This window comes from Anguilla anguilla, chromosome 4, assembly GCF_013347855.1.
Source record: "Anguilla anguilla isolate fAngAng1 chromosome 4, fAngAng1.pri, whole genome shotgun sequence".
NCBI classification, from domain to species: Eukaryota; Metazoa; Chordata; class Actinopteri; order Anguilliformes; family Anguillidae; genus Anguilla; species Anguilla anguilla.
Genome location: NC_049204.1, coordinates 35728066 through 35797813, shown reverse-complemented (window position 1 = coordinate 35797813; position 69748 = coordinate 35728066). Strand labels below are relative to the sequence as shown.

General features: G+C 43.6%; 5 protein-coding genes across 9 annotated transcripts; 3 read left to right on the top strand and 2 right to left on the bottom strand.

The window, feature by feature from the left end:
• Positions 1-12536: 12536 nt before the first annotated feature.
• On the bottom strand, positions 12537-18490 carry plekhb2 (pleckstrin homology domain containing, family B (evectins) member 2). Its single transcript, XM_035413757.1, has 8 exons — positions 18348-18490; positions 17498-17550; positions 17191-17343; positions 16701-16803; positions 16230-16269; positions 15427-15513; positions 15205-15325; positions 12537-14718 (listed from the first exon to the last, which is right to left on the bottom strand). Exons 2-8 carry the CDS (start codon positions 17532-17534, stop codon positions 14582-14584), a joined length of 678 nt encoding a protein of 225 aa, XP_035269648.1. The 5' UTR covers positions 17535-17550; positions 18348-18490; the 3' UTR covers positions 12537-14581.
• A 521-nt stretch (positions 18491-19011) lies between these two features.
• On the top strand, positions 19012-26966 carry ing5a (inhibitor of growth family, member 5a). The gene is made up of 8 exons (XM_035413756.1): positions 19012-19150; positions 20869-20940; positions 21460-21626; positions 22215-22326; positions 24108-24195; positions 24524-24659; positions 24849-24910; positions 25042-26966. The coding sequence occupies exons 1-8, from the start codon at positions 19114-19116 to the stop codon at positions 25076-25078; spliced, it is 711 nt and encodes a 236-aa protein (XP_035269647.1). The 5' UTR covers positions 19012-19113; the 3' UTR covers positions 25079-26966.
• A 128-nt stretch (positions 26967-27094) lies between these two features.
• cep19 (centrosomal protein 19) lies at positions 27095-30435 on the bottom strand. Of its 2 annotated transcripts, none has more exons than XM_035413759.1 (3): positions 30330-30435; positions 29538-29692; positions 27095-28652 (listed from the first exon to the last, which is right to left on the bottom strand). In XM_035413759.1, the coding sequence occupies exons 2-3, from the start codon at positions 29665-29667 to the stop codon at positions 28306-28308; spliced, it is 477 nt and encodes a 158-aa protein (XP_035269650.1). In that variant the 5' UTR covers positions 29668-29692; positions 30330-30435; the 3' UTR covers positions 27095-28305. The 2 variants fall into 2 exon arrangements, with proteins under 2 accessions (XP_035269650.1, XP_035269651.1); XM_035413760.1 differs by having other exon boundaries at positions 30190-30330.
• Positions 30436-30593: 158 nt separating this feature from the next.
• On the top strand, positions 30594-33976 carry pigx (phosphatidylinositol glycan anchor biosynthesis, class X). 2 transcript variants are annotated; one of them, XM_035412723.1, is made up of 6 exons: positions 30594-30780; positions 30861-30942; positions 31030-31165; positions 31531-31741; positions 31930-32030; positions 33505-33976. In XM_035412723.1, exons 1-6 carry the CDS (start codon positions 30714-30716, stop codon positions 33640-33642), a joined length of 735 nt encoding a protein of 244 aa, XP_035268614.1. In that variant the 5' UTR covers positions 30594-30713; the 3' UTR covers positions 33643-33976. The 2 variants fall into 2 exon arrangements, with proteins under 2 accessions (XP_035268614.1, XP_035268613.1); XM_035412722.1 differs by having other exon boundaries at positions 31930-32051.
• A 481-nt stretch (positions 33977-34457) lies between these two features.
• Positions 34458-62098, top strand: pak2b (p21 protein (Cdc42/Rac)-activated kinase 2b). 3 transcript variants are annotated; one of them, XM_035414906.1, is made up of 16 exons: positions 34458-34845; positions 42637-42726; positions 48609-48841; positions 49584-49690; positions 50277-50424; positions 50818-50849; positions 52435-52548; positions 52649-52781; positions 53320-53383; positions 54686-54734; positions 55255-55367; positions 55519-55636; positions 58490-58589; positions 59250-59446; positions 59830-59967; positions 60334-62098. In XM_035414906.1, exons 3-16 carry the CDS (start codon positions 48655-48657, stop codon positions 60418-60420), a joined length of 1587 nt encoding a protein of 528 aa, XP_035270797.1. In that variant the 5' UTR covers positions 34458-34845; positions 42637-42726; positions 48609-48654; the 3' UTR covers positions 60421-62098. The 3 variants fall into 3 exon arrangements, with proteins under 3 accessions (XP_035270797.1, XP_035270799.1, XP_035270796.1); XM_035414908.1 differs by lacking the exon at positions 42637-42726 and having other exon boundaries at positions 34458-34695; XM_035414905.1 differs by lacking the exon at positions 42637-42726.
• Positions 62099-69748: the final 7650 nt, after the last annotated feature.

The window sequence follows — 69748 nt, the reverse complement described above, 5'->3', positions numbered from 1 at the left end:
CAGGGTCCACCCACCGCCCAAATCCCAATTTAACCCCTGCTTAGAGTCCAGCTTATGTGAACCTACAAGAGCCAATGTGTATGTCCTAAAGTGCAAGGGTGTCCCCAGCACTGTGGTGTCACGGTTTCGGTGCAGGGTAGATCATTTTTCTGTGCCTGCACCGGCTCAGTGGTTAGCATTCCGATTAGCCACTCGGCTAATCGTTATTTTGGTTTGTGGGGACGATTAGTTCGAGCTTGCAGATTAGCCACTCGGCTAATCGTTATTTTTGGTTCCTGTGGGAGGATTGTTCCTGCTTGAACATTCCGTGCATTCCTGCAGGGTTACCTCTGATCTGTTTCACCTGTGGGTTGCTCACATCTTCCGCTGATTACCAGCCACACCTGTGGCTGGGTATTTAAAGCATCAGTAGGCAGTGGAACGGTGCTCGAGTGTAACGTGTTTTGCTCTAGCCAGTTCCCTGTCTTATTTCTGAGCAAGGTGTAAGGAATTTAAGAACAAAGAAATTTAAAAAGAATTCTGACTTCAGTTTGTTTGTTTTTTCTTTTGAGAAAAAGGTATTAGGACGGTGTTTGTCCAGATTCTGAGGCTGGCGGTTTTAAGGGGTTATTGTGTCACCGTTGGGGCACAAACCTTTCTGCCCCTTACTAACTAGTTTCCCCCCTGGTTTTAGTTGGCCTCAGAACGTCTTTTGTTTGTTTTTGAAAAGACATTTTCTTTTTCTCTGCTTCGGGTCGAAGTCGTTTTTTCTTTTTTTTTCTTTTCCCTGTTCCTTTATTTTCTTTATATACTCCTTCTTCCTCAGTTACCCGTTTAGGGGTTTATTCATTTTTTGGGATACGTCCCTTAGGAGTATAGCACCCCCTTCTCATTTCGTCTCTCACGAGACTCAGTGGTTACTGGAGTGCCCCTTTGGTAACTTATAGATCCCCTGTTTGGTCGCGTCTGGTCTTCACACTTCCCCTCCCTCACACTGTGGTATGTATACTTGAATCTGGGTGTCAGAGCTCACGCCACATGCAGAGCTAGATTCCAAGTTTTAAGGGTCCTCTGAGAACTGAATTAGGTAACCAATCACAAGATTGAGTTTCTAACAACAGATCCAAAGTCTTAAGGGGAGGCACCACCGTCAAAAATGATGATTTTGGTTCCATATGTCAATTTAGATATTTTTATATAATTTTGGGACCTCTGAATACTGAATTAGGCAACAAGTCTCAAGATTGAATTTCTGAAAACAGATTCCAAGTCTAAAGGAACCTCTGAGTACCAAGCCAAGTAAGTCTCGAGATCAAGTTTTTAGCAATGGACACTGGTGCCAGGCATGCACTCCGAGATGCAAGCATGCTGCCCAGTAACAAAACATACATGCCAGGTTAACTCTTAATCTCATGTTTCTATAGCATCTTTCCCCACTCAGAATTCCCTACATTCCATTTGCAAGTTTTGAAAAAGCTCAAGTCTAATTTTTGTGTTGAAATTTGTAGTGATGAGAAAGTGGTGTTGCTGTGGACCTGTGTGATCATTCTGGATGCATTGGATAACAGAAGACTTCTCAATTGAAGTGACTGTGCATCTGATAAGAATGGCTCAGGCCACATCACACAGGTCAGTGACAGGTCAAAGCTGTGCACATTCTATAATCACATAAATCATTAAAAACATCAAGACTTTTATCTGCATTGGTGCTTTATTGGACATTTTCAACTGTATGAACATAATTTTCTGAAAGACATCAGATTAACTTGAATCTAAGCAGCAATTATCAATCGACAAGAAAATAATTGCCTTTGTGAAAAGATGCAGGGCAATACAATGGTCTTGTTCCCAAATGTATTTGACCGTTGTTAAAGAGTAGAGCACTCAAGCGATTCAATATCCATGGTTATTCTGGCTTCACATTCCCCAGGAACTAGCCACTGGCATTACTAATTAAAATGAGTGCTTGCCTGAGTCTCTTTGGGACTTGCTTGATTTTATTTTGTGAGGGTAGATAAGAAGTGCAATGCCTCATTTCAGTTGGATGGTTATTTATTACCCTGTTAGGCGCATTAAAATCTGACTGATTCCTCTGTCTTACTGTATCTTATGAGTTAATATGCTTTTGCACCTCCATTGAAAATAAAAATGCACTGTAGACCAAATGACTTCTTGTATCTTTGTATCTGATAGATATTAATGTTTAGAAATTATATTATCTGAATAGGTTCATTACCTTAACCTGCCATGTCGCTATAGTTACACATGTAGATGCGGAATACTTAATAGGGTGACAAACCACAAAAGTTCTTTTTTTTTCTGAATGACAGCAATGCAGATTGAAAAGGTGTGTTCAAGCAGCACAGCTGGGTGCTTGATTAATACAGTGGTGTTTCCCTTCAGGTGAAAAATGAATTGCATTGAAGTGAAGGCTCGTTCTCAGTCAGGAGAACTAATGTGAGGGGAACAGCACTCATCACAATTGCCCACCTGAATAAACTGAATATATAAATGCCACTGAAATTAAATATGTTAATGGCCACCTAGTGAAATGTAGTATGTTAATGTACACCTAGCCTCGCGAGCCAGTCTCTTTTTTCATTTTGTTCAACAGAGCCTGGCCGATGCCTTGACGTTCTAGGCATAAATGAAGGAGGCAACCTTCCCGGGATAGTTGTATTATCCCAACCAATCAGAGTGTTTTGGCCAGACGTGGTCTGAAACATGCACCGGAAAACATTACTGGAGGCAAACTTTTCCACAGACCCGCATCAGTTCATCACTATTTGGGGAAAATGATTGTATTGATTGTAATGGGCAAACAATCAAAACCATTGCTTCTTCTGGCCATTTTTCTGGGTATTTATTTGATAGCAGACTGCATACCATAGGCCACGCTTGAAAAATTAAACTTTTGCCAAATCCTGTAGGCACTCAAGCGAGTACATCTCTGTTCGATAACAGCAAATCTAAACATACGCGCTGAAGGTCCTTCAACAAAGTCATGCCATGTATTTGGCAAGTCTGTGATATAACAGAATTAAATTCTTCTTCGAATTTGTCCATAATTCTGTTTTTAGCAGATAGCTTTGTCCGTTTCACTGGTGTGTTTCAGTCGGGACTTAAATTGCAGCACACAAGGAACAGAGGGAGTGTCGGGGGGGGGGGGGGGAACCGGCACACTGAGACAGACATTTCCATTAGCCAATAGGGAAGCTGCCGCTGGCTCCCAGCAGCAGAGGCTCCTCCCTTTTGCCCCAGAAAGTACATGCGTTTGTCCAGACTAATGTACACCCAATTAAATTTATATGTAAATTAGACAAATAATTTACTTTAGAGGGGCATGTTTGAAGACATGAAGCTGTCAAGTCATTCTACTGTACTCCAATTGGGAAGTTTCTTTCAAATGAAGCATTCTGTGGACACGTTCTACAGACATTCCTGTGGAAGGGTAAACAATAGACAGAATAGCAGAGGGGCATAAATAAATAAATACAAAACAGAAAACTGATTCAAATATAGCTTGAGTCCCAATGTCATTATGTTACGTGCTAATGTAATGTTACATGCTAATGTTAACTGCTTTCCCTAATTAAACAGAATTGGAGATAGGGGAGAGGGGGTTGGGTAGTAATGGACTATTAATGGCTCCTAGAGGTTACACTGAGAGGAGAAAACTGCCTGGGTTCAGCCTTCTTTCTCCCCTCATCACCAGCAGGACCAGCACATGGGCTGCATCATTAGGTCTGATGACTGTGAAATGGGAGGGCAAGTACTAAATTACTTCCATGATCCCAATGCGCGATGTCTAAGGGGGCTGGAGGGAGGGGCTTGACTGGGTGTGGCAGATAAAACAATTAAAATAAATAACAATGCATTTTACTTCAGTAGTAAACAAATAAAATGTTCTTTGTTATGATATGGCTTTTTTTCCTATTACATCTGTGGACTTTATCAACTGGAAAAAAAATATTTTAAATTTAAATTTATTCTAAAGACAGTGTTTTTTTTAATTTAACCTTTATTTACCCGGGGTAGGTTCACTGAGCACTTTTGCAGCAATGCCCTGCTTCACACTCACACATTCACACCTGAGAGCTGCCCAGTACAACCACAATCCTCTATTATTGGCCACTGAGCAGCTCCACTGGAGGGAGAGAACATTTCTTTTAGCCAATTAAATCAGGGGATAATTAGGTGGCAAGTTTTTGCGAGAGCCAGATCTGGGATTTTAGCCAGGACACCGGGGAACCCCCTACTCTTTGCAAATAGTGTCATGGGATCTTTAATGACCACAGTGAGTCAGGACTTCGGTTTAATGTCTCATCCAAAAGACGGCATCTCCTACAGCACAGTGTCCCCATCACTGCACTGGGGCATTGGGGTTTATTTGACCAGAGGGAAGATTGCCCCCTGCTGGCCCACCAACAACACTTCTAGCAGCAACTCAGTATTGCCTGGTGGTCTCCCATCCAAGCACTAAACAAGCCCACACTTGCTTAGCTTCAGCCAGTCGGCACGAGCAGATTGCGTGGTGGTATGAACAATGAATGTTCTTTCTCATGATGCAAGCAATAGATTTAAAAGAGGAAATTGTCATTATGCATCTGCAGGCTCTGATTGCGTCTAATGGTCTGGTCCTTATGGAAGGAAGGGGTCATGAACATAAATCATTACATATTTCAATACTTGCCACCATTTCATATTTGATACATTAAAATTTTATTTAAAAATTAGATTTTCATTTATAGTGTAGAATTGGCAGGGGAGGTAGGGTGGGGGAGGGGAGGTGTCACCCTCTCAGAGAGGGCAAAGTTGTTTTCCACAAAAAAAGTTGGTGTGCCATATTACAAAACTGCACAAGTGCGAGTTATACGCTGGGTCCAGAGGGAAGACTTCAGAAGTTTCAGTGATTAACCTGTCCTCATCCTAAAAAAGTTTTTAAAAACATTAACTGTTCTGTAATTAATCAGATGCATTGCAAATGAGTAATTGATTTTGCATTAATAAAGAAAAAAAAAACTCCTTACTCTGTGGCCCTCTCATTTCCTGAGAATTTTTGGAGCCAACGCATTTCATTCCTTTCATATATTAATTTCATATCAATTAAAAGCCCTTTTCTGTATAGATAAATATTAACTCATTAATAATTAATTACTGTGGAGCAGGCTCTTGAGAATAACACTTTTCACAGTTCTGGCTAATGTGCCTAATAAGCAAAACGGGTAATCTTCTCGTACATCTTGAGTTTCTAAAACTGTCTGATCCTCCCTGTTTTGCATTCATGTCCAAAACACTGTGCCTGCCTTGGGCAGCCTGTATTCATCTTTCGAAGGAGCTTCACTAAGCAAGGCAGCTTGTTTTTCTGACATTTCACAAGCAATGGTGTCAAAGTTTATGGTGAAGGTGGGAGGTGGGGAGATACAAAAAGAATGAACATTGCCTTTACTTTTTTGCTAGTGTAGCCCTTCGTGGTTTGAGAGAATGACCATTTGCTCCGTACTGTTTGGTACATCCTGCTTAAGCTGTTCTCTTTCAGACGTATGACGCCATTTTGTCATCCCAGGCTCAGTACCACACAGCTGGGAAGAAGGCATACAGTAAGCAGTTGTACATTGTGACAGGATGCTGAAGTGGGCAATGTGTCTGGAAATGCCTGTAACATTATTATGCCAGGAAGAGTGCCAGAATCCATCATTGTGCCAAACAGCGGCAATTTGACACAACATCACTCTCTAGTGGTGCTTCTGTTAGTGCAGGTCACACATGGATCGTTCTGGAAGTGGTTAAATGTTTTTTTTTTTTTTTTTTTCATAAAATAAATAATGAAATAGGCAAACATACTCAATATTACTATACACTGGTAGGTATAGGTACTATACTATTGATGAGATATTCTTCCAGTTCATGAACCTCTCAAATGACCATATTACAAAACCTTTAGACATTTTTTAAACATTCTAAAGTGGATGCATCAATTTTCTGTTTGTTATATACTGAGATTAATTGCAAATAGGATATAACCTTACTACTTGGAAGCAAAACCATGATGCACTTTGCATTTTGATGGAGAGACCTTTCTCCGAAGAAAAAGTGCTCATGTAGATGAGTCACAGTTGTTGTTCTCTCTACAGTTTCTCACATTGCTGGCAGTGGGAGGCAGGTCACAATAGATTGACCAGAGCTCCAACTTTCATATCTTTTTTTTTTTGATTCGCATACAAAAAATAGCAGTAAGATAGGCTAGGCTGTACTGGGTCATAACAATAAGATATGATAAATTTCTATATATGGGCTGTGAAAGAAGAAGTAACTGAATATCAAGGGGGCCTCCTGAATAATTGCAGTCTGTTTGCATCTTTGTTTTTTATTGGAGCAGAACCCATTTCTGTGACCGACATGTCCAATGAAAACAGTTGAGGTTTCGACATGTGGCATGCGTGAGAACATTCTCTGCTGTTGCCCAAATGCACCAAATTTTCAGGTCAATAATCAGGATGGCCATCAACAGACAGAGAACATGAAGACCAGCTCCATAAATGTTTTCATAGAGATGGCATTCTGTGCATCCCAGGTTTCATAGAGTGATATTTCTGCATACTCCACTGAGATTTAACCTCGCGCACGCAATTTCCACCCTCGCTCTTTTTGTCATTACTTACCTGCTTCACATTTGTCTTCACAGTGTCAGCTCAGCCAGACAGTTATTCCAGAAGTTGCAGAGCACGCCTGACGCTTGACATTTTAAAATTAACTGTCCAGCTTTGCAGTCTCGTTGGAACACAGTGGTGCCATGTAGCCACCTCTCTTGAACACTTAACATTTGAAATCCCAAAGCAGGGTCACATATGACGGTCACACACACGCACACACACACACGCTATCAACAGACACTGTGCAAATCCTCAATTCGAGAGAAACTGTTGCATTCTGAATTGCAGTGTCTGCACACACACACACACACACACACATACACATACACCCACTCTTCTGCCCTTGACAGGGTCACTACTCAGTCTCATGGCAGCAGTGCCATAATAAGCATGCTTGTGAAAAGCCTGGCCTGTGGGGTGAGAGACTGAATGCCAATCAGGTGTGTAGTTCAGAAACTACACCTGGACTACAGCGACTTCAGACTGCAGCCATTACCCTGACAGGAGCGCCAGACCTGATGGATGGTCTCACTGCGCAATGCTGTCACATGTCACAGTTGGTGTTCCAAGGTGTTCCTGAGTGGAATGGACAAAGTCTTGATCGCTGCAATTTGAAGCTGCATATTGCCAATTCAGGATGTTGTATATACTTGATATATTCACTACTGTTCATATGCAATCAGCGCAACCATTCATAATTATGTTGATATCCTCTCCTTTTTGTTTTGTTTTCAACTCATCACCTGTTTTCATGAACATCGCCTATTTGCATATAGCTTATACGACAGCCAAAGCGAAAAGCTGTCTCAGAGTGGGGTTTCTTCTTTGGTGGAAAAAAACTTTGTCCTCTCAGAGAGGGTGACCTTGGGTAAGAATTATCTATAATCATTCTTCAACATGATCTATGTAAAGTGCACTCCATAGCTTTCTGGGACAGCCTGCCAAGACCTTGCGCATTGCAGTCAGTCTGAATGTGTGTGTGTGTGTGTGTGTGTGTGTGGAGAGGGGGGGGGGGGGGGGGGTGTACTACATGTATAAGCCTTAATACTGCATTTTTTAATTTTATGTTATTAAAACATGTTGTTCTAAACTAAACTGAAAACCTATACCAAGATGAGGACAGATAGGATTATTCTATTACCAACAGCAAGAATTATCGGAATAGCAGGGATTTGCACTGAAAGTGAACAGGAGAGGGCCCAGCACTGAACCTTGCAGGACACATCACAAGTTAGAAGGCATGGTCTCAGTGAGTTCAGCCTGACCAGGCTAAGAGCAACCTACACTTGCAGAACTGGATGACCCGACAGACAAGGCTGTGCTCCTAACGGAGGAGAGGGAGAGAGAAAGTGGCATTTCCTAACACCATGTGAAAAATACTGTCACAGAAGGAAAGAGACTGTGACAGTTTCCCCTTCAAATCTAACAATCTATCTCTTTATTCTTCATAGACCAGACAAACACCAAGAAGAAGCTTTTATTCCTCTGGGAGGGGAAGTGCTGTGCAGTACTTGCTGCTAAATACACAACCGTCTGCCTTTACCTGAATGACAAGTAAGCAATGATCATGTGCCTCCCAAATAAATGGAGAGAAACCATCAAAAACTAGAAAGGCACAGGGGATATACATCAGTGAGAACACCCCTGTATGTTAATCAGACCGAGGTCAAATAATTATGTCCCGTACATTAGCCCTAAAACACAAAGCTTGTTATAACAGCAAAAGTCCTGTAGATTATTGACAACTTCAAAAGAAACATCTATTTTTTTTGTCAAAAAGTAATATCAAAATGTGTTCCTGTGAATGTATGTTGTTTGTTCCTGTATATGTATGTTGTAGTTACAGTGGTGACATGTTTCACTGAGAATTCTCAGGAATGTGAAGAAGTGTTTTCAAATATTCAATCTTTTCAAGTATTTCCAATATACATTTGATCCAGTGCAATGTGAATGCATACTCCACTAATCCCTTTGCTGCTGTTGGTGTGGTTCATCCATTCTTTACGCAAATAACGTAAAAGGCATAAGGTTACTTATAAAAGTTCTGGACAGGCCCTCCATTTATTAACTGCTTTACATTGACAGTTCAATTTTTCTTTCAGTACCCGTTTCAATGAAAAGGGCCTCTGATGGAACCATTGGGAATCGATGGAGCTTATTAGATCAACATCTTTCACAAGCCCTTAAGCAAGTGAAACAAGTTCCTCAATGAAATGCCTGTTGCTGCAAATAAAAGATGACAGATTTTATTTTATTTTTTTAATTTATTCATACATATCATGCGACATACAAAAAAATAAGAACTGCTTCAGCTGAAATAAAGTCCCCCTTTTCATGAATATTAATTTAAAATAATTTTTATGTGATGTTTGTCTACCACTATATTACTATATCATTGGTTAGTAATTGTGTTGTTGGAAGCTATAATCCCTCTGGTTCTCTGAAAGATGTGTCAAAGTGAAACTATGTTGAATTGCACTATGTGGGCGTGTAACTGCTGCAGAATGATGGTTGGCCTGACAGGAGACCTTGAATAAGAAGAAGACAAAACAAACCCTTTGTCACTCAGGTCTACTCTAGAGTGAAATTAGACTACCTTATTTTCAAAATAAGAGAGAGAGGATGTTACCATACTACAATACCTATCAGGGGCTGATATTGGCATAGATATCAATCAGCCATCTGCACAGGGGATAGCACATGTAGTGACTAATAAGCATTGTTATTAACTCTTGAGGGTAGACCTATTGTACATAATACTATGTACAATATGAATGCTAGATAATTCTATCCATCATGCTCTCCCTTTCTCTCTTTTCCTTTTCCTTTTCCTCTCTCTTTTATCAGGAGACCTTTCAGAATCATCATTTGAAATGATTGCGCATCTCCCCAAAGTCTGTTACACATCTCGGTGCATTATGTACTCTCTGCAAGGTGCCATTGAATGTGCATGAACACTGCTAGAATGCTAGTTAAATGGAGCCTTGTGGCTTGTAGCTGTGATGAACCGTCCTTCCGTCTTTATTAACGATGCCCAGGAGAGCACAGCGTGCATCGAATGTGGCTGACGTACCGGAGAAATATCAGCACGGTGCCAAGGAGACCCGTCTCCCAAACTGATGGACCTTAACCCTGTGAGGTAAACAAAAAGACGCTTCCAGGAAGTCTCGGAGTGTAACACGCACAGTACATTAAGAGCGGAGCCACAGGCAGTTCTGACAGCCTCCTTCAGAAAGCACAGTAAATTCTCACAGCCGCCCCAATGGCCATGGCAGGACAATCAGTAAATTGACCAAGACATCTGTTTCCTGTAGGGTTCTCAAAGCATTCAATCAACATTAGATTTCAGAGTGTAATTGATGTAATCAGTAGACTAATACTGTCCACAAGCGAGAGGGAGATGTCAGTAGAGGCTCCATTTATTAACCATTAATAAAACATTAACATTTATTACCTTGTTACCTGGTTTGAATGATTGCTTTGTAGATCTTGTCATTAAAATTAATGCATTTTACAATATCTGTTCTGGACTACTCACCTCTTTTAATTGAGTTTTGAATGCTTACTGAATATTACACCAGCACCGTGCAAAACGTTGCTTGTTTTACTGAGTCTGTACCAATCTCAACTGGTGAGCATATTTAATAATGCAGTACATATTTGTAGACACTATCTACAAATATTGTAGAGTTAGTGAGGAACCATCATACTCTTGGATTTTGGATCCAGCATACTGGTCTGTACCTCACATCCCATGAGAGTCCCTTTGGTGAAGAAAAAAAGGCTACCAAAGAATAAAAATTTTGAGTTAGGTGAACAACAGTTCAGTTATTCAATTCTACAGTTCTTCCTGCTTCTCCTGTATGAACTGTATGAAGAAGTGTGAAGAACCGAAGATCAAGTGTTTAAGGCGGTCAGGTTACTCGTTATTTTAAGTAGAGCCACCTTGAAATTTTTATGGTGTAATTTGTTAAAAACAAAACCAGTAGGCTACATTAACTCATCCCCAGGACTAATACAGGATGTGTGCTTGTTTTGCAAAACAAGAACTACACTGACATTCCTGCAAACAATGCCACTGTCTCCCCTCTCATGATCCTCACAAATCCCAGACTTGAGCATTTTGCCTTTAATGTCATTCAAGTAATTACAGTGGATTTTCTGTGCCCTTGTGAATGTAAATATAAAATCAGAGAGAAATAAACGAAATTAATCAAAGCACAGACACAGACATATTCCTGACATGCACCATCAAGACTAGCTGTAAGTACTTCCGTGTACAGGGACTGAGCGTGTCTACGTTCCTTGACCATATTATGAATAAGTAACGCCATCTTGTGGTAATGTTCTTGCAGCACATTTTCACTCCACGGCAACTGTTCTCCCCTTCGCAGGTCACAATTAAATTTGCAATTAAGCACGATATACTGACACAGCAAAATTACAAATGGTTATGCACAACAGAAGCTCCGGTTGAATAATATGTGCAGATTAATGTCAAAGATAACAAAGGGGATTCAATTAGTTCAAAGCAAAGGGTATGTATTCTGAATGTAAATAACTGTTAGAATAAACAAATATAAAAACAAACAAATAATTCAGGGGTTTGCTCCTGCTTCTTTTCTCACCCTAACACACTTGGCTTGTTAGTATGTAATCAAGGTGGCACATTCAGCCTTCTGAGATACTGTATATAATTTGACAAAGAGATCACAACACCCAATTAGTAAGAAGCAAAATGAATACTACTACAAGCAATAGATTTGATATGACACACTGACAGGATAAAAACTTGATGACATGGTGGCAATTAGCCCACATGTCTTGTGTGTGTATGTAGACAATACATTTGGCTAAGTCCTTGTCTATCACATTATATAAGGTACATACAAGTCAACTGCATCTCTGTTCATTGATTCTCATTCTTCTTTTTTGTCTGATTGCTTTATTTTATCTGTAAGGCTGTATAAAGTTTCACACAGTAGTTTTAGCATTAGGTGTAATTTAGTGATTCAAGAGACAAAATAAAAATGTCACATTGATTCTCCCAGAGGGGAGCAGTAATTATTCTGTCACTGGGAATCAATGTCCACAAACAGTAGACTTCCTGTTTGCTATTTTAGGCACTGAACTCATGAGGGGAATGACTGAATTAAAGAAAATCAGCAAATAAGAAAAGCTGCCTTGTGTTTCTGGTTTAGGAAGCAACCTCTCTTCTGGACTCCAACAATAATGCTCAAGGCCTTTCTCCATTAGAGGACAAAGACTTAAGACTGTTGACATCAGCAGGCAAGAAGAGAGATTTATCTCAAAATCACATCTAGGAAATGAAAATGGAACTTTGCTTTAGAGTAACATTTCCATGCCCTAGATGCAATTTTGAATTGACGTGAAAATTTTGAAATGATTAATTTCCCTGACTGGGGAGCCATAATAAACCCCTCTCCACTACTTCCCCAGCCCTCTATCCACCAGCACTGCCAGCCTGGGGGAGAAAGTGCATGTTAATGATGCTAATAAAACACACACACACACACACATACACGCTAAATACACACCCACACACGTACACACACGCTAAATACACACACACACCCACACACATACAAACACAAACACACATCTACACACACACACACACTAAATACACACCCACACACCTACACACACATGCTATACACCCAAACACGTACACACACACACACACTAAATACACACGCACATACACACACGCAAACATACACAAACACATGGACACATCTACACACACCCACGCACACCTACTCACACCTATATATACACACACACACATAATCTGGGGGGTAGCATTACATGAAAAAGCTGATGAGCAGGTTCTGGGGGATTTCTAACTGCACCAATAAAAGAAAATGTCACAGTCATGAGTTCTTTTTAAATGCTTTAATGTCAAATAAGAGTAGAATTTTAGAACATTTTAAAGACCGAGGGGAAAAGAAAAGATTTTCAAAGACAGAAAAGCTTCACTTATAAATGAAAAGGCTGGACTGAACATCCCCTCCTTTGTAACATTACATCACAGCAGAAAATCTCTAGAAAAGCTTCCCTTTCATCCTCTTGAGTACAAAACAGATGGGTGTTCCAAGGGTGGAATAATGCAGACCCTATATAACCATCTCCCTTCTTTATCCACGGTGACATCAGATACAACATGCAATCTACCAGATGCACAGGGCACGCATTAGACCAGAGTAGGAAAGGGCAAAGCAGACCAGTCCTCACAATCTTTACGGTTCCACACGAGATGTCCAGAATATTATCCAATGCCCTGTTAAGGCACTGACTATGCATGTTACACAGCAGGTAAAGCAAATCATTAACCGTGGTCTGTTCCGTTTTAGAACAGAATCATGCCAGGTTAAAGGGAAGGCCACAACATCTCAGGAAATTATTTTTATATAACAGGTTTATCTGGCAGCATTCAAAGTAGTCGCTCTTCTAGACAGATGTCACTTTTTGCCAACAGTGAGAGGTAAATGTGCAATAGGTTACATATTACATTTTTTTCAGCTACATTCTTGTGAATTGTGGTAGCAAGCAGTGGATTTATTAACTTTATTAAAATATAGATTTTGGCCAGAACACAGCAGTAGCGTAAAGCATATTATTAGTTTAGCCCTCTAGACTTACCAAGCGTCATTAGAAAGTGTAGAAAATAACCCCGTCTAATAGCTGTAGCCCTGCCTTATTTAAGCACACAACGTAATTCCCCAGACAACAAAAACACATGAAGAAAAGGTATACAACTCAATAAATACATATGCACATTTTTTGTGTACAGTATGTTTTAGGTGAACATTAATGGCTTGAGGCATTTAAGAAAACCACAAATATTTATCACCTGCAATGCACTTTACACTGCACAACCTATATCAAAGAACCAATGTTTTTTCCCCATCATCTCCTAGCAACTTTAGCTGATCAAATGCTACTTTTTGATAGCTGCCGCTAGAATGAACAAGAAAATGCATTTCAACAAAAAAGACACTACTGCAACTGATGTCTTGAATAAAGTGAGAGAACGTTTTTTTTTGCGTAAAATCTTAAAATACAGTAAACTACCACACTGTATGTAACATGATTTTCTTTTGCGCAGAACTGCACCAATGCACAGAGCTTTTAAGTCCTATTTATCTCCATTAACAACTCCAGATTACATTATTTTATTCATGACAACTCTAATATTAATAAATAGTACATAATGCAGAACATCGAATTTCTCTCCTACTTAAAGAATCACAACCACAGCTGGGAAGGAGTGTACAAACAGATGCAGTAATAACAGTAACTGAAATCAAAATAAATAAAAATAATAATAATTTAAGACCTTCTACAGGCAGTATACATAGCTCAAAAGCAAGTACATGGAATGATTTTTTAAAACCTGGGTTGAAATCTCAGACATTATCATCTGGATCAGCAGTAAGATGACAAACAGCCACAAGAAAGAAATTAGCTAGTACAGTCTGAGCGATAAACCTTTTGCTGGAATTGCACTTCTATTTTTGAACACCCTGCTTATCATTATCTGCCAGTAGTTCTGTTATGTTACTTTAAGTACTCCAATAAGAGCTACAGTGCTGAGAGGAACCAACGTGTTTAAGCTATTTTACATATTATTTTCCTCACTACAGAATCATTAATAACCAGGCAAATTCTCTTTTCTCATAGTCATTAAGTAGAAATGAGTCACAGGCTACTGGACAGGAAATGCTAGAGCGTTCATACATTTAAAGGCCTTGGTAAAGGGCAATGGAGCACTTCACTGGAACATCACAGACATGTGGAGTGGAGCAGCTAACGTATACCAGCCTCGCTACCAGGAAGTAGTTGGTTTCCGCCACATTAGAGCAGTAGTGTGAGAAGGTTACGTGTGAGCTGTGTTTAAGGGGGGTAGGGTTGCCATAGAGACACTAAAACACAGAGAAAAGGGAGCCCAGTGCCATGCCCGTTACAGCTCCAGTGAGCATGCCTAGTGCCATGTCGCCCCCGTTGTCATGGCGACGTTCCTGAATGATCACATGATTCACTCCTCGAGGAGGGTAACTGCCTGAAAGGCAAATCAGACGTTTGTATTATCTGCTGGCAAATGCTAACAAGGGGACGGTAAAAATCTATATTAGCAAGGTGTCTGGAAAAAAATCCAGGCAATGACAGTTTGAGCTTCCACATGCAGAATTATAAAAATGTCCAAACAACACAGAAATGTATACACCTTGTCACTGAAATCTAAAATACATATGAACGAAATTTTAAAATCAGTTTCAGAATGTTTTTTTAATAATACAACGATAGCATATATGATGATTTGTCATAGTTGGACTGGTAACTAGTTAGTTACAGGCTTCAGGCTTAGGTCAGGCACTTAGCAAGAACTACCCTGCTACATAAATTTAAAATGCACAAAATCTAACTTGCTAAGCTGATCTGGGCAAGGGTCTCTGCCAGGAAAATAAATACTTTGAAAAGTTCACAAAGTACACTGTTGTAGTTCATTATGCTGTATAACCAAAGAGTAGCAAAATACTCTGTTTACCTTGGTACTGATAGGGGTACGCCACGGCGTAAGGCTGTCCATCAGAGCCGTAAACCACCTGTGTTCCAGGAGGAGGAGGAGGAGGCGGGCCATAGGCACCATGGTGGCCCTGGTCATACACCTGCAGAGGGTCAGGAGGGTCGGGTGAGATGCGTTATAAAGGAATTCTGGGAAAGACCTTGTCTGCATTTTCCAAAGCCCCACTGTGTTTTTGGACATCACCTGGTAAGCGGGAACAAACTCGGTGTACGGGGGAGGGGCTGAGGCCACCACCTCCTCAGAGAAACCAATCTGAGGTTCGGTGAGCACCTTAGGAAGAAAAGAGAAGCAGACGTAGCTGGTTCAGCAGGGCTCAAACAAAAGCAAGGCCAACAGACTGACAATGACACATCAGTCTCCATTATCTCCAGTCCATTATCTGGTACAGGTTTCCAAAAAGGTGCACTCACTGGTCAGAACAGAACAGAACCTTCAGTATGGAAAGAAATGATTTGCCATTACGTTCCTCAATCTCTGGCACAGCTGAGATTTTCTCCTGAAAACTTGGGACAGCCCATACAAAGTTAAAATCTCAGTTTTGAGGAGGTATTAAGTTAATCCTAAGAATTTCTGAAAGACCAATGTCTCACACATCCAACAATATATCTTCCACAGTTCAGATAATTCAAGTTACTGCCATACAAGTCATAATATCAGAATTGAAATGCACCACTTGATTTTATTTCTTAACAAATTCAGCCCACAAAACAGTCACACCACCAATTGATTAAATGCAAAATGCCATGCTACCTATGTTAGCAACATTGTCTTCAAAGGACCAGTACCTAGTTATCCTGTGGTGGAAAGCCTTTAGATCAGGATTTCAGACCTCATTTGAATAAAAAATATGCTTGGTACCATAAGTATTTCTTTAGCTCTTCGTGTATAACTATTATATTGTGACATGTATTGCACAGGGACAGTAATACTTTAGAAAACATGGAAAAATGCATCCCTCCTCCAAATAAGCGAATATATTTGCTCACCGAATTCATTCTGGCATCCTGCAGGGCCATTGACCATGCCCTGAAACAAAGAAAAGAACAGCGAGTTGCTCCACCACTGCAAACACAGGGCACTCCTTTGCATGTTTACTCTCCAGAGTCACTTTCTAGGGCAAGGGTATTGTAATGACACCCAGGAAGCAGGGCAGGATTTTAGTTTCATTTGCAGTCTTGCAGTCTATTGTCTATTCTCTCTGCTGATTGGTTCTTTCTGCCAGGTCATACTCAAGTGCTTTACTTGTAAATTCCTATGTGAGCTGGTGCAGAGGGTGTATTTTTATTTTGACAGCTGCAGTGATTATATAGACGTAATTTGCGATCACAAAGTGAAAAGACAACAGTTACGATAAATGAATACTCGTAAGTCACCATGCATCGACCAGAACGCTTTAATATTCCGTAGAAACATGCCTGAACTGATTAGAAGATCTCTTGAACACTTAATGAACTCACAAGGCATCGTCTGCACCGTCTGCGCAGATGCTGATGACCCTTCCGTCTCTGCACACGATCTGCAGTAGGGAATCCCGTCCTTTACCCTCTGGTGGGGTAAGATCTGTGGAAACACATTAACAGACAGGGAAGAGAGGGAGTCCTTTTTACTTTCCAGAGACACACAAAAACAAACACACACACACTGTGTTAGTACTCTATATAGGCCTACATACAATGTGTATGTATCCTTGTGTGTGCCCGTGTGTGTATGTTTCAGAAGCTGTCACTGAATCACATTGTTCTGCACATACGATTCAATCACAGCTTCTGTTACACAAACCAACACACAGTCTTAGCACAGTGTATACTTTTGTGTGTGTGTGTGTGTGTGTGTGTGTTCATGCATGCATTGAGTGATTGAGTGACTGTGGCCTGACAGATTTACATAGTTTTTTAAAAGATACAGAAAATGAAAAAAGTACAGAAATCATTGCCAGTGACTTTCTACCTCTGCACGCAGGCCCAGTGCGGACATTGATACAGTCAACCTTCATGTGTATTTGGTCCTCCATGTCCTGCCGATATTGGTCATCATAAAAAATCAAGCGACCATCAGACCACAGATCAAACCAGTTCTTCTTCCAGCGTCGCAGAATGGTGCCTGATTCAAGGAAGGATTCAGATGAATATCTTACAGTAGAAATATTAAAATCACAATTCCATATAAATGTGCAATGCCCCCCCTGCCCCCCTCCTAGGTTCCCGAGTAAAGCACAGATCAAGTAAAAATATTCACAAATAATATTTACACTCACTCTGTCTTAGAAGCCATCCACTTTTCACATATGCCATCCTTGCAGAAATGTCACTAGATAAGGGGGAAAAAAAAAAAAAAGTAACTGCCGGGGATGGTAGATTGCATCAGTATCACGTGGCTCAACAGATCATGCCTAGTTTCGAGGGCATATAAGAATGGCCTCTCACACCAAAGCGTTGTTTCTAAAAATAAAATTATGAAATTGACAGGATACGTGCTGGAAAGAGTACCCACCAATTAACGCGAGTAAATATTATTGTTGTGTTAATCATACTATTTTGTATGCGAAAGAAAAGTTACATAAATTGCGTTTCTAACAATGTGTAGGCAATTACACTGAAAAAACACAAAGGGTGGATTTTCGCGTTCAACTTAATTTCGACAAAATGGCATAAATGTATGTTATCGTTATTTTCGCTGTCGACTCGAACACCGTAGCCGCTGAGTGGTATGATTGCTGTACGATTCAGCTAGCTAACGTTATGTTGGTTACTTTGCACAGTGGACGAACTGTCATTAGAATAACTTAGTCTTGAGCATTCCCATCACAGTGGCCACATTTTTATTTTGCTATGCCTAGAAGGCTAAGCTAGCTACCCAGCAATATAAATAACGAACTACTAGTAATGAATAGCCACAGCACGACAACGTTAGCTTGGTTAGCTACTCGGATTATATACTAGCGGTAGCTAGCTAAAGTTAGCAAGACTGCTCTAGTTGATAATAAAGATAAGAATAAAAATGGAAGTTAGCTACTAAATGTATTCAGCAACATATGTTAACATGAAATATAAGCATTGAATAGTAAGTTGCAAAGGGATAAGATAAATTGCGTCGCAAGGAAATACCTTTGAATGTGCGATGAATCCGCTCCCGTTAGCTCTGTACGAATGCGATTGCCAGGAAAACTAGCGGCTTGTTTACAGAGAATGACAGCGCGTCAGGTGACAGCTAAACTTGAATGCTGGGAAATGTTGTATTTCCCACACAACAAAAAATTGTACCGTATATCTGTCGTGAAATTATATTTTCGATATATTTTGAAGGATTTAAGAAAAGTCATTGAACCGCCAGAAAAAACATGGAAAAACATATTGTATGCCGCTAAATTAATTTAACTGACGATCTCATCCAAAGTGACTAACAATAGAATCACAATTAAAATGACATTCGTATAAAATATTTCCCGAGAAATACCATTTTAAATGGTATTTAACCATTTAACCTATTAATGCGTTACTATTTCCGTTACTTTTACATGATAAGATAAATACCTTATTAAAAACTGCTTAGCTTTGAAATTAAATGCGACACTTAAATTGAGGTTATTTACATATATTGTAGTTTAAGAATATTTGCAATTGTGCATTATAAGCCATAAAAGCATACAAAATCAGCTAGTGAGTCTTCGGAGATTTTGTTACTACTCGGCCAGTTAAATCCGTAGAGTGAAGGCCGTGCCTTCTTTTTGTCCAATCAGAACTTACATATCGTATTCACTCCCGTTTGAGCCAATGAAAGTGGAATAAGTCATGAATAATTAAAGCATGTCGCTTTTTGGGTTGAAGAAAAATTATTATCCTAGTACTAGTACTACTCGTGGATCCTGTAAAGATGGCGACAGCAATATACCTGGAACATTACCTAGACAGTAAGTTACAGAAGTAGGCTATTCTAACTTGTACAACGGTTACGTTAGCGAGCTAATGGTAATAGATAAGTTTGACAGGCTACATAACTTCCCAAGTATGAAAATGAGAAAAGGAAATGCACTTTCGCTCTCTGAAAGGTATTCTGGGACTGAGGTAGCGTTGCGATTGTGCATTAAAAAGAAAAACAAAAATAACGAACGGATCCCATTGGAATGTCGTTGAATAGATTTTAGTTTTTCGGAAATAAATGTATCTGTCCCGTATCTTCATTTAGCTGTGTCATGAGAAAAGTTAGTTAGGCAACCAGCTAGCTGTCTGCAACTGTGGTAGCGGCAAGCATACCAACCATAAGCACTGATCAGCGAACATTTTTCATTAGAACTGCTGCAATTATTACCAGATCCACTGACAGGGGGTGTGGCACTGGCACCCCTCTCTGTTTTTATTTTAGGCGAGTAACGATTTTTCTCATAAAATGTGGCTTATTGTAGCTGGTTAAAAGAAGAGGCAGCAAACTCGTTTGCTAAGGGAGCCAGGTTCTGAAGGAGGCGGGATGTTTGATTTTTAAGTGCGTCATCACATTGTTTGGTCACTGCGTGCTTCATGTTTCCTGTCATGTCGCCGCATTTTACCAGGCAACAATCGATTCGAACTCAGTGCCAAGTATTATTAGAAGAGTTTACATTATTCTTGGAAAGTATTTTCAAAACTTCTTGTCTTCACATCATTTAAAAATACCGCTAAGCAATCTAATATGTTGTTGAACTGATGAGGTTACTATTGCAAAGGTTAAGGTGTCCATTTGCAAAGCATAAGAATCGAGGCAAGTGTTTACGTTAACACAGTATCATTTGAGACTGAGAGGGCAGGAAGGTTAATCAGTCGTTAGTGTTAGGTGGTAGAGACTGCCCGGATGGAAACTGTAAAGGCTACACATATGAATACTTGTAAGAATAACACGAATAAAATCAAGTTATTTAACATTTTTTTATTAGGGATGGATGGAGCTGGGAGAAGGGGATTGATACTATTAGAAATAATTCTGTGATAAATAATTGAGGTTATGACGTGATTACGGAGACATGGCTCAGAGCTAAGGGAAGGGGACAAAGATGATTGGGGAGCCAGTAAAGTATGCCTGCGGCAGTGGTTCTCAAAGTCTTTCCTGGGGATCCCTGTGTATGCTGGTTTTCGTGCCAACTGCAATCCCAAAAATGTAACGAACTGCTAGTTTTTCTTAATTCGGTACGTTTCATGTTGTGAGCGATAGCTTTGCATGCCATGAAGTCAGTGGGAATTACAGGAGTTATTTCAGAGTGTGTTATTTCAGATTTGCCATTCGTTTATACAACATCTCAATGCCCTGCGTCTCTTTGGCCAGTTGTGAAATGACAACTACACAGCCATGCACCCTTTGGCATTAGCACTCATGTTTTGCCATCTATAATCAATCACTTAGATTAGTCTAAATCAGTTTGATCAATCTAAAATCAATCTGTTAAATTTGTCTAAAGTCAATTAGTGGTGCAAAGAAAAAATTGACAGGTTCTGTATGCGCTTACAGGGATCACGTGATGACAACAGTGACTTGGGCACTTCCCTAAAGAATTTAATTATTGGTACTTCTAAATTTTTTCTGGTGCCTTTTTTTAAGTTGGGACCACCAGTGACAACTACTGCATTAAGAAGTTGATTTTGAGCCCTGGTTTTACCACAGGTATTGAAAATCTTCCCTGCGAACTCCAGAGAAACTTCACTCTGATGCGTGAGTTGGACAATAGGGCTGAAGGTAAGGTTCAGTATGAATGACATATTTCTCATAAAAAGAGCTGCAAACATTATTCCTGAATCGATAAGGACTCTTTGGTCTCTAGTGCTGTAAAATCAGTGGGAATTTTGCGGAATTTCGGTAATCATGTTTTCTTACCTTTACAGAAACGGAATATGTTATATAATGTTTGTATATGTTTCCTTTTGATAGAATAATAACTGTTCTTATTAATTGTTAAACAGATGAGACACAGTTGTGCATCTCTAGGTCACCTAAGGATAAAAAAAGTTTGGCTTCCTTAAAAATAGCAATAGAGAACGCATAGGCAGTGTCAAGGCTCTGATTAAAATTGAATGGAGCTCTATCTTAAAAGCTCAATTAGCTTGTTAGAAAAAAGCCTCACAGATAAAACAGTGAATATCTCAATATTGATTTCACTTAAGCCAAGGCAGAAGTGATAATAATTAAGCCAAAAGAAAAAAAAGACTTTTGGAGCTGCACAAGCTTACAGTGGGTTCTGTTTTAATGTCTCTGTAGAAAAGAAGGGAGAAATTGATAAGCTGGCGGCAGAGTACATCACGAACGTGAAGAATCTGGCCTCAGAGCAGAGAGTGGAGCACCTGCAGAAGCTCCAGTCCGCCTACAGCAAATGCAAAGAATACAGCACTGACAAAGTGCAGCTCGCCATGAAAACATACGAAATGGTTAAGTACCCGTTTTCCTACTTGCTGGGATATTTTTTCATTAGCTTGTTCCCCTGGGGCAATACTGAAGGAAGTGATACAAAATACCTTGATCTAGGGTATGAGAGCATTGGCAGTCCAGAAATTCAGAACATCAGGCAGCTGGTCTAATGGCCTGTGCAGCACACCTTCCTCTTCAATGGGGGACTTTTGCTTAGTTAAAATATAAATAAATTAATAGATGTTTTAATTTGGTAGGCACTCATATCCAGAATGACTTATGCAGGTTACATTTTTACATGCAACCCATTTATACAGCTGAATATTTGCTGAGGCAGCTGAGGTCAAGCACCTTGCTTAAGGCTACAACAGCTGCGCCCCACCTGGGAATGAAACCCACAACCTTGGCATTACAGGCTTACTTTCCTAACCGTTACAGTACACTGCCAGTCCTACAGATGCGTACGGGTTCTAAAGATGGGAAAGACCACTTTTGTTACTCTTTTAATTGGACGTTGGAAGCTAAAATCCGCATCCGTAATGGCGCCAAGATTGTTTGCTTCAAATTTAGTATGTGTTCCAGACTGTCCCTCTGGATTGTCCTCCCAGGTGGACAAGCATATTTGCAGGCTGGATGCTGACCTGGCTCGCTTCGAGAAGGAGCTGAAGGAGAAGCTGGCAGTGAGCACTGAAGAGAGCCCCGATGGGAGGGCACTGAAGAGTAAGAGGCATGATTACGCTTTTGACACGTCTCACTCTGAGTGAATCAGTCCTTCCCTGGACTGAGCAGTCCCCTCCTGTGATCACGTAGAGCAGGGCCACCCAACCCTGTTCCCTGGTGATATTACGTCCTGTAGGTTTTCACTCAAATGCTAACAAAGCACACCTCATTCAGCGGCTAGAGATCTCGTTGAGCTGCTAAGTTGTAGAATCAGGCGTGCCAAATTAGGTTTGAAATGAAAACCTACAGGATGGTAGATCTCCAGGAATGGGGTTTGACGGCCCTGGCTTAGAATTTACTTAGAACTCATAGAACTTCACTACAAAAAATGCTAGATTACTCTAATAATTCTCCGTAACTACAGCTTATGACCAGTCCTAAATTTAGTGAAAGGACAGCAGAGTTATTATGGTAATGTGGGCATGCTGCAAGAAAATGTACTAATGTACACATCCAATGCAGGTGCAGGTCATTAAAGCAAAGTAAAGGCTATTAACTTCACATAATGTGGTCATGTGGTCATTAGAGAATTGCACACTGCAACTGAACTACTGAAAATTATGGGATGGAATGGTTGTTACCAAGTGAAGAGCAGTAGTTTTCCAAGTATGTCATGTGGAGAAAAACACAGCGTTGTAGGGCGGTTTACAGAAGTGTGCTCCTTATCAGACCCCCAAAGGAAAACAGGCTGTTTACTATGCTGACAGGCAGTCAGCAGGGTGTGGTAAAGAGACAGCGCTCAGTTGCTAAACATCCTACTGGATCAGCATTATGTAAACCTCAGGCTCTCCGTAATACAGTGTAATCATATTTGGTATTGTTGGAAAGCCGATGTCATGGGGAACAAATTGGTGTCTCAGCTAGAAAGGTTAACCCAATGTGGTATGCTTGCTGAGATAGTGCAGTAGGATCATTGATATACTGTTTTGTTATGATTGTGTCTTTATTTGATGAATTGGGGTTTTCCTGTAATCTTTGGATACATCAGAGAAAAAGTGCAATGGTTTGGGGAGATTCATCAACACTCGTCTCCTGCACATCATATGCGTATAGCCATCTCACTATGCACACATTTTGCTCCATTGGATATTGCCATTATTAACATACTGTACAATAAATTGCATTCACTATAACCTGACATTCCACTTTGACTCTTACCACTGCACACCAAGCAGTTTTTAGGTCCTTATGTACATATAGAACTCAGGATATCTGCACCCTGTAGTCACTCACCTATACTCACCTACTGTGTAGCAAGATACACAATTGTATCTATGCAGTCTACATAAGCCAGTGGCACGTCCGCCTCTACCAAGATAAATAGCAATCCACATAGAGCCAAACTACTGGTGGAAAGCAGTTTCTTCTCCAGTTCTTTGCATAACTGTTTGCACAGAAGAAAGGTTAAAACACTATTTTGGAGTTTGATAATCGAGATATAATTTAATTAATCCCGTTCCAGTAGCACTGAGTAAGACTACACGCGTTCTTCGCCACTCAGATACTTCCGCTGTTTGGTGTATCTGAGGGGTTTCTTACAACATACTGAATGAAGATGCTGGTGAGAGAGCACTTGTGGATTAAAGTAGGGTCCATTATAGAAATAGACGTTACCCACTAGAATCAGTGAAACCAAGGTGTCACTGCTCTTAAATTGGGTGAATTAACTGTAACTCTTGGTGTGCTTGGTGGACAGTGCAGGATGTGTGTTGACAACCGCAGTAGTCCTATTCCTGTTACTTCGTTATGATCCACAAAGTTGCTTGTTGACCTTTCTGCAGAGGACATCAAGGACAAGAAGGGGCCCAAGGGGCGAGGCCGGAAAGTGTCAGAGGAAGATTCACCAAGGAAGAAAAAGCTGAAAAACAGGTGAGCTGAGGTGAAGCTACGCTCTTAGAAAAAGCACTCTGGGTGAGTTCAAACTCGTCAATCCAAGGACTGCTTGTACTTTTTGGAAGATGGGTAATTGGTTTCACAGGGTTTAACCTTTATGTTTGGAAGTATGTCTGCATTTCCAGATTGAATACCGTCCCATCTGATAACCTGAGAGTCTTACAAATGTATGCAATATGTAACATCCCTGTTGGTGAATGAAAAATCTTCATAAAATAATGGTTGTTGGAAGCTTGGATTTGTTCATGAATTGGAATCAAATTAATGTCCCATCTTCGCTGGCCTCTCTTACTTCTCTTTGCAGGCCAGAGGTGAAAGTCTCTGTTCTGGCAGCACATTCATCCGATGTGTTGGACATGCCGGTCGATCCCAACGAGCCAACTTACTGCTTGTGCCATCAAGTGTCGTACGGAGAAATGATTGGATGCGATAACCCTGATGTATGTTTTTACTTCTGTGTCTGCTCCCCCCATACACACACAGATTCAACTAGTACAAAAAAAATTATTAAATAGCAGAGAATGAATGAAGTTAATATTATGTTAAATGTTGAAATTAAAATATTTCTTTTCAGTTGTTTTCAAGTTTTTCTTATATTGTATTTTTCTTTCCTATTTTTTTTGGAACAGTGTCCAATAGAGTGGTTTCACTTTGGCTGTGTTAACCTTTCTACAAAGCCTAAAGGGAAATGGTAGGTGGAAAAGTATATTTAAGTTTTTTTATTATTATGCATTCATAAGGTTTTTTGCTAATATTTCCTACTAGTTTATTATTATGATTAATATTAGTTCTTTAATTTTACATTTTACCTGTTCTTTTCAGGTTTTGTCCTTGCTGTGTGGAGGACAAGAAGAATTGAGCAGATTTGGGGGAAGGAAATCTGTCTATGTATATTTCTATGTATATGTATTTTGTTTGCACAGTAAAATGTAAAGCTTATATGATTTCACCATGGTTTCATGGCGAGGGAAAAATGTTTTATTTTTTAATTGATTTGCTTTTACTTGAAATGTACCAGTTTTAGTGGAGGTTTTAGTATATGTCGAGTCATACTGTAGATGAATCCATTTCAACCACAGAACTATTACTGTGACCAGTCACTTTCTTTTAGTTTAATTCAGTGTTAATAAGAGGCACATGGCAGCGATGGAAGCTTTGTTTGGTCCCCAGTGTCGCATCTGATCTTTACCACTACCTACCTCGCAGGGTAAATGCAACAATCACTTAGTCTTGCGCCCCTGCTAAAACACAGGAATGAAAAGCTTTCATATTCAAGCTTGAAGTCCTGAATTCAAGTCCTAAGAGTATATTGTGTATACTCCAAAATGCTTTGAAATCCTGGCTCCCCTCCTCACTTGAGTGCCGTGCTAATGATCAGAAATACTTTGCATACATAGATGCGGCACAGAGGCTGTGATGCACTTTTTGAGGAACTGCTTAAGTGTTCTAAGCACTCCTGCAATGTAAGAGTAATTAACGTACATACGGACCCTCAGTAAAATTTTATTCCCCCCCTTTACTCCCCATGAGATTGCGATGGTGATACAGGGGGAGGGGGTTTGAGATTTGTTCATGAAGGGGGTTGGGGCATGGTAGTTGAGATTGCGATCATAGGCTGGATGGGGTCTTCTTAGCTTAAAACTATAAAATGTTTTTGCTATTAACTGTAGCTATAAGCTAAGACAGGGCCCTTTAGGGAGTCTGGGCCCTACTCACCGTGCATATCCTCTGCACAGGATGGGCCGGTGTTGCTGTCCTCTGTTGAGAAGCTTTCCCACCCCCCACCCCCCTTATGGAGAGGCCTGCATATGTATAAAATTGGGTGGTGAAGACTTTTTTTTAGTTACCTTAAAGTAAAAAATGTTTTGTTTAAATCTTCTCAGTTTTAGAGCGGGCACTAAAGGAAGCAAAAACTGTGTTTGCTTAGTTGTAAGCTATTTCGAGTGGTTTTGTAATGCATCATGACCTTTACTAAGTTTATTTAACTTGCAATCAAAACGCAACTTATTTTAAATTTGTATTGCACAACACAGTCTAACTAGCTTTCTATAGTTGTAGCAGAGACATTCTTTTAAAGAGATAGTTCACTTTTTTCAGTTTCAGTGTATGCTTTTGTATGACCCAGGCAGTTTTTGCATTCCAGAAGTTTCTAGACCTGCTGGCTTTACAATTGCAGTTATAGGGCATTCAGAGGTTTGCGCTCTCAAGTAATCAAATACGCTTCAAGTAACTCTGAAGCAGCTTCCATAGTGACGTAATCAAAAAACTCCAGAGAGTGAAGTACCCAATTAAATATATTCATGACTGCGGTGTGCTTAAGCCACCAAATAAAAGTGTTTTGCACACCTAGGAGAAGGTACCACATGAAACTTCAATTAAAGGGATAGCTCACTTTCTGGGGTTTTTTGATATTTCTTGTTTTAGTGTGTTTTTGAACAGCCCACACAGTTTTCTGTGAGCAGTGGATATTTATATATCTTTTATATTTACAGCAGTTTCTGATGCAGACAGTTACATTATAAATATGTGTATTATCCAAATATGCTTCAAAAAATGTCGTTTAATTGTATTAACGGTTCGGACTATTTCCTATGGCACATGCAACCTGCACTCAAGGGACGGTTTCCTGTATCAACATTACTACACAGGCAGTTGGAAGAGAAGAGCTTGCACTTGAGAACTGAGAACCCATGATATAAAAACATGATATTTATGTCTATGGTTGTGAATAAATGCTGTAACTTTAATCTGTGCTGTTTTGCCTCTTCTGGAAGCACAACATGGCAGTACAAACTGCTTGCTGAATGTGGCCTTTTTCCTCCCATCTACCATATGAATGAATACATGGTTCTTTTCCTTTGTAAAACAAGCAAACCCAAGAGGTAGAAAGCTTTATTGTATATCTGCACATGTTGACTATAATCACTGCTGAATTGTTGGAAAATAATTCCACATTTTATCCACAGTTTAGAAGCACCATTTGTGTTTTTTTAACCTATTAAAAGTGCACTACAGCTGACTTCCTTGTGTATTCCAGTGTACATTCCCACGTTCGCATTCCCAATCCCACATTTTCCCACTCTGCGCATATGGTACAATAGGAGAGCCAATGGCACTGGCTATTACTGCTGACAAATCTTAACCAGCGGATGCCAGGTACGCTGCTGAGAGGAACTATAAATATACATTTGCTTATGGAGCTGTACCCTTGTCCCATAAAAAAGAACTACAATTTTTTTCATTAACTGAAACTGTCAGGGTGGTCTTTAAAATGCCCATAGCAACAGCCTTATCCTGATCTGTAGGTGAAACAGTTGGGAGAGGACAAAGATTACAAAAATTCCATCTCAAGCTGAAGACTTGTTGTGAATACTTCAAATCCCCCCTTTTATACGCCCAAATAGCCTGTGTGCCTTTTCTGAGAAAGGCCCATTTACGCAGCAGAGAACAGAACGCTCCCCTCTGCCTCCTACTTTCTACCTGTAGCCACCATTGCCCTCCCATTTCTAATACGGCTAATTAGCTTTTTGTGCCAAAGATCACATTTCATTTTGAATGCAAAGAGGAGAGACCGACATTCCCTGGTCTTTAAGCACACTACAAAAGCATTTGTTGGTACACTGAAGTGCTTGTTAGGATTCTCGGTTAATGTGGAAATAATGTGTAACAAACTCCAATTTCAACAGCGGTTCTCCGGGGGCACTGCTGAGTTTTTGTACACATCCTCTGTACTCACGGTCTCTCAGTCACTCTTTTTTCACCAGACTGCATTTCACCCGTGTACATTAGCAGCTGCCATTAACCTCACGAGTCTGGGGCACTGTTGCCAACTTGGCAACTTCCGTGCTAGATTTAGCGACTTTTCAGACTCCTTTAGTGAATTTTCTTTCAAAAAAGAGCCTAGCGACAAAAAAAAATAATACACCTGTAATATATAAAATAAAATATTATTTTCTTGGAAACTAAGAAAATCTATGTCTGTCATGTAATACACGTTTTCATGTGAAAACGGCATAGTGACTTTTCAGCATGAATTAGCAACATTCTGTGGGAAAAAGCTGGCAACCGCGCTCTGGGGTGAGAAGACTAAAAGCCGTCCTCGGACTCGTCCCAGCTGCACGTCCCGCGGTCGTCCGCCTCGGGGAACTCCACCTCCAGGTCGTACACGAAGTCGGGGTCGTCCTTGCGTTTGCGGTTGCGCTCAAAGAGCACGTCCATGTGGGCCTTCCTGCGGGCCAGCTCCTCGTCGCTGAGCTTGTTGAGGTCTTGGTCCGGGTCCGGGCGGAGCTCGGCCAGGCTCTGCTCCAGGGTGTGGCCGCGCAGACGGTCCCGCAGCACGCCGTGCAGCCTCTCCAGCTGCTGCAGGGACACGCCCTGCAGGTAGGCGCTGTGCCGCGCGTTGCTCTTCAGCCGCTCCGCTGCCAGGCTGCAGTCTGCGCGGGAAACAGGGACGGCATTGAGAAGCCCTGCTTTCACATTGCGCTTTCTGCTTTTGTGTGTGCGTGTGAGTGTGTGTTGGTGTGTGGGTGGGGGGGGGTGTTTGTATGTGTGTGTATATATGAGTGTGTGCATATGTGTGTGTGTGTGTGAGTGTCTGTATGTTTGCATGTGCGTGTATGCGTGTGTATGTGTGTGCACGTGTGTATGTGTGTATGTGTGTGCACGTGTGTATGTGTGTGCATGTGTATATGTCTGTGCATGCGTGTGTGTGTGTGTGTGTGTGTGTGTAGGGGGGGGGGGGTTGTTTGTATGTGTGTGTGTATATCTGTGTGTGTGTGTGTGTGTGTGATTTGGGAACACAAATATACTTATCTAGCTAATAAAAAATTGAAACTGAGAGTGAGCTGAAACAGAGAGAAGTGTGCATCTGTTCAGAACAGCATGACACATAGTGTTTCCAGTATGGGACATGTAACAGGAAAGTTCCTGGTGGCCACAACTATTGTGCCCTTAAACTGCTACAAAATTGGAATCACTCCTATAAATAATCTGTAAATTAATAACTGTATAGATTTAAGATGGGTACGTTGTCCAGGAAAATGACACTTGCCAAGCAAATAAATAACTTGGCATAATGCCACTGACATCTTCAGAATAGAATCACCCCACAGTTAAGGAATATTAAGGATTTTTTGCCTTTGAAAGTGTCATTTTCCATCCCTATAGGTTATTAATTTCCTTGCCCCTGGGAAAGGCTTCAGGCATTAAGTAAATGGAAATCATAGTAAATATGTACTATGGATATGGAACAATGAAAATGTTAAATAAATTAAAATAGTTGTTAAATTCGGTGTGTTGCAAAGTTAGGCATTTCTGACCTGAAAATTTTGAGAAGTTCCTCACTGGCATGATTCTTTGGCGCATCTTCTTGGTTTTGCCATCTTCGTAGACCAATACAATGGAAGGTGGGTCAAACTTCACTCCGCACCGTTTAGCCACATATTCCATTTCTACAGTTCAGCTCCCGTCATTTCTTGTTTGTAGAAAGAAAGAGAGGTATATGACGTTCGTTTTTTAAAAATCGTAAAAGAATGTTAAACCTTATATTCTGCACTTAACGTTAACTCCCACTAGGTGACACTGCACAACGTTTTTACATGTTCTGTTTGACATTTTATCATTAACGTGTACGTTACAACATGAAACTACTTGTTGAAAACAAAGGAACTACCTCTAACAATTACCTGCTAAATACATATTATAACGTCAGCTAGAAAAGCTAACTTGTCTTTAGCTTGCCAGTATCTGAAACCCTGTATATGGCAGGAAACCAACAGCAATACTTCGCTAGGTTAGTTGCAAACGCAGACCTATAATTAGATTTTAATAACTAGGATAAGTTACATCAACATCATACATTTCTACGTAGACGCTGAAAGCGCCAGCAAACTAGACAGCCAACGTTAGCCAATAACTAACATACAGCGAGTAGACATTTGTAACAATAGCTGAAACAAAGAATAAGCTTACCGTTATTGAATGACAGATTCAAGAACAGAGTTAAGCTTATTTTGCTCACATCGCTTCCATTTATTCAGATCGCTTTTTGTACAACTGTTTCAAGACAATAGTTTCGATGGAGTCAGTGATATTGTCAGTTATTAACTCACCAGTGACAACTGTCTGGTCTTTTTCCCTTTTGCGCAGATGGAGCATCCGCATCTTCAGGGCTTGTGTTGCTATGGGTTATAAGTTTGACCTCTATATTGCCTGCAAAATTTACAGTAACTCAAACGTAATTATCGTGAATATTGTAACTTTTGTTTTTTATTAAGTGTTAATACATGTGTAGTATATTTTCATTTTCAATTAAGTCCATCCATTTTCGATGTAACATAGTACATTTTGATCAGGCAGTGAAATTGCCAGCCTTCCAGCGCGCCGGTTGTTATCTGCTTCCGTGTTGGTTTTCCTCTATACCAAAACAGCCAGACTGCCCTACAATCCAAAATTGTTACTTTAGTATTATAACAATGTAACAAAATGAGTTAAACATGGTTACCAAAGTGTTTTTGTGTGCGATCTTCTTAGTCGTGGAGATCTACGGGGTTGCCAAAACAGGTAAAGAACAAGAAAGGGCCCGTTACTGTTTACAAACTACTTGAAATAACAAGGGTGACTATTTAATCTCGTTTTTGTAGAGGAAGACAATTGCGACCTGTCGGGGGAATGGTTGGAATCTCTCAAGGTGACAAGAGATATTTGGAAAATGGGGTTCCACAGGTACTGATTTCTGTCGCTTATTTAGTAGCGAAGTAGCGAAGTAGCGAATGGACTATTGTGTTTTGACACTTTGGTCTGTGTGTTTAGAGAACTTGTTACCACCATGGAATGTGGTCGCCAGTCTCCGGAAAAGCTGCATGCTTTGCTCGTGCAGAACCTGCCCAGAGGAGTGTTCGTCGATCCATACCAACTGGCATCGCTACAACAGGACACAGGTTTACAGGTAGCTGTAGATAAATGAAAGCATAAACGCACACACAATCTTCCTCAGGACATTCATGATTCTTCTCATTCTGGTCGTGAAAAAGATGCCCTGTATTCTGTAAGATACTGTACCCTGTGCCTCAGTGAAATGGATATACCTGACTTTAAAAGATGTGACATAAAGTAGATTTTTGCAGTATTTCAAATACACTCTCAAAGGCCATATGGACTTTGGCAAGCATTTAAGTGGGGTTTTGTGGTCAGGTGAGACAAAGCTGGAACTTTAACTATAAATGCAATATTTGGTGCTTTGAATGTTATGTTTAAGCTGCATAATGTAATGGAGATGTTTGAGTTGTTCTGTTGAACTATTTTCACTCTCAGGCCCTTCTTCACTCTAAAGTTGATCTGGAGGCTCCAGCTTATGAGTCCAATGGTTTATCCATGTTTGTATATCCCAAACGTGACCCGGGACGTCCTGGGCACCTCCAGGCTGTGCTGCCGATCCATGGCCGGTACCACCGGCCTTCTTCAGGACAGGGGTGGGAAAGGATTGAAATTGAACCCCCACGGCTATTCCTGAGAGCCAATGGCTGTGAGTGATACTGTTTTAAGAGAACATAAAATGTAAATATTTTCCCAGATTGCAAGTGAAGAATCTTATTGTTATGTAGCCATTTTGCTTTGGTGTCAGTAAAAACATTTATTTTAAACACACACGGTGTAGGAACTACATTATTAAACAATATTTTGAGATCTTTATTAGTAACTTTTTTTTTTAAGGTGCACAACACTTGGCAGTGGCTCCACCTGTCCTTATGGATGCTCCCTGCAGTGGTCACAACATGAGCATGTGCAAATGGATGGAGGTCCAGCTTCCCCAGGTATTGCAGGCCAGTGAGAAAGTATGTGGACTGTGACAATTTTTGTTGTTTTGGGTCTATACTCCAGCACATTGGTCTTTAAACAATAAATTTGAGTCTAAAGTGCAGACTGTTAGCTTTAATTTGTGGGTATATACATCCCTATTGGGTGAAAGATGTAGGAACTGCAGCCATTTGTATACATAGTTCCCCCATTTAGGGACTTAAAGTAATTAATCAAATTAACATAATTATAAATAAAATGGTCATATTTAATACTTTGACACATCTATGCCTTCATCCTGGAGAGTGTTCTTGATCTTTTCAACAGTTGAAAATGGGTTTTTCTGCACAATTGAAAGTAATCTTCAGTCATCCACCACTGTCATCCTTCGTGGGCTACAAGGTTAATTGATATTGCTGAGCTCTCCAGTGCATTCCTATGTCCTACCATGTATCAAACAGCTATTTCTGAGACACCTGATGTTTTGGCTATGTCACTGATCAATTTATTCAGATTTTTCAGCCTCGTGTTGTCCTGCTTTACTGGCATTGGCACTTCTTTGATCTTAATGTTGAGAGACAATAGTAGGAATCCAAATGCAACTCATAGAATCAACTCTTGACCTTTTGTTAGCTTTCTTTTGCATGAACCAATGATGCAACAACACATAATTGGTGAAGAAACAACTGCAGCAGCTAATTATCCAGTTACATGGTACTTTACAATTGGGGAACTATGTATAAAAAGAGCTGTAATTCCTTCGAGGTGCACCCAAGATGGATGTAAATGCCCTCAAATTAAAGTCGAAAGTTTGCACTTTAACCTCATATTCACTGTTTCATTTCCAATGTGCTGGAGTACAAACCCAAAAGAAAAAATATGTATCATTGTACAAATACTTATGGGCTGTACTGTTGGAAGATTATAAAGGAGAAGAATGCAATGATTTAAATAACATGCTTAATGACTCAACACATAGAGCCAATCCTGATGCATTACATTGCAGCACTTACTGTAGCAGACATTCTAATACATAGTTCAAATAGTTATTTTAAACATAGTTTCAAATAAACAATTCATTTGTACCGCTGGATATTTTTCCTGAAATAATCCTGATTAAATACCATGCCTAAGAGTACAGTGGCAATACCTCAGTTATAATCCCACAACCTTCAGTTAATAGACCAGTTTCCTAACCATTATACCTTATTAATAGCCAAATCAAATGTCATAATAAGATTATCGGTATGATTTTTGTTTTTCGTCCAGTCTTCTGTAAATTTATTTGGGAGTTTATGTGTATGCTATTTTAACTCTGTCCTTCAGACAAGTTAAGAACTGAGTAAGCACAATTTTTCATTAGCACCACTTGCAATTGATAAATTATCACCTTTGGGGGAATTATTGTTAAAGTTAAAAAATGTAATTGTTCGTCCCCATATTCAGTGGGGGAAGTTTTCTTAACCCTGCCTTTGTGCTCTCCCTTCCCAGGACCAGAGGCACATCAGTCTGGAGCTCCCGGTGGGCGACTGGTCTTTGGCGGTACCGGTGTGTGGTGGCACCTTGCTGGTGACACTGCTATGTTGTGTTCTCATTGCAAATGCTATTCAGAGGCATGGTTTTCAATAGTCTTATTAGTCTGTCACTGGAAAATGTCCCTGTGGAAAAAAATGAAAGTACCGGTGTAGTCCGCAGCCTCTCAGAGTGCATGAAAGCTAATGTCAGCCCACTCCGCTGGAAGATAGACCACTGCCTGATGTCACTGGCTTGCTGTTATTGTTCATTGGTATGGGCCAAAGAAGAGACGACACCTGGATTTTGAATTGACGTCAGTTTGTTTTGGAGGGAGAGATTGATGATTTTATAGACTCTTTGTGGTTGTAAAAAACCTTGTTTTCTATCAAACTTTTGAAATGTGGAGCTGGAGTAGTGATGTTGCAGGCAACAATAAATTTTCTTGTGAGCTCTAAAATGGTGTTGTTTATAAAATAATACTGTGAACATGCTTTGTTGAGTGCAACAAAGCATAAACTGTATAAATGTTTTTTTTTCCTCTTTATTTTGTAATCATGGGTAATATTGTGGAGTTTATTTTTGTATTTTTAGATTCAATAAATAATTAAACCAGAAAAAAATGGTCAATTTGTTATGACATTGATTTCCTCAAGCTGAAGTTAGTCATTTGATATTTAAAATGACAGAATTTAACTCTGCTATGAATAATTCTGTTCACTTTATAAGTTAATACAGTGTAAGAAAAAAAGATTTCATTCTATTTGACTCCGGTTTAATTCTGCGCCGACTACGAAAACCTGTTCACAATCGTTAATAAGAGAAATTCAGTAGTCTTGGGAAAAGTAGTGTGGAATCGTCTCATCCGCATTTTATTGTTTTTACCCAAAGAAGATTTTGACTACGTCACCCACAATGCTTTTCGAAAAAACGAAAAAGTCGTTCTTATTTTTGCTTCCGACTCCTTCTTGGATAGTTTGATTAAATGTAAATGGGCAGATATATTTTGTATTTTTCGGCTAGTTATTATACCATTAAAACTGTCGCTTTATATTTTCATTAGTTGTGGCGTGTTCTGAGCATAGACTGGGTTGGGTCAGTAGTTCCGCTTCCCCTGCGCCATTGCGGATCTACTACCCCGGTCCAAGAAGATTAAAGAATAAAGGGAACGTAAGCAAAATATCCCATATCAAGTTGTGTAAGAAGTAATATAAGTATTGTAATAAGTCATTGGACAGGTGTTAAGAGTGGCCAAATTGTTTAACGGCTCTGGGAAGGCGAGCAAAGTTTTGTGGAAGTTTCACAGCGCGAGTTTCGCTGGTGAGTTCTGATTTCTGAACACACTTAGCTTGCTAATGTTAGCGAACAGGCTACATTCTTCTGTGTTTTTAAAGTTTTATAATGTGTGAAATTTGTGCGTATACGTCGTGTGCGAAACATTACTGCATCTTTTGCTTAATGAAAAGTCGCTTTTGTAAAATCATGCATATCTTTTCGAAAATTAGGTGCGTAAAGTTTTAATGAATGCTTAAACAACGGTTCACTGATTAACTATAACGGAGCAGTTGGATCGCTAACATTTAGTTAGCATATAGCTATGCACAACGTCGCGTTGTTTAGCGCCCTCAACTGAGTAGAGAGTAATATGACCTAGCGAATGTATTGGTCAGTTAGCGTCAGATAGCTTACGTTTGGCGTTTAACTAGCTAGTTGCTCGCTTGTTACCATGCCTGAGCAGTGACACACAGGTGTAGTCGGCTAATTTAGCTTTATGGTACTTCCATAAAAGGCGTTGTTGCTAGTTACAATTTGAATAATGTATCTGTTTAAACTCGATTTTAGGATCGCATGATGCATAGGCATGTTCAGTCAGTTATTTGGAAACCATGCCAATGCTGTTTAGCTAACCTGCTAGCGAGTAGTTTTATCCATTTTATTTGCGGGCTCTCTTGTCAACCCTGTTAAGATTCTAACTTTTTGATCTCAGAAAGCTTGCTAGCATCGTTTGCCTGGCTTGCTGAAATATAACATTAGAGTTACTTAGTCAACCGAACCCTGAAGAAAATGGATATATAGCATAATTTTCTTTAAAAGGAAAATAAAAGTAGAGTACAACGGGGAGCACACGCAGGGAATAGCCTGAAGTTGAACTGTTCAGACGCGCCCTTATTAGTTTTTTTTCAGACAGGCTTTATCGAAACACCTGGTCGTGTTCTGTTCTATTTCAGTGCTTGAACATGTCATGAATTTAGTTAAACACGGTGCGTTTTTCCCAACACATTGAAATGTATTCTTTTCGTTTGCTCCTTGTTGATCTAGTTTTTACATGCACACATCCTTTATTTTGGTTATCGGCGCAAATTGTTAAAGGGACAACATGCTTTTATGTGCTTACTTGCGTCAGAAGAGTTTGTAGGCAATATCTTAAGTTCCTTTTTCATAACACATGTAAATACGCAAGATACACGACGTTATTGTACCGAATAATAGCTTATATGAAGGTGAGAACAGTTGAGGGTGAGCTAAATGTTTTAACTTGGCTTAAAACTGCGCTATGGTGTCACAACCAAACAATCACTAAAAACTGCAAATAAGCAGAGCAGTCTAGGGAAATGTTTAATTGCGTACCAAGGCGCAGAAGTGAACATATGACCTTAAAACACATTACTACTTGCCATCGTGCCATTGCCAACTTGCAGACACGATAAGGTTGCAGAGGTGCTGGAGGGACGTGTGCAAGTGCTTAACAGGGCCACAGGTGAAGCTAAGACGTGGAGCACGCATAGCTAATAGTCTGGTTGGAGTGTGACCACTCAAGTGAGCCCTGAGATTTTTTTCAAATGATTTTGTGCGCCCAGTCGGCATCCCCTCATTGGCTGTAGCTGTGATTGACGTGCAGTCAGAGCTACTAGCTGGTCCTTTTTTCCTTGAACGGTTTGGTTATTTGCCAAAGTCCAGTTTGTGGGTGTTATAGTATTTATCATTGGTCCATCAGCATTTCGCAGATGTTCTTACCTGGAAAATTGCTTTTTTTGGGGGGAATTCCTGCCATTATATAATGTGAGCATAGAAGTCATTGAGCAAGCCCCACAAATAAATGTGGAGTAGAAACATCATCTTTTGTTGTAACTTATTGGAAATGAGTGTAACCCGCCAGGCTGCACGTCTGGATCTCTTCCTGGTTACGAGTTCCCCAACTGCAGAGGCGGCTTCAGTTCTGGGGCCAGAGTCGGGGAACTTCTCAGAGCCCAGTCTGATGCATGCGGTTTGGACAGGGACGCACAGGCCTAGGGTCATAAAGTCTGAGCGATTAGTCAGGTACCAGTGCCTTTGGTGCTTGACCCACACAAAAAAGGATACTCCTCCACAGCATGGTTTCCCAGCCAACTTCAGTGACTCAGTCAGGAAGCACGAAGAAAAACAATGTAGTGTTTTCTCCTTTGCCCTCTTCATGCTGTCTATTCATATTGAGTTGGTCAGCAGAGGTCACTGTGATGTCCTTATTTCTATAAAGGCTGGGTTCGAATAAGATCTTAGGTTATGGTTGTGTCCTGTACTGTTCACAAAATTAATATCCATCACTTTTTTGGAGTCCCTGAAACTTGGAAGGGTTAGCATCATTGGTGCCTATTGAAATGAAAATTAGATGAAATTCTGCTTTCTGTTTTTTGCTTGGTGGCCATTTTGGTTTTTGATCAAAAGGCAGTTGGAAGAATTGCGAACCAAACATTTTCCCAAAACACAGTGCTGTCTTAACGTTTTATGGTCTACAAACAGGGCCAGTGTCAGGGAGAGTCAATTCTGGTGGGTAGCCTTGCAAGGTTTTCGGTATGTTGACCACATCTAGAGAAGATGGGGGATTTTAAAGTGGATTGTTTCACAAAGGTCAGTTGAGTTTCGAAACTGAAATACGGATGCGCAGTTAAATAAGTGGGAGATACGGTTTGACTTTTATTGTCCTGGGTAGAGCAGGCTTACTGTACACATGATATGGAGGCCGTTTCATTGAGAATCTGAATGACTGGAGTGCAGTTGGTCTTATTTAAGAGGTCTGGAATTTCCCTGCTCACAGAACTCTGTGTTGGCCGCCGCAATCGAATTTTGTGCCGCCTCCACAAAGTGGTGCTGCATTCTTATCGGCACAGTGTAATAAGCGCTTTCTCTTTGAATCTTGCAAAGCTACCGAGGCCCATGTCAATATTTATGATCAATGAACAACATAAATGTAGTGGACCGAAAGAAATTGTCCCAGAGAAACAGGGGCAATTATTTTGTTATGGTTCAAGTCTGGGTCATTGCCTGTTGTAATCTTAATTAAAAACAAATGCCTCGGAATATCTGTGTTGACAGATCACAGTGTATTATTATTATTTTTTTTGCTTTTTCTGCATAAAAATTCAGAATCTTGCTGTCACTGTGCCACTGTCAACTTTGCAGATACGGCTGATAGAATAACCAGGTTTTTAGAAGGAGAGTTTGCAAGGAAGAGAGTGCAGATGAAAAGACAGCACAGTTACCATCTGATTATTACTATTACTGGCCGTTAAAAAGCATAGGCTAGTTCACAATATAACAAGCTGTAGTAAATTTGATAATGTGATGGCAACAGAACTACCACTTGCGCCTCATTTTGCACTAGAAGCCTGGAAGTGTGTAGTGTGTGTGTCTGCATGTGTGCACACATTGAGTGCGGTTTACTCTGATGTTTTATATCATTTCAGTAGGGTACCTTAATCTGTATTCACTGGTCATTAACTTGTAAGTTAAACCTGATTTTGCTTGATAACTGAGTTTTAATGATGTAGCCTATTCCATTTTTCCAAGTTTGATTGCTGTTATCTGTGCATTTGGTAGCATTCATTTTTGTATTTGAATATAAGAATTCTCATATACTAACTGTACTGGAATAAGGTGTCATGAGGGAAAAATTTAACCTCTGTAAGTGCTTGTGGAGGCTCACCTTTAATCAAGCACAAAAGTGTGCTGACCTTTCATAGCTTTGAGCATCAAAGTGGGTTACATGGGCATCAGGTGGCATCTTTGTCAAGTGTGCAAAAGTGGCAGTATTCCAGTTTCTCCTGCAGTCTCCTCTTCCTGGAGAGCGGGAAAGTGGATCTGTTGTGATCTTCAGAGGCTTAAGGGTGAAGGTACAGCCTCCCTACTGTTTGCATTTCTGTTGACGTCAGTACCGACAGAGGGTTTACTATAAATGCCTTTGCTGGGGGGATGTGTGTTTCACCGTTGGCTCTGAGTCGCGGGTCAGTTCCTGTCCCCAGTGTGCGGCTGTAGAACTTACACTCGGGTTCTTTTTCAGGCTTCTTCCTGCTTGTTGAAAGGTATGAGAATTGTGTTAATTGCTGTCGCCGGTGCATGTCGTTCAGTTATTGACAGGTTTCCTTTTGCATTGCGGCCTTTAAGACGCTTTATTGACTCCAGCAGTTGAACAGCCCCGGCACTGCAGTGTCTCAGTGCTGCGCTTGCTCCTCTTAATACAATAGCTGGGCTCTTTGCCCTTAGTGCACAGTCACCCGCATTAACACTGCATAAACTCTGAGCCAATGATGTCATTGAAGGGTTGGACAGAAGGAAAAAAAAAACCAAAGCATCTCCTGTTCTCGAAGGCTGGCTTTCACTGCCCTGAGGATACACTGCTGTTCTGCTCATAACAGCGTGCCGGTCATTTCATTGTTATGCCTGACACAACGTTGTACAAGATCTTGTGATTGTTTAGCTGGCAATGCTGTGTTAGATCTACTACTTTGGTCAGTAGTTCTGTTAACAAAAAATGTTCATTGTTACCATTAAACTGGAAAGAGTTTTTAAGGGAAAAATTTGCCAAAAAAAAGAAATAATGTATTTTTACTGTCTGCAGATGATAATGTAAATATAGACAGTATGGTGTGCGTAGTGCTGTGCTTTATAGACGACATTCCTAAAAATTGAACAAATAACTCCCAGTGATGTTTGGGAAGAACTCCGGTTTAATATGGAAAGTAGCCTATAAATGTGTATTGGAATCCTGCGGCTGATTGGTCATTATATTCACAATTTCATAATCGGTGATATATGCGTATGTGTGTACTTGTCCACGTTCATTTAGCAAGTCAGATTGTCACCGCGCTATTCCAGTCTTTCAACTGTATTTTGTAAGTCAGTGTGCAAAGTCATTTCTGTGTTCTCTTTGCGTCTAGCCCCCCGTACATCATCGCTGAGACTTTGTCCAAGATGTCCATGAGATGTTCAAATGCTTGATGGGAATTGTAGTACCATAGCAAATTGGAAGGTTGTGTTTGCCAAGCCGGGTCGGCTTCTAAAACATTCGGTTTAATGCTTATGAAACTAATCAAGCTGTGTTTTGTATATTACTGCTACGGTAAAAATAAGTAACGAATGAAGCACTTAAGTACTTTCACAATATAGGCTAATGGGCTAATGTCCCTACATTGTAAATGGGCTTAAATTTGAAATGATACTTTTTTTATGTACCATGGTTGTTGCAACATCAGGGTCCTGTTAACTCAGAAAGAAAGCCTCTTGGAGTGCCGGGCAGGTCAACAGTTGAATTTTTGGGGGGGGGGGGGGGGGGGCGGTCTGGAAGGGAACACTTGAAGGGAAGTTGTTGCATGCGGCAGGTGCAGGCGCGGAGCGTGGCGGCGCAGTAAAGCAGCGGGCCGTCACCAGGGTGACGACAGCGGGGTCCTCCCAGGTCCCCGGCTCCGGGACCCCGCGACCCCTCTGTTTACATTCCCTCTAACTGCAGGAAACCAGCCCATCCGAGGCAGAGGGGAACAGAGCTTGCCAGGGGGCCGATTGCCTTCCAGCACTCCCTGGAAAACTTTTGCTAATTGCTCCTGAGTGGACTGTCCTGGCTAAGTAAAGAAAAGTGGATGAAATATTGCCCTACAACTTCCGCTTAGAAACTCTGAACGTTTTCAAAATTTCCCCGCTGAATTTATGACTTGTTTGCTTTTGTTTGAATGCGGGACAGGTTACGTTCTGCTCACCGGAGGATTCAGAGACATCTCTGAATTGTTCCATGGAGTTTTGTGTTGATCAAAGCTTTTAGCTGACGATGATCAAATGGTGATGAATGGAAGTTACAGCTGTTCATTTGACAAATCATTGTGGTGTAGTTAGACAGCCTTATGTGTGATCATGTGACTAAAGGTCTAAATCTAAGATGGGGCCCAAGTGAGCTAGGTGAACTGATATAGTAACCAACTATGAAGCTACGTAGAAGGCTAACGTGTTGAATCAGAGTTAGCTCGTAGAAGTTGGCCTGGCCCGGATGAGATGGAAGCTGATGAATAGTTGCATTGAAGAAGGATTCAGTCTCGTTCACAGTCTGGACATTTTGAATGTATAGACCTGGTGTTTGGCCTTTGCGCACTGAGCAGCCCGAAGATAGTATCTGAGACGTTGAATGAGCAAACCTACAGTATAGCCTAAGTAATCTGATGCAAAATACTAGGCTGACACATCGGTACAGATGGTGCTTTGTATGGTGCAGCCAGGTCTGGCTGTTTTGCGTTGTCTTTCAGGTTTCCCCTTGTTAATGCACGAGTGTGCTCTGGATGGAATTTGCTGCCCTAAGGTTAGAGTAAAGCTTGCAGACCTCGCACTCGTGCATCTGATCCAGGTCGACAAGCTTTACTCTAACCTCGGGGTTAGCAAATTTGAAAACCTGCCCCTGAGGTTGGAGGCTGATAATCTGCAGGGCTGGTTGAGGAAGTCAGCCCTGAAATTCCACGACACATTCCTCTGTTTGGGGTGTGTGTGACATGCGCACTCGCTTTCCCTTTTTTTTAAAAATTTATATTAGAATTCTGCCCTGGATTGGCTTTATCAGCAGGAGCTTTAACGCAGCAAATTGTATCGTTAAAGCATGTACAATGGACAAACTCCAAACTTAACAGGGAGAACAGGGGGAAATGTTACCTGTGATGCCCTCTTTTTGTCTTTTTCCTTAGCTGGAGCTTTCGTGTAGGCCTTCATTTTAGTTGATTGACAGGTTCTTGCCACACCCACTTTTCCCATTTTGTATTGCTCCCGTAGACAGTGTTGAACACTGAGCAGCTTTTCCAAAGCAGCTCTTTTAGTGGCACTGTGCTTGAGGGAAATTCCCTGGACTACATCCACATTGACAAAACCATTTAGTGATTGGGTAGGCAAAAGGATTGTGTCTCATATTCTGTATAATCTCTGTCCTGAGGGTAGGGGGGTATTTTATGAAATCATTATCGCCCCCACCCCTCTCCCCTTTTTTTTATTTTTCTGCTGCATACTTTCCGTGTGGTGCTGTCGTGCTCGCATGCGCAGCCGTGTAATGGTTTTTCCGAGCCTCGGTTTACAGGGTGGGTGCATTGTGCTGACAAGTCGGGCACAGAATCCACTTTGTCTGCGCTGAATCCCCGACGAACGCGCGCTAACCGGACACCGCTAGCATTCGACGCACATTCCTTTTGTCGCGTAAGCAGGACTTCGTCCCAAAAGAAGAGCCATAAAGATGCCCCGGAGCCTCCTGTGCACCGGGATGTTCGCCCCGGTTTAAACTAAGCTGAACTTCGTCCGCCCCCCGTACACAACTGCCCGGCGGCGGTTTCATTTCCGTCTTGTTGCTTGGTGACTCATACCCCGCCTGGGTAGAAATTCAGTCGGCCGGTCCAGGAGTCGGGCCCAGTATCCCCGGAGCGACACGGCGGTGGCGAGGACGGGGCGGTTGGACCCACACGGCGGTGGCGAGGACGGGGTGCTCAGTAAATCGCGGTCGTCGTAAGGAAGCGGTGGCGGCGCGAGGCTCATGGTGTGGGTAACACAGCCAGAAAAGAGCAGAACTGAGCCTGTGCAGGCATGCTGGCTCTCGCGCCGACTGCGGAAGTAGCTCCGCCCCTTTAAAATTTTTTTTTTTTTTTTTTTTTAATTTACTCAGTGAGGGGGGGGAGCTTTGCCTGCCAAGGCATGCATACACACCCCTGGGGGCAGGGAGAGAGACGGAGAGAGAGACGGAAAGAGAGAAAAGAGAAAGAGAGTCGCCACAGAGAGGGCAGAAGAAGACAGGAGAGTGAGAGAGAGAGAGAGAGAGAGGGGGAACCCACCTGTGTCTCCTTCCAGAAAGCGCTCGGCCAGAGAGGAGTGGAACGTTCCGGAACCGGCTGCGGGGCGTCAGGGTGAGACGCCGTGAGCGCGGACCTCTGCTGAAAGGTACGACGGCCCCGGCCCGGGCCAGCTTGGGCGTAGCGGCGGCGTTTCGCGGGGCAGACCCGCGGCGCTCGCTGCGCGGTGCCGAGGAAGCAGGGCCGGCTGTGCCACGAGGGTCACCAGAGGTCACTCTTCTGTGAGCTCAGCGGCTAACCTCAAGCATGGCTACTGCAGAGGAGAAACTCACTCTGTGTGTGTGTGTGTGTGTGTGTGTGGGAGGGCGGGGGACGTGTTAAAACCTGTTAAAGTTTTCAGACGGTGTCCATTTTGTATAAAGAAGAGGCAGCAGTTCCTCTGCCTGATCGACCAGGAGTCTTCCACAGGTTTGAGAGGCGTGCGGCACATTGTTATTTCTGCAGTGGGGTCAGATGGCAGTGTTGTGGTTTGCAGAATTTCCTTCAGGTGTGCCACGGCTACTGTGGCTTTAACCCAAACAGTCACAGCTTTACTGAGTACCTTGGCTTCCGAAGGCACAGCTTAATGCCTTTTAATTAACTTTTGTTTTGAGTTCATTTTACAGTGTTTAATCTGTGCTTCTCTGACTTCGAAGTTAACTATTCTGTTAGCCTGCGAGTGGACATGCTGTTGTTTCCCTAGTTCTATTTACCATGACCTCTGACTCATACAGGGACTGAAGTGTGGGTGGTTGAACAGCTGAGCTATTTTCAGAGCTTAATCACTGTCACTGTACTGACACTGTGAATATTGTAATGAAAGACTGTGGCTTGAACTGAGCATTTGCCTTAAGTGAATAATTTGTGTGAAGCTAAGGCATCAGAGTGACCTGTAGAGAGGAGATTGAGGAACGTGTAAGTAGCGGTTTGGTAACATGTAGGGACAAACATCTACATTATTTAGAAGCACATTGCTGTGGCGACCTGACCCTGAACGGTTTTTAAAACTGATTTTACGGGTCTGTGGTAGAATTTTACATGTGGTGATGGAATGTGGACTTTGTGGACTCAGGAACGGGATGTGCTGGGCTGGTCAGTGTGGCGGAGTGGAGAATCATGACTTTCATGAGCTCCAGGGTCTGGGACCGCAACGGGTTTCTGACATGTCACCACTTGATCATGAAGCCTGAGAGGTACTGAGAGGTGAGCATCTGATGAGCTTTCCCAATAGCCAGTAGGAAATTAGGATAAATGACAAGCGTTTCCCAATGGCCAATAGGGAATGGGGATGAAAGGCAAGTTTAGAACTCGCCACTCTTTAACGTCAGCGCTGCCAAGTCATGTCCTGACCATGCAGCAGGGCTATGGAGACTTCCCGCTACGTTGGCTAACAGCAGTGTGTGTTAACAGTCAGTTTGCGCTTCACTAGCAGATGAAGAAGTCGGCGTGAGCGTTTTAGTTTTGAGGGTTTTTTTTAGCCCCCGCTTGTTGCCACGGCTTCTCTGACTTTGAAATCGTGCGGCGTGAGACCGTATCGCTCAGTACTTCTGCCTTCCCAATCACGCGCACCCAAAAAATGGCCTAGTCGATCGCGAGGCGTGACAGGGGCCCCGCGATCCAAGGGCGGAAGAGGCCTCGTGGTGTAACCTCAGTGATTCAGCTTTAGACTCGACCTTCGTACGCAGCGTACGTGTTCACGCATCGCGAGTGTGCGCGTAAGTTAACGGGAGCTCGTTAAAAAACCGACGCCGTAGTATTCCAGCTCAGGCGGAGAGAGCGCGGTCTTCCGCGCTTAATGAATAACGCGCCCCGGAGGCACGGCGGGCCGCCCTGGCTTGATCGGGGATGGGCAGGCCCATTCCTGGAATGCCAGAGCGCGCAGGTCTGAAGAGACGTCTGCTCGGGCCCGGAAACACCAGATCACGTGACTTTTTACGACCCGGATAGTGGCTTCATTCCCGCAGAGGCAGAACGTAAACGTGGGGGAGGCAGGCCGGGAATTTTTTGTTAGCGGAGCGTCCCCGTGCTCCGTTTTGTGCATTTCACAGAGCCGGGGGCCCTGTGGTGACAGGACAGGAGGGTCTGTCTGTCCCCACCCAGCGGTCCTCCCAGCCCTTTCGTTAAGACAATGGAGTCGATTATTGGATCGATCGGAGCTCTCGGAGACGCACGTCTGAACGGGCTCTCGGGGACAAGGCCCGGGGTTGTTTCCGTGACGCCCTCGCGCAGTCGATCAGTGATCCGCCTCTCTGGTGAGGGGTTGCACTCTGGCCGTGATTGGCATCACACTTAAAAAGATTTTTTTACAACCCATTCTCTCTCTGTCTCTCTCGCTCTCTCTCTCTGGCTCCGTCTGTCTCTTTCGCTCTCTGTTTCTCACAGTCTTTCTCTGTTTCTCTCTGTCTCTTTCTCAGTCTCTCTGTCTGTCTCTTCTGCTCTCTCTCTCTCTCTCTCTCTTCACTCTGTAGCACTCCAAAGGTTGCACACATCTATCTGCAGACAGGGCCAGGCCTCTTGCAGTAATGGCTCAGTCCTGGCCTGTGTGAGGAAGTGCCCTGGGTGATCAGTGCAGGGCTGTCTGCATTTCTGCTTTTTAGACTCCTCACTTGCAAACGCCGAAGTACAGATCAGCTTCTCCAGGGTTTTTTTTTCCCCCCGCCCATCTGCGTTCCCATTGGCCGTTTAGCTGAATAGCTCACTATGCCAGGGTGGGAGAGGCGTGCGGAGGTACCAGCGGGGTCAGGAGAGAGGCGTTTGTAGACTGAGGTGGAGAACGAAAGAGTCGAGCCACCGTTCACCACCTATGCCTTATTAGGGCATAGTGGCGGTGTCACTACCACGCCGGTGCTGCCGCGTCATTCCAGCCACAAGCCGCAAAGGAGCAGAGAGGACCCGGCGTTTTGGTGGGTGCGAGCGAGTCACCGCCGCCCACAGAGCCGGACAGGGGCCCGCTTTTTTTTTTTAGTCCGCCGGCCGGCCCAGGTGACCGGGTCCTTAGCGGTTCCCCGTCACGGTCGCGGGGTCCAGAGCGGTCCTCGTCACGGTCGCGGGGTCCGGAGCGGTTCCTCGTCACGGTCGCGCTGGGGAAAGCCCGCCCGGCGAGCAGAGAGATTCTCTCGGAGCTGGAGGTTTTCGCCGCTTCCCCTCGTTTACCGCAGAGTGCGTGGCGGATATGCAGCGCCTTCCCCTCGCTCATACCCCCCCCCCCCCCTCAGCGACGCTCACCACAGACGCTCAGTCCCACAGACGCACTTCCTGTCTCATCTGCGGCTCATTCACAGCGAGCAACCTACAGTTCCTGTGGATGTCTGTACATGCGAACCATGAGGTAGTGATGGCAAAGTGTGACCATTTCTCCTGCTCATGATTATTGATTTATTTGTGTTAAAATTGAATATTTTCCTGGTGATAATGATTGGTTTCATCTCATGTTTTATTAAACATAACACACAACTGTGAATTTGGCCGTTTCCATTGGTCCCTCCCTCGCCGCATCCCTCCAGTCGCACGCGTTCGGACAAACGGCAGTCCCTGTGGTTGGAGGGTACGTGTTTCACACGCGCGTGTGAGGGAGCTGCTCCGGTGCTGACAGGCCACCGCACACTCAGTGCAGAAAGGGAGCTGTCAGGCTCCTCTGGGCGTGCAGGGTCATGCTGAAGGGAGCACTGGGTTCTAGTGCTGGATCGGTTTTTCATAGCCAGAAGTGCACTCTTCTCTCTCTCTCTCTCTCCCCCTCTCTCTCCCTCTCTGTCTCTCTCTCTCTCCCCCCCGTCAGTCTCTCTCTCCCTCTCCTCCCCTCTCTGTCTCTTTTGTCTGTCATTCTGTTTGTCCCTCTCTCTCTGTCTTTGTCTCTCTCCCCTCTCTCTCTCTCTGTCAGTCAGTCAGTCTCCCCCTTTCTGTCACACTCTCTCTCTCTCCCCCCCTTTCTCTCTCTCTCTCTGTCAGTCAGTCTCTCTCTCTCTCTCTCTCTCTCTGTCAGTCAATCTTTCTCTCTCTCTCTCTCTCTCTCTGCCGCGGGGTGTAGGGAGCAGCCGGTCTCTTCACGCTCGGCTTCCCGTTGGTTCAGAGAGAGCGCAGTCGCCCCTGCTGGCGCCCGTGCCGAGCTCAGCCCACGTAAACCCCGGAGACGCCAGCGCTGAGCCACCGGTCACCGGCCCGCACAGCGTGTGTCTCTCCTGTCTGTTTTAGCGGAGCGCACGGGTGCCTTTCTCTTCAGCGCTGAAAACCTTCGCCCGGGAGCACTCAGACCAGCACACAATCCCTACCACAACATGGGATACCAGGAGCCTAGCCTCCTTAGTCCTTTTCCCTCACAGTATCTGCTCACAGACGTTGTGGGAGAAGGTCTGTTTCCGTGCAGCTCACACAGACTGAGTGGGAGCAGCCAGTTCACTGGAGGGGGAGGTCCCATCTACTGAAATCCCTCCCTCGTTTGGGCGTGGCTGAAGCCGGTTGCGCACCGCCCTGCGCTGGCTGCCAGGTGCGCTGCACTGGCAACCCAGTTGCACAGTGGCTAACCGGTACGGCTAACCAAGCCACCCCCGAGTCCGACTCCGTTTTAATAGGGGAAGGAAGCCTTTTCAGGACATGAATACAATGGGGTCTATGGGGTTATCCTACACAAAGTAGCCTACTACAGCTAGAACTTACATCTACCTGGGAGTAGCACAGCTGCTGGTTTGCACCAGAAGCCTCGTTGAACTTCAGTAGTGACTTAGTTAGAACGGATGTGGTTGGACAATTACAGTGAGGTTGATAATGTGGTGGGAAATTAGTCCAGAATCTGGCGATTATAAAACCTGATAAGCGGCATTGTATTTGTAATGTCCACGCCAAGCAAGGCCATGTTTTTCCCTTGTATTTTTCCAGTGGCGTCAAAGATAATTATAATGGGATATACTAATATAATATCCGACCCGGTTCCGGGGTGGCGGTCGTAGCAGAGGCGGGGCGGAGAGCCGAACCCCGCGCCGTACGGACAGACAGACGGACGAGCGCGAAGCGAGACCGCAGCGGGGAGAGAGAGCGCCCCTCCCTCGCGCGCCCGAGAGCGCCGCTGGAATGCGGACGCCCCGCCAAAGCAGAAGTGCCTCGCGGGCCCAACCTTCCTGCCGGGGCGGCGTCACTCTTCCTTCCCCCCCGCTCTAACCGTAGCCTCGGGGGCGGGAGCGGGAGCTGGGGCCCCGCCCGGCCGCCGCGGCCGTAAATCACGCTCGCGCTCGGAGCCGGGAGTCGGAAGCCGCCGGCGCTCGTGGATCTGCGCTGCTCGCGACAAAAAAAAAATAAAACATCACGCCGGCTCGCGTGTTTCGTGAGTCGTTTCCAAGAACGCAGGATGCCGGCGGTGGTTCACAGGGTTGTCTCGCTCGATCAGAGCGATTATTTTCTGCGTTCGGTGCTGTTTTGGTGTCGCTGTTTTTGGTGGAGATATGTAGGTCAGCACGGTTACGTTATAAACAGTCATTGTTGGAGTTAAAGGCCGTGTGCTGTCTGCATGAAGAACCAGAATACTTTGATATCTAGACTATCCAGGCGAGATTTTAAATGAGTTTTTTTAAATTATATGTTCTTGTAGCAACATCCTTCTACTGCCTGAGGATGTGGTATTTTGTTTATTGCTTTGCTAACATGGCATTTTAGATCTTAACCATTTAATGGGCCGCCAGTGAACTTGAATTGAATATGTCTACTGAGTGGGCACACCACATCAGGCTTCCTGTTCTTGTGTTTAGTAATTATTGTATCTTCATAACTTTAACCGTAACATCAAAAGGAAATTAGATTTCTTTTGTCCTCGTAAATTTGAAATGGCAAGTGCCCATCTTTTTTGTTGCTTAGTTAACACTTTAAATGCAAGAAATTATTGCACAGGGTCTAAAATACACAGCAGTGAAAAATGCAAAAATGAGCAGAAAGTAGCATTTCGAGGTGAATTAGCCTAGCCGCTGCTAACCTTGTTTGTGTGTGTCTCTCTCTCGGGGTGTTCCACAGGTAGGTGTCTGCGCCTGTGTCTCGTTCCCCTGTCCCCACCCCTGTCATGTCCGATAACGGAGAGCTGGAGGACAAGCCGCCCGCCCCACCCGTCAGAATGAGCAGCACCATCTTCAGCACCGGCAGCAAGGACACCATGTCGGCCAATCACAGCTCAAAGCCCCTGCCCTCAGTGCCCGAGGAGAGGAAACCCCGCAACAAGATCATCTCCATCTTCTCTGGAGCAGAGAAAGGCAAGCCAACTCCACCCCCCCCCCCCCCCCCACCTCAACCCCCGCTGCAACCCCACCACCCACCACTGCTACCCCGCTACAGCCCACAACCACTCACAACCGCTACCTCACTACAGCCCACAACCACTCACAACCGCTACCCCGCTACAGCCCACAACCACTCACAACCGCTACCCCGCTACAGCCCACAACCACTCACAACCACTACCCCGCTACAGCCCACAACCACTCACAACCGCTACCCCGCTACAGCCCACAACCACTACCCCGCTACAGCCCACAACCACTCACAACCGCTACCCCGCTACAGCCCACAACCACTACCCTGCTACAGCCCACAACCACTCACAACCGCTACCCCGCTACAGCCCACAACCACTCACAACCGCTACCCCGCTACAGCCCACCACCGCTACCCCGCTACAGCCCACAACCACTCACAACCGCTACCCCGCTACAGCCCACAACCACTCACAACCGCTACCCCGCTACAGCCCACAACCACTCACAACCGCTACCCCGCTACAGCCCACAACCACTCACAACCGCTACCTCACTACAGCCCACAACCACTCACAACCGTATACCCCGCTACAGCCCACAACCACTCACAACCATTTCCCAGCACAACCTCCCACCCAAGAATTAAACCCTTGGCTTGTGATAGTAACGGTTTGATACATTCCTTTCCGCCCGGGTCACGTCGTTCCGCTCGGTCTGACGCTAGTCATGTGACCTGCAGGCGGCAGAAAGAAGGACAAGGACAAGGAGCGCCCCGAGATCTCGCCCCCCTCGGACTTCGAGCACACCATCCATGTGGGCTTCGACGCCGTCACGGGGGAGTTCACCGTAAGTGACTGGCCAGCGCTCTGCCTCCATTGTGCCAGGCTCCGCCCCCGTCATGCCAGCGCTCTGCCTCCATTGTGCCAGGCTCCGCCCCCGTCATGTCAGCGCTCTGCCTCCATTGTGCCAGGCTCCGCCTCCGTCATGCCAGCACTCTACCCCATCATGCCAGGCTCCGCCCCTATCCCAGCCAGGCTCCTCCTCTGGTGTGGGCTCTTTCAGCCTTTGCCTGTCACTCACACGGTCCCCTGTCAGGCCTCGTCCAATCACTACTTCAGCCTTTTCCCTGTGAAGTTTGTGTAATATCTGCGCAGTGTCAGGTTCATAATGAGTAACATGGAGGTAATGGAGGTTGTTGGTTATGGGAGTCTCTTTGGGGATATTTGGGTTTAAATTTAGTCTTTGTCTTCAGTAATTTTGCGGAGTTTTGCCCACACCGTGTTTCTCAGTCTCCCTGTACTTGTTTTGCAGTGATTGCGAGAGCCACGCCTAATGCTGTTTCTGACCCCTGCCCTTACCCCTGCTGCTCCAAAGAAGCCCTTAGCCCCTCCCACTTAGCTCTGACTCCACCCCCTCCTCCCTCCTCCCCTAGGGCATGCCGGAGCAGTGGGCACGGCTGCTGCAGACCTCCAACATCACCAAGTCGGAGCAGAAGAAGAACCCGCAGGCCGTGCTGGACGTCCTCAAATTCTACGACTCCACGGGGAACAGCAGGCAGAAATACCTCAGCTTCTCCTCAGGTGAGTCCTCCAGTCCTCCCCAGTCTCCTCTGCACCGCATACTGCGTGCAGATATGTGTGTGTGCACACGCATGCCCTTTAGTGTGTGTGTGTGTGTGTGTGTTTGCGCACACATCCCCTTTAGTGTGTGTGTATGTGTTTGCGCACACATCCCCTTTAGTGTGTGTGTGTGTGTGTGTTTGCGCACACATCCCCTTTAGTGTGTGTGTATGTGTGTTCGCGCACACATCCCCTTTAGTGTGTGTGTGTGTGTGTGTGTGTCTGTTTATTATGAATACATGCATGGGCATTGAGGACTGTGTTTACATAGACCTGAAAAGTTCCTTAAGTAACACTCACATTATTTACAAACCTATTTGTTTATTTATGTATTTATTTATTTTTTGTTCACAGAAAAAGATGGCTTCCCATCAGGAGCACAACCTGTGAGTATTTCCAGTCTCGTCGCTGTTAGTGGAGTGCATTATTTCGGGGAGCTACACTAGAGCAGGAGTGGACAAGCACAGCTGTGTCTGATTATGGATTCCTTGCCAACTTAATTATTTCTTAATTATTTAATTTGCGCAATCATTTACCTATTGGCCAGGTCCTTCTTGAAAAAAAAGTCTTAATTGGAGTTTGCTTGTGAATAAATAGAGGTTTAATAAAATGAAATTTTGAAAAAATATTTGAGAAATTTTAGCTAAATTTGATCATTTAATTATTGACAGTGGAAGTTCTTGTGGGCCTGTATGAGACTATGCGTTTTTAATTAGGGGTTTCAATGTCAGTCCTGGAGGTCTACTGTACACTAATGGTTGGAACTAATACCGGCATACAGACTCTGAGTTGCAAGGAGCCGCTCAGTGCTCATAATTGTGCACTTTGATCTGTCGAATGGTTTCCCCTCATAAAGCCACATTGTGTCAGAACCGAAATGACAATGCGTGGTGTGAAGAATAACCGTTTCATATTCTCAACCAGTCCTGTTAATTAGTCAGATAAAAGAGTGCTTTCATTTTCTGCTATGTGCTACAACGCAATTTTCTTTTAGAAGGAGCTTTAGCGTTGTAATTTATTAAATTACAGACTGCCATGTAGAGGCAGTTGGGGTCCTAATTTGGAGTGTGGGTGCCTGGCCAGTAACACCAAGTCACTTACTGAAAATGAAAGTCGGAGGCAAAGAAAACACAGCACGTCCTGAGCAGGTTAGAGAACATCCAGAACTCCGCAGCCTGGGTCTCTCAGCCTTCACAATCCTGGGATCATGGCAGCCCTGTGCGTTCTTGAGGTCGCAGTGTCTCCCCATGTGGTTTAGGATGGAGTGCAAAAATCCTACCCCTTACCTGTAAGGCTGTACACGGTTTGGCTCCGCCCACACCCTGGCTGGTTGGAGTCGATCGAGTTCCCCTAGGGTGAAAGAGCGATCCTGAGGAAACCGCTTTTAGCTCCGCCTCTCCACGCGCGTCTCCAAAATGTCCTCCCCAGATCTATCAGGGAAGCAAATGCGCTGGCTCCTTTTAAATGGGCACTCAACGCATCTGTATAGCCATGCTTAAACTTTTTTATACGATGTGATCCCTTGGCTTACTGCCTTTATTATAACTGTACAGTTGTTATTAATTCTGTACTAGCATTGTCCTGAATGGTTAGAATCCCATCTAGCACTTTGTGTGAGGTCTTTGGCTTTGCTTTCAACCACTAGAGTCTTTGCTAAGGACATTGATTAGTAGAATCAAGTGTGTGCACCCACACTGGCCCTTTCTGGATAAGACTGGGGACCCCAGGTCTAAAACATTAAAAGCACCTAATTAAGAGAAATGAACAGCTGGTTAAAATTCTGGGATTGCAGTTGAGGTCGGAATGGTAAGCCAGCATACACAGGGGTCCCCCAGGACAGAGTTTGAGAACCACTGCGCTACGGGAAGGTGTTTGCGCTCGAGAGAACAGCCAGCTGCATGGCCTGCGGTGTCCACGTGCCTTGGACAGCTGTTAACCTTCCGACCCGATCCCTCTGTGTTTTGCCGTTAGCCTGCCAAGAAGGGCACGGAACCCCTGTCCCCAAACATCAAGGACATCGACGACGATGACGACGAGGAGGCCCCGCCCCCCATCGTGGCGCCCCGCCCGGAGCACACCAAATCTGTGAGCACCCCGTCTTTGAGCCCGTAGATCTGAGGCCTTACGGTCAGGATCCTATTCGGCTGCATTCTCACTCTCACCCCCCCCCCCCCCCCACACACAGGTGTACACCCGCTCCGTCATCGACCCTCTCCCCCCGCCCGCCACCAGCCCGGATGGAGACTCCGCCTCCAAAGCCGCCGACAGACAGAAGAAGAAGGGCAAGATGACGGACGAGGAGATCATGGACAAATTGAGTACGCCCACCCACCCAGCCGCCGACGCGGCACGCTGCCCTGCCTTCACAGCCCCACGGGGCTTAGCCGTAGCCTCCCGCGACAGGCGGTTTCAGTCTGCCGCTCATCCGTAGTGTAGCTGCATGACAGCGTCACCAGAGCAGCTTCCCCGTTGTGTTCCAATCACAGTGCAGGAGCTGTAGGAAAATACTGGGAATAATGCTGAACTGCAAAATCGGCTAATGGAATGAGCTGAGCTTGTGTATTACCTCAAGAAAGCACTGGTCATGGTGACAAGGGAGTTGAACGTTAGTTTGCAGGGCAACAAGCTAATGGCGCTATTTTGCTAGCCAAAAATCTGTTTGTGTCATAATTCTCTACATGGAACATGTGGTCACGCCCTATAGATTTGTGTGCTTATGAATCGCAGGATGTGACTACGCCTTACCACAGCACACCTGATGGGGCAGTTATTGCTCGCCATTGTCATGGAAACAACTTTCCCAATCTCCCAAACAGGAAGCATACCTGCTGTAGTCTCACTGTGTTTGCTCCTTAGGAACCATCGTCAGTATCGGAGATCCCAAGAAGAAGTACACGCGATACGAGAAGATCGGACAGGGGTGAGTGCTGGTCATATCTACTGTACAAGCCTGTTCTGTCCTCAAGGCAGAAGAGAGGGTAAATGCTACCCGAGAGAGATCGCGCTCTTCCAAATGTGGTGGGCACACGATTTCGTTTGGACACATTTAACGTTTATGTGTCCTGCCCGTAGTCTGATAATGAGAATGAGAACCTTAATTTTTACTCTGTGATGCCCTTCAAGAAAGAATTCTAATTAACATGTAAGCTGTACGTAAGCTTAAAGACCCCGTGCAGTGAAAATCATGATTTTAAAATGCTTATATTATGATCAAAGACTATAAGGTTACTTGCACATTGATTTTAAAAGTATTTCATTCATGTATGTAATGAATGAGATTTTTTCCCCTAAAAACTATACTGCTCATCATTGCCACCTGGTGGATACTTATTTGGTATTGGTGGTTTTGAGACCAAGATAGTGACATCACAAATGTGTCTAATTTGCATTGACCAATGTGCGGTGGCCAAAACACTCACCCAGTATGAATATTTATGTATTGTGTGCTCCCAAGTTCAAAGCCATGACCAAATTCTCAAATATGTATTGCGCGGGTCTGCTGCTAACATTAGCTAACTATCCAGTTCAGCAATTCCTTATTGTGTGATTAAAGAATGCAGAGATATGAATGCATCTTTTCACGCCTTGCTTTAGGTGTTTTATGCATGCTGCCTAGCTCAATGTGCATGAAACGCAACCCTTGATCCCTTATTACGGTCGTATGATAACTAGCTAACGTTAGCTAACAACTGACGTTACGTGGAGTGAAAGCAGATCCAGGTCAGTGGGAGTGAGCGGCCCGGGCTGTCAATCAAAAGTGAATGCATAAATAATTAGGACAGAACTGACACGCCCAGCCAGTCTTGAGTCAGCTATATTAAGAAATTCAGGTTTTACATCAAAGCAGGTTTTTTATCTTATCTTATAAGTAGAAAAAATACATATATATTGTAATTTAGTAACTAAAGGAACAATTTAAATGTAAGAAAAGGGAGGCTGCACAGGGTCTTTAAACATTTTTTTCCCCCACTGTGCATAGCATTAAGAAGCCTTAAAAAAATAACATAAAAAACGTTCAAGAGCATTCATTTTGGCCTTTCAGTTAGGAGAGACTGTGGCTAGTGGATCGTAGCTTGTGTCCGCGTTGGGTTGAGACGTGTCTTTGTGTGAAGGAGGTGCGGCGTTGTTTAGAGGGCGCTGGCATTGAAACTCCCGCGAGTGCATGCGCGGTCATGGGCGTTCGTGCATTGCCGTGCTCACGAGTTCCTCTCTCTCCTTGCAGGGCCTCGGGAACAGTGTTCACCGCCATCGATGTGGCTACAGGACAGGAGGTAAAGAGGGTCCCTGCACGGGTCTGTGGGGTGGGGTGGGAGGCGGGGCGGGGCATGGAAAGCCTGCAGGAAGCGTGTCTGAGGGTAGCTGGGGGGTAAAGCAGAGTTGGTGGAGGTCAGAGGGACCCGGGAGGGTGTGGAAGAGCTGGACAAGGGTGGGGGAGGCCAGGATGAAGGAGCGATGTTGAGTTGATACCGTTGGAGACGAGGGAATGAGTGAGAGGCTCTAAGGCAGGACTGCCCTACCCTGTTTTTGGAGATCTACCGTCCTGTTGGCTTTCACTCCAACCCTGAAAAAACACATCTCGTTCAGCAGCTACAGATCTCTTTGAACGGCTAATTAGTCGAATTAGGTGTGCCAAAATTATGGTTGAAATGAAAACCTGCAGGATGGTAAATCTCCACTAACACGGCTGGGCAGCCCTGGTTTTAGGTTTTTTTTTTTTTTTTCCGGGGAGGGTTAACAGGACATCAATGCTGCAGTCATCACTGGCTCACTGGTGGTCTCTTGTCTCCCAAGGTGGCCATCAAACAGATCAATCTGCAGAAGCAGCCAAAGAAGGAGCTGATCATTAACGAGATCCTGGTGATGAAAGAGTTAAAGAACCCCAACATTGTGAACTTCCTGGACAGGTAAAGCTGAGGGCACTCGGTCAGGGAGGGGCTTCAGTCAGCCATGTTACAGTTACTGTGGTGACTAGCACCAGAGCCCCTCAGAGGTTGTGATTGGCTGTCCTTCTTTTTTGTTTGTGTGGGTGCATGCACATGCGTGATGTCATCACAGCTTCCTGGTGGGGGAGGAGCTTTTTGTGGTGATGGAGTACCTGGCGGGCGGTTCCCTGACGGACGTGGTGACGGAGACCTGCATGGACGAGGCTCAGATCGCCGCCGTCTGTAGAGAAGTGAGTTTCCTGCTCTTCTGCCAAATTCTCAGTCTGCAGATATTCTGAAATTGTAAACCCAAAAAGCCCAGTGGCCATGAAATTAGACACCGGTATCTAACAATAACATTGCCTCAAATTATTGCTTTTATCTGTCATTGAAACAAGCTGCAGCGCTATAACCCATTATTTTTTGCAGCTTTGTTTATGGGCAAATGCTTGCGTAAGGAACACTGCAATAGTAATAGTAATAAAGGGCACTATATTATCGTGAATCATCTGATTTGATTTTATATTTTTATGATTAGTTCAAATTTTCCTCCTTGTGGGCTCTCACTCTGTTCTGATCAGGAGACTTGTGTAACTTTTTGGCACTATGAGTAAATTCCAGTGGGAGGAAGCTTCTGGCAGGTTTTTCCCACACTGGACAGGCCTAAGGTGTGAGGTCAGCACAGTCAAATTCTTTCTGTTCTCTATAAATTCAGATTTTAGAGAACAGTGCCTGCTCATATACGTGTGTGTGTGTGTGTCTCCATGTGAGCTCAAAGGACAAGTTACTATTTGTGACATGAGTTCCCTCACTTCACACTTCCCTGTGAAATTATTATTTTTTTTAAAGGGGGTGTTGGGAGACTGCCTCCTTTCATACAGCCACTGTTTGCCTGTGCAAATTAGAGGGCTACTTAGAGTAGTCTGACAGCTGAGTGCAGTTCAGTAAGAGTGCACAGCAAGATGAAACCAAGTGGTTTGATTGTTTCACTGTGAATTTAGTGCGTGTGATAAGTAACCATTATGAACACCTTGACTGAAATACAGAGCTTGGCCACTAGGAGAGAATGGGTAATTACAGAGGATTTGCATGGCTCCAGACTAACTTTTTACACTGGTTGCACTGGTGCACCTAACTTTTTCATTTAGGTGCACCAGCACATAATTTAGGTGCACCATTTTTCACCGCGCCTTTTGGCGCCACAATAATACATTTTAAGCGTTACCTTTTTTGTCAGTTCCCATACACATTGGTAGTTTCTTAAAACATTATGTAAATGATTGTAATCAGGAATAAAGGTGCAGATAAATGTTTTTTCTTTATTTAAATCAGAGCACAAACAAGAAATCGCAATAACCTCAATTGTTTAAAAAACAAACTTAAAAAGTGCTGATGTTTAAAGTGCTTGACAAACTCAAATAAATAAATCAAACCCAAAAGTGTGCGCTGTTTCCGGAGGTGTGCAGGGCGCGGTTTCACACATACCTGCCTTATTTCTTTCCCCCACCCACATTCAGCAAAGAAGAATATCAGGGTCAGAGCCAATCAGAGGCAGAGTAGGGGCGGGTCTTCGCAGAACGCGGGTGGGAAAAATAAATAACGCTACACATATACACACACTGTACTACGACGGAGTATTAGGGCCACATTAAGGGGGAAAAAAATTCTGAGATTTCGAGAATAAGGCCATAATATTACGAGAATAAAATCGTAAAATTTCGAGAGGAAAAAAAAAAAAAAAATTTTAGGAATATATATTACCAGCAAGCAACAAAATGGGCGAGAGGACAGTGTAATGGCAGCCTGAGCCTGCAACTTCCTCCAAGCCCGTGTGGTTCTTTCTTCGGAACAGACAGTTTCTTGCACAATCTTTTCAATGTCTTGATACTTATGATAATGTGGTGCTGATGTGCCAAAAGATTAAGTATTTTATTTGTGAAACCTATACTAAAGTATAACATACACAAGATGCTCCACCTTCCTCATTTTAACGCAGGCGGCAGGCTGCTCTTCTGATATTTCCTGTCTAAAATAACACGTAGCCTAAAATTGCGACTTTATCCTCGTAATATTGATTTTTTTCTCGTAAAATTACGACTTTATTCTCATGATATTATGACCTTATTCTCGAAGAATTTTTTCCCCCTCAGTGTGGCCCTAATACTCCATCGTAACACACAGAGACAGACCTGCTAAATGTCAGGCGCACCGGGTGTGACAAATGAAAATGTTTAGTCGCACTTGACATATTTTTGGTTGCCTGTGCGACCAAAATGGTCGCACTCTGGAGCCTTGATTTGTTTTGTGGGGGTTCCAGAGGGTGCCATCTCAATGGAATTAGATTCTAGAAGTGGAATATGGCTGGGGAAAAAAGATGTGGAATATTCTCATTTGGAGAGGTTTGGTGCCATTTGGAGAGGTATTGTGGATTTTACCACTCTGTTCAATCCACTCCGAACTTTTATCCTGATGTTGTATACATCCTAGGGTACGATTTGGAAAATAAATCCAGTGTCGGAAGTACGTGTGATCACTACAGAATTTGGGATTTCTTTGTTGATTTTCAGAAAATATAGCCTATCTCCTGTATGTTTACTGAGTGAGACTCCTGTAAATTCAGGGGATGTAGAAAATGTAGTAAAAATGTGCTCTTTTATTGAAAGCTGTGAACCATGTCTGTACTATATATAGTTTTAAAGAAAATGGGGTTTGTTTAAGACGGGGGATTTTTACATGAAACCCTGAGTTTTTAATGATTTTAAGGGGTTGAAGTGCCCATGAGTTACGGAGGCAGGCCTGAGCTTATTTGCATGTGGAGTGATTACTGGTGAAAAAATCATTTCAGGCTGAATTGATAAATGAATGCATGAGCAAGAGTAGTGAGTATGCTGGTAAATTTTGTCTGTCAAAATGTATTATTCTGAACAGGCTTATAGTTGAAATAAGCTTGAAGATCCGTGATCCATACTGCGGTTGGTTTGATGAAGTACAGTCGGGACAGTGCAGATGTGTCGTGCTGGTATTCCGCCTGGGCTTTTACTCATTCACGTTTGTGTGTGTGTGTGTGTGTGTGTGTGTTCTAAAATTTCTCTCTCCTTTCTCAGTGTTTACAGGCACTGGAGTTCCTTCATGCCAACCAGGTCATCCATCGAGACATCAAGAGTGACAATGTGCTGCTGGGAATGGATGGCTCTGTGAAACTCAGTGAGTCCGTCGCTGCGTATGGGATGTGCCTGAGAAAAAAACACACGCACAAAATGTACAAAACACACAGACGCACGCATGCACACAAAACACACACAATATGTACAAAACGCACGGACGCACGCATGCACACACAAACCAGACACAAAATGTACAAAACGCACAGATGTACGCATGGGCACAAAAACACACACATAATGTCCAAAACACAAGCACACGCACGCATACACAAACCACACAAAATGTACAAAACACACAGACACACGCACCCACACACAAACCAGACACAAAATGTACTAGACACACGTGTCACACAAAAACACACACAACCCATACACAAAATGCACAGACACACCAGTGTTGGGGTCAGAAAGTATAACTCCTGCCGTGTATTTCTTCCACTTATGAACTCAGCCAGCTGCTTTTGCTAATTAGTTCTACTTCATGGCTGAAGAATTGTGCTAATTAGCAAATGTAGGTAATTTGAACAAAAAATACTGGGGAAGACTTTTACTTTCTTAAACTGAATTTTCACCTCTGGCACACACTCTTGCACGCACATACACGGACACTAAAGCGCACGCACGGCAAAAACGCCAAGAAAACCCTGACAGTACCTCGTGAAAAGGAGCGCACTAACGTTGTTTCCCCCTTTCGCAGCTGATTTTGGGTTCTGCGCCCAGATCACCCCCGAGCAGAGCAAGCGCAGCACCATGGTGGGCACGCCCTACTGGATGGCCCCCGAGGTGGTGACCCGCAAGGCCTACGGGCCCAAGGTGGACATCTGGTCCCTGGGCATCATGGCCATCGAGATGGTAGAGGGGGAGCCCCCCTACCTCAATGAGAACCCCCTGAGGGTAAGTGCCTATTCTGCCGCTGCATGGCTTTACCAGGCCTTCATTACATTACATTTATTTGGCAGATGCTTCTATCCATAAGCGACGTGCAGTAAGTGCACACCAAGGTCATTGGGACATCTACAAAACACAGGTCTGATAAGGTACAATATTCATTTTGTAACAGTTACTCATAGCCATGAACACATTACAGTGCTGGATTTTAAACAGGGAAATGTAAGGCTGCTGAACTGCTTGACGTGGCTCGATGTGACTGTAAGTGGGAACAGTCGAGGCAAAGCGCCCCTCGCACCGCCGACGCTGCGGCGAGCGGGAATCGAACCCGTGGCCCTAACCGGCCGGCTCCGCTCCGCTCTGCCCTGCTCCCCCCCCCCACCCCCCAGGCGCTGTACCTGATCGCCACCAACGGCACCCCGGAGCTCCAGAACCCGGAGAAGCTGTCGCCCATCTTCCGCGACTTCCTCAACCGCTGCCTGGAGATGGACGTGGAGAAGAGAGGCGGGGGCAAGGAGCTGCTGCAGGTAAGCCCCGCCCACGCGCCTCGGCCAATACTCGCCTTTGCACCCACCCAACACACCCGTGCCAGTCATGGCAGAAGGCTCACTTAAAGAACTGAGCACATAACCATTTATTTACGAAGTCTGACAGCATTTGAACACATATTCACTTTGATTAAACAAGTATATAAAGGATATTGCACACACTCCAATTGTGTTAAACGTGTATATATATATATATATGTATATATATATATATACACAATACTGCACACAGTATTATGACTGTTTATTACGACTTTTCATGACTTTTTCTGTCCTTTTGAGCCCCATTAAGTGGGAACAGCAGAGGAATCTGCGATCATGTGATCTCCTCTGTCCCCCCTCCAGCACCCCTTCCTGAAGCTGGCCAAGCCCCTCTCCAGCCTCACCCCCCTCATCCTGGCCGCCAAGGAGGCCATGAAGAGCAACCGCTAGTGGAGTCCTGCCCCGGCCCGCCCCCACCCCCGAGCTGTGCCAGTCCCTCCGTGCCATTCGCCCGCAGTACCCCGTCTCCGCGCCACCCGCCAAGACCAAAACGCACCGCTCTGCCCGGCCACCGGGGGGGGCAGGGCACCACCACCACCACCACCACCGGCCTTACGAACAGACGTCAGCCTGGAGTCGCCTAGCGGTTAAAAAAGAAGCTGGGACTGAATTAAGACAGACATTGCTGTCCCGCAAACAGAGATGAGGAGGAGAACTTCACTGTAGATTGCCTTGAGCTGATGAGAATTAGCGACCGCTTTCGCTGTCGATTTAGCGAGTTGATTTGTGTTCTTCGGGCTTCGTTTCCTCCCATCTTTCCTGAGCTTTCAGCTCCGCCTCCACTTCGGTATTGCCGTACTTGAACTCATTCTCATAACCTCCCCCTCCCCTTCCCCCAATACCTCTGTTTCTAAAGCAACGCAATCCTGGAAATCACGGAACCGGATTCCTTTTTGTATTGTGTCGTGTCGGAGAGGTTTTCTAGAGATGACCTGAACGGGCACCGTCAGATGACGGCGACCTCTAGTGGCGAAACATCTCATTACCGCAGGAGATGAGTTCGTCAAGGGAAGGGACACTACTATTTTTAGGGCTGCTGCTTCCTTTTGCAAAAAAAAAAACGAGATCATTTTCATTGCAGGGCTCATTAAATAAGTATTTCCAAAACATTTCAGATGATTTGAATAATATATGCCGTATTTAAGTACAAATAAATGCATCTCAACAGCAAGGTCTTCATCAGATAGGGAGACGTAAGGTCTGAAATCACTTCAAGGCGTCTTGAGTGCACTGTGACCGGACACGAAGAGATTTCATTTTCTGCATACATTTCAGCGCAAGGAGCGTCGAGGATAATTTTTGTACCTAGAGTAACAAAAAATTAACATTGCAGTATTGTTTTGGATCATACGTTGACCGTTTTAAGCAGGTTGATTCTCTCAATTTCAGTTCCAGACAGTTGTATTGAAACGTTTCAGAAGGCCCGGCCGTCGGGCTTGAAGTGTGGTCAGTTTCTCAGTCGGGCTCTTCTCTGCCGTTAAAACCCGCGGCCTCTGCTCGGACTTCCTGGTTTTGCGGGTTGCCACGGGATACACGGGCCCGGCGAATGCTTGTGAGCGACAGGGTGTTATACTTTCTCTTTTCTCCTGCTTTTCTAAGAAAAAAAAAAAAAAAAAACTAAACTAACCGTTTACTGTATGAGATGAGCTATGTCTTTATTTACTACACAGGGACTTAGGTAGCTAAACTTAAAAATGAAAAAAAAATTGTTTTGTATATTGTGTACTTTTAAGGAGAAAAGCGGAAGCCGCTGGTTTAGAGATCAGGCCATGTGTTGACTAGCTGTTGTATATGTATATGTAAACTTTTTGTTTTTGTTTTTAATAACTAACAATCTGACGGTCTGGCACAGGTTAAAGTCTTTGCAGATGTGAGAAATGACCGCTCTGCGTCCGTGTCTGTTGACTCGTGTTCCTTGCTGCAAGCGAAAGCCTCCTCCCTGCAAAAAGAAAATCAAACGATGCAAACTTTTGAATGAAAATATGTATTTTTATTTCTCCCTTGTTAAATTAAACATGACTATATCAATCTAAAATATATCGAAAGCCAAGTGGCGTTTCAAAAGATGCTCCCGGGTTTTTGAGTGGTCTCTTATTCTTCCCCCATTTCAATGAGATGCTCTTCAAAGAAGTTCTCATTTTGCTGGTTCCTCGAAAATGTTCTAGAATTCTAACGGAAGTGAAAGGATGTGTCTGAGGTACTGGAGCAGTAACTGGAACTTCCCATTTGTTCTTGTTACATGGCTAGTGTTGGGACAGTGGAAGGTGCTAACAGTACTCACGTCAACTGCTGTAATTTATGATCATAATTGTTTCTTCCCCTAGAGGTAACTGAGTCTTTAGGTTGAGGGACAGTAGGATTTGTAGGTAACGTAAGCAGTTGTAACACGCTTCGTCTGCCGCGTGACGCAAATACGGCAAGAATCCTCAAAGTGCAGCACTGCCGCAAACTCTTTCTGCGTGCGTTTGCCAATGACAAGTGATAGATCACAGCCATAAATGGGAAAAATTGCTTTTCCCGCCCCCCTTTTTGTGTGCATGTGTGTGGGAGAGAGAGAGAGGGAGGGAGGGAGAGGGAGAGGGAGAGGGAGAGGGAGGGGGAGCTTTTAAAGTAATGGCAGGGTCTCCCTGACTCTTCAGGATCGATTTCATGGTAAAAGTAAAGCCTGGCAGTAAATGTTTTATAAGCTTCACAGGTTTTCCTTTTTCCTCCACTGTTTTGAGGTGTATTCTGGTAGGTGTGGTGCTCCTGATTGGAATCGCCTCGTTAGTCACAAAGTGTTCCAGCTGTGCTGGCCCAGCTGGTATTTAAGACCTGCAATCCCAGGCCCTCAGTGGGAAATGTAGTTCTATTAGGACTACAACTTATGTTAGCGGTCCACCGAAGAGCCCAAAGAAGGCTGCATTTTATGGTTTCCCCTTTTTTAGCTTTTGTTAAAGCACCGTGCCCCTGTGTATGTTTGTTTTCATTCAAACCACAGTTTCAATCCCAAAATTTTAACAAATTGTTCATTTTTCTTAATTAGGTTATTTTCATGTTTAGAGGGATTATTTATCCTCTTGAACCACATTATGTCAGAAATAGCTATGCGTGCCATGAAGAATAAAATTTCCATGTTCCTATTGTGCTACATTGCACACAATCACATAAATGGTAAATCATTTTTAAATGGTCAAATTAAAGACTAAGGTGAATCAGTAGGCTTCTAATTGGCCGAATTGTGCACAACTGGCCACTAAAACTAACCATCTGGGAGATAATTAATGTGAAGACAAAGCAAATGATAACGAGCCAAACCTGCATAATGTCAATACGTTTCAAAATCAAACCCGTGTTTGGCGACATGCTCAGGAGTCTGTTGATTTCCCTCTGTCCTTCATTTGGTCCAAAAAGTTTGTTGCCTCTCGTGTAATTGCGATATAGCTCAATTGTTCATGGCTATTTCTGACATGATGTGGCTCAGGTGGGTAAATAACCCCTCTAAACATGAAAAGCACCTAATTAAGAAAAAGTAACAACTGTTCAAGTTCTGGGGTTGAATTTGTGGTTGGAAGGAAAACCAGTGTACTCAGGGGGGACTCCAGGACCGAGGTTCTGAACCACTGCTTCAGTCTGTTCGGGTTTTCTTCTGGGTCAAATTGAGTAGACAGCCATGGTCGTGGTCATTTAGGAACATTTGAATCCTTTTTTGGTTTTGTTTTTGTTGGTTCCTTTCGAGTGAAGAGACCACATTCACTTTTGTTTTTAGGCAGCATAGTAGGTTAATTGAATTTGCATGTCATCCACGAACTGAAGCAGCCCCAGGAACGTAGGTACAGCCATACTTGGAAAAGCACTCCTGCAACAAACCTCCAAAAATACTTTGTAACAGGGTGCCCCTGGAATTTGACACTTTTAAACCTAACCCATTCTAGTAGCTCAATTTCCTAGATTGTAACTAAATTCATTAATCCTACCTATTGGAGTTCTTCAAAGTATCCATCCAGTCTAATTGTATGTAGTTATGTAGTGACACCCTGTGGCCATTCATGAACATGGCAACCCCTGTATTTATTCTAAACAATGCAATTGAAAGCACTTCCTGTTCAGGTTGAATTGAAATAGGAAGAAAATATATTGGATACTTTGTGTTATAGCCAAAAGGGGATGGTGGATTTCTGTGCCTTGCAGACTAAATTATGCATGACATCAAATGTCCCGTAAATAGTCTACTGTAATCATTATTGCTTTGTTGCTGGTAAAACGATCATGTTTAATCGGTGAAATAAAATTGGCATTCGCTCTGCTGAGAAACGTCAGCATAGATACGGTGCGTTTATGTCTGTGATGCTCCAAGACAGGAGTTTGAGAGCTCTGATCTAGATTAGACTGTGCAGTAATGTTTAGGCAATCTGTTTCTGGTATTGGACTGCAGTATAGTACTGCACGCACAGGTTTGATGGCTCAGGATTTGACTTTTCAGTGGTATTCCTTAAATTTATTTGGAAATGTGCCTTATCCCTGATAATTAGATTTCTCTCCTTGAAGGAACGTGTTGGCCCTTAAATGGTTATCCTAAAGGTAATTGGTTTTGATAAGTATTGTGTCTGGCAAATGCAAACTTTGGAAGTATTGAGCCTCAATGGTACAACTTCCATTCAGTCAGTCAGTTTGAATTTGTTGTTCCTTACGAAGGCATACAAATGCCACAGAGTGTGTGGTAGGGCAGATTATACACTGAGTGTATAAGAAAGGAACAGCTATGTCTCTTGGCACAACTATGTGTCCCCCAGATTGGAAGTTTTAGAATGGATGAGATGTGGGGGAAAAAAACTAACCTAAGACCAAGACAGAACTCTAAACAGTTACAGCTAAACCATACATAGCAATGCAGGTAGGTCTTTTGTTCTTCAGACTTTAAAAAACTTTGTAAATGTAAAACGCACTGCGAAAGGAAGTAAGAGGAATTATTTATTGGATCTTTTTACAGGCTCAGCTCCTTAGGACATTTTGTGTGGCCATTTTGGCAGGATAGTACCTAAGCAGGACTCTCCTTTTGCCTCAAAGGGGACAAAGTGCTTGTCAGAACCCGGAAATGTCGAAATGGTACCAAAAATACATATGTCCCGTAGTTCAGGTCATTGAAAAGCCAAAGTTTCAGACTGTTAGTCCATGTGAGCAGTGCGTGCGAGGCGGTTCGGCTGTGAAGCTGAGCACAAAACCCCGGCAGAGGGGCGCCGAGGGCTGGGCGCCTGAACCGTGGCGGTGTGTTAAAGTGCGCGCTCCTCGCTGGGTAGCGCGCGGCCCCCCTGCGTTCCGCTCCCCCCCCCCGCAAGGAACGGATCCCGAAATACCCGCTTTTCATTTGAAGGGAAATCCCCGCGTCAGCTCTCCTTTGTTGGACAGAGACGGCGGGAAGCCGACCCAGCATCAGTTCGGCTCGACGGAGCCGCTGGGTCGCGACGTGTCGCTGCGTTTAAAGACACAGGCCGCTATTTTTATTTGTTGGCTTGTTCCATAGAAACTCTGGAGCCCTGTTCTATCACTGCCCTCGAGTTTCAGAGAACCGCTCGTTTTCCACCCTTCCTTTACCTGGGTGTCAGGTCTGAATACAGCCTGGCCAATCAGTAGCACTAATTGTTCGGTTACCTGGGGGGAAAGAAAACCAGGGCCATTTGAGTATCCGTGCTCTAGAGTGGTGGTAAGCAACCCTGTTCCCGGAGCTCTACCATCCTGTGGGTCACTCTAACCCTAACAAAGCACACCTCATTCAACAGCTAGAGATTTTTTTGAGCTGCTACTAATTAGTAGGATCAGGTGTGCCAAATTAGGGTTGAAATGAAACCCTGCTGGACGGTAGATCTCTAGAAACGGTTGGTCAGCCCTGGGCTACATATTAGAGCAGTGACCTTCGTTCCTGGTCCTGGCAGGCCGCAGGGTCTTCTGGATTTTGTTTTCGTCTCAATGTCAGGAACAAATTGCGACCCAAGAAACCAGGTGAGCTGTGTTGAACAATTAAGTGCCAACTAACAATAAAAACCAGCAGACCCTTCTGCCTGGCAGGACTAGGAATGAAGATCGCAGCGTTAAAAGAGCACGGCCAAAGCATCATAATCTTTGTGCAGGGGTGCACTACTCCAGTCCTGGAGGCCTAGTCTGCATGTTGGTTTTTGTTCCAACCAATTACTTTAGTTTTTTTGCTTACTGACCGCTCTATAAACTACGCTGGTTCATTCCAGTACTTGAGTACATCAAAGTCTTTACTATACACTTGCAGTCTGCAGCTGCAGCTGGTGCTTATGCAAATGTCAAAGCAAGATATGATTGAGCTAATTAAATAATTAAGAGCAGAAGTTGGCACAAAATCCTGAAACGGATCAGCCCTCGTTGTACGCACCCGTCTCTGTGCTTTTAGCGGTCTTCAGCATTATTTCCTCCTAGCGCTGACTGGCAGAAGGCTGCGGATCTGACTTCCATTTAGGGTCGAGCTGGCATCCCCTGAGAAGGGTACTTCACCTGAACTGGCCCTGTAAATATCCAGCAGTAAATGGATAATGTATAAAATGGGAATTGACACACCCTGGAAAGGGTACCTGCTAAGCAATTACAGAAGTAATTATAAATGCATTTTATAATAGCCACACTGTGTTTTTGAGGTCCATGTTATACAGCCTCCTTCCAATTTGTCCACAGAAACATTGCGGAGAGCGCTTTCGCTATTAGTTCCCAGCATCCTTAGGGATTCGCTCGAGACATGCAGCAGTAGGCAGCACAATGCAGCGTTCATTACCAATCAATGTTACCGCATTCATTATGCACCCCTGACTTCTCATTCTCCAATCTCAATTAACCGGAACATTATACACTCAGCTTTTATTTTTCCTCAGCCTGATTATTCGTAATGCATGTATGTGCCGTTCTCCCGACGCTGAGTGTCCAAATTATGAGGAGCATAATGACGATGATCACAATAATAATAATAACAGCGTGCTTTGTAAGCGTTTGAAGCCAACTGATATAGCATACGTTGGTGCATTTAAACAAAGTTCATACAAATCAAGGTTTAAAATCTCATTGTGGCTGTATAGATACATTACAGTGCTACCATACACTGGGGTGCTGCTGGGTGGTTTATTTAGTTAAGGCACCACTCTGGTGCATGGATGAACCCCGTGGTCTGGGATTTAATCCAGAGCATGCCAGTGTCAACTGGCCAGTAGTTACATATGGCGACGCACAATTGGCAATTGCGTTGCCCGGGATGTGGGAGGGTTCAGCTGGTTAGGGGTCTGTATTTTCTGGAACCCTACTGGTTGATTGCATGTCTGTTGACTGTATGCCAAAGCTGCATATGACAGGTCTTCCTCCAACTCATCTGCAAGCTTGGCTTTAAGCCGCGATTTGAAAAGAAGCTGGCTGGTGACACCACGTGTTTTGGAGGAGGACTATGGATGTCTTCACTGTCCCGAATCAGTAGTGGAGAACACAAGATAATTAACAGGACATTTCAAAGGGACGTGAAGCACTCTAATTTTACTGGATCGTTTGCGTTTTACGTTAGATAAGGTCTGGCCCTGCATTCAAATCTGAAATTCATCCATATTTGTTGGAAGAATGAACTGATGTCGACAGCTACTAGCACAGCCATCTTGGAACACACTGGGTTGGTTTGTCGCAGAACCTCAAGCTATTCCTATTGCTAAACTGCTGACTTTTACGCTCAACAATGAGACCCAAACCCAGAAGGAAGGTCCTTTGAATTGCCCTGGGATGCTTAAATGAGCATTAGTGAATAAGACTTTTTCAAACCGCCTCTGACGAGACCAGTATTACATCACTGGCTGCCTGCTCTGAAATGGCGGAGTCCACCTGTGTGACGGGGTCGGCAGGTTTCCCAGCTGTGAATTAGACGTATTGAGCCCCATGTTGGGTGCCAATATTTAAGATTTTTTTTCTTTCCAGAATGCTACTGGACCTCACTGGTTGTGATGTAATGAGTTCAACAGTGGTGTGAATGGTAATGTAGTGGATGACTGCTGGAAGTGATAAATGCAGTGTTGAAGGGTACTGCCATTATACCCTTGAGCAAGGTTCAAATTCAATTTCCTGCTGCAGAAAAAAAAAAAAAAAACAGTTGGGCTGCATAATATGTAATGTAGAATTTTAAAACAGTTTGGAGTCTGCCGTGTAGATAATGAATGGCAGTTGGAGTAATATAAATCAAGCATCGCTGTTTGATGAAGAAATACTGCACTGGAAGCATTGATTAAGCACCTATGTCAGTAATACGCCATTTGAATTATGAGGCCCTGGTAATAGAGGTATTACTCTTCTCTGAGGGTTAAGTTTAGTCTTTGAGGCTTTGAAGTCATCGCAGTTTTCCTTCTTTCACTTGGCAGAGAACAGTGCTCTTTTTTTTAATCTAAAATTATTTTTTTATGTTGAATTTTTGCAATTGTCACAACCCGCTGAAGTGTGTTTTCCAGAAGGATCCAAAAAGAAAAAAAAACTATTGCCAAATAATAATAAATAATGGCAAATACAAGAACAAGGAGATATCAAAAATGAAGGCTTATCACATCGATCTGCTGTATACCGTAGACTGTTCTCATTTTAAGTTATATAAATTTAGCCGGTGCTCTTAGCCAGTGTGATTTATACTATAGGAGGAACATAAGTGCATATTTGGCTAACAACTTTCAAAAACAAATGAGAATAGGATGCAATATAAAGCACTATTATGTGTTAACTGCTTTCTAATATTGCAAGAACCAAAATACTAATTCTGAATACATACAGATTATATCCATAACAAAAAAGAAAGATAAAAGTAGAACCAGAAACCATTAAAATACTAATTGAATTAGTACTGAGGCGTTGGGATAAGAGGAGAACGCAGTCTTCAGCCTGCATTGATTCTGCTCTCCTGACCACTGCGGTTAGTCCAGGCCACCACTGTTGGCCAGTGCAGACAGGCATTGTGATCGGTAGAAATGACCATGCAGAGAGGGGAGAGCCAGCCGCCTCAGGGTTTGGTAGTGGAACAATCTGGTGTGCGTGCAAGATCATTTGTACATTTGGTGGTGTTCCATTCAATGGCCCGTAGGCTAGTACCAAGGTTTTGAATATAATGCGAGCTGTAACAGATAGCAAGTCAAGTGGGATGAGAAGGGGTGTAACATGAACAAGCTTGGTAAAGTTGTAGACAAGTCATGCGGCTGTATTCTGTATTAGCCAGAGGGGTTTAGCACCCCAAGCGAAGAGATCGGTGAGAACACAATTTCAGAGCACCAGTGCCTGGGCTAAGGGCTGTGTCAAGGAGGTGTTAAGGAAGCAAGGTCAGGTTCTTCAGATTTTGTACAGAAAGAATCTGCACACCCAGCTCTTTGCCGCTACATGGAGAAAGAAGGAGACCTGTTCCATTGGGTTACCCCTAGGCCCTTTGCAGTAAAATTGCTTTGAGTGAGCTCTTCTGCAGCACTTAGATTGAGGGAGAGGTTACGCAGTGGTGTGGATTTGGGAGAACCTCAGTCTTAGCAAGGTTGAGCTTAAGATGACAGTTGCCGTGCAGCGCAGGATGTCTTGCAATCTCATGTACAAAGTGACCTCAGCGACAGATGGACGGAATGTATAGCAATGATTTGAGAAACCACAGAGATGACAGTGACCCCCCATGGGATGGAATTTAAAGGGAAAGGAATCTAAATATGGAGCCTTTAGAGACATCAGTAGGCAGGTC

What these genes read in the sequence shown, in the direction of transcription:
- ing5a (XM_035413756.1), top strand. Translation starts at nt 19,114, where the DNA reads ATGGCGACAGCAATATACCTGGAACATTACCTAGACA. An exon ending in GTTGGACAATAGGGCTGAAG is followed by an intron (nt 20,941 to 21,459) that starts GTAAGGTTCAGT and finishes ATGTCTCTGTAG; the next exon opens with AAAAGAAGGGAGAAATTGAT. An exon ending in AAGAAAAAGCTGAAAAACAG is followed by an intron (nt 24,196 to 24,523) that starts GTGAGCTGAGGT and finishes TTCTCTTTGCAG; the next exon opens with GCCAGAGGTGAAAGTCTCTG.
- pigx (XM_035412722.1), top strand. Translation starts at nt 30,714, where the DNA reads ATGGTTACCAAAGTGTTTTTGTGTGCGATCTTCTTAGTCGTGGAGATC. An exon ending in AACAGGACACAGGTTTACAG is followed by an intron (nt 31,166 to 31,530) that starts GTAGCTGTAGAT and finishes TTTCACTCTCAG; the next exon opens with GCCCTTCTTCACTCTAAAGT. An exon ending in TATTGCAGGCCAGTGAGAAA is followed by an intron (nt 32,052 to 33,504) that starts GTATGTGGACTG and finishes CTCCCTTCCCAG; the next exon opens with GACCAGAGGCACATCAGTCT.
- cep19 (XM_035413759.1), bottom strand. Translation starts at nt 29,667, where the DNA reads ATGGAATATGTGGCTAAACGGTGCGGAGTGAAGTTTGACCCACCTTCC. An exon ending in GAACTTCTCAAAATTTTCAG is followed by an intron (nt 28,653 to 29,537) that starts GTCAGAAATGCC and finishes TTTCCCGCGCAG; the next exon opens with ACTGCAGCCTGGCAGCGGAG.
- pak2b (XM_035414908.1), top strand. Translation starts at nt 48,655, where the DNA reads ATGTCCGATAACGGAGAGCTGGAGGACAAGCCGCCCGCCCCACCCGTC. An exon ending in TCCCATCAGGAGCACAACCT is followed by an intron (nt 50,850 to 52,434) that starts GTGAGTATTTCC and finishes TTTTGCCGTTAG; the next exon opens with CCTGCCAAGAAGGGCACGGA. An exon ending in GGGGCAAGGAGCTGCTGCAG is followed by an intron (nt 59,968 to 60,333) that starts GTAAGCCCCGCC and finishes TCCCCCCTCCAG; the next exon opens with CACCCCTTCCTGAAGCTGGC.
- plekhb2 (XM_035413757.1), bottom strand. Translation starts at nt 17,534, where the DNA reads ATGGCATATGTGAAAAGTGGATGGCTTCTAAGACAGA. An exon ending in TGGATGGCTTCTAAGACAGA is followed by an intron (nt 17,344 to 17,497) that starts GTGAGTGTAAAT and finishes TCCTTGAATCAG; the next exon opens with GCACCATTCTGCGACGCTGG. An exon ending in AGTTTGTTCCCGCTTACCAG is followed by an intron (nt 15,326 to 15,426) that starts GTGATGTCCAAA and finishes GACCCTCTGCAG; the next exon opens with GTGTATGACCAGGGCCACCA.